The sequence below is a fragment of the Leptopilina boulardi genome, unplaced genomic scaffold (assembly GCF_019393585.1).
Source record: "Leptopilina boulardi isolate dan_hultmark-lab unplaced genomic scaffold, ZJU_Lbou_2.1 LbouV2_172, whole genome shotgun sequence".
NCBI lineage: Eukaryota > Metazoa > Arthropoda > Insecta > Hymenoptera > Figitidae > Leptopilina > Leptopilina boulardi.
Window position 1 is genome coordinate 340,690 of NW_026137721.1, and position 72,089 is coordinate 412,778.

General features: G+C 27.0%; 2 protein-coding genes across 4 annotated transcripts in view; one reads left to right on the forward strand and one right to left on the reverse strand.

Annotated features, from left to right (window-relative positions):
- Nucleotides 1–792, reverse strand: part of LOC127277644 (uncharacterized) — a 2,974-nt gene extending 2,182 nt beyond the window's left edge. The window contains exon 1 of the mRNA XM_051298946.1: nucleotides 498–792. Coding sequence (XP_051154903.1) covers nucleotides 498–513 — 16 coding nt within the window. The 5' untranslated portion in view covers nucleotides 514–792. The remainder of the gene's footprint in view (nucleotides 1–497) is intronic.
- An 8,881-nt stretch (nucleotides 793–9,673) lies between these two features.
- On the forward strand, nucleotides 9,674–35,450 carry LOC127277645 (uncharacterized). Of its 3 annotated transcripts, none has more exons than XM_051298947.1 (3): nucleotides 9,674–10,171; nucleotides 19,743–19,869; nucleotides 35,181–35,450. In XM_051298947.1, exons 1-3 carry the CDS (start codon nucleotides 10,041–10,043, stop codon nucleotides 35,238–35,240), a joined length of 318 nt encoding a protein of 105 aa, XP_051154904.1. In that variant the 5' UTR covers nucleotides 9,674–10,040; the 3' UTR covers nucleotides 35,241–35,450. The 3 variants fall into 3 exon arrangements, with proteins under 3 accessions (XP_051154904.1, XP_051154906.1, XP_051154905.1); XM_051298949.1 differs by having other exon boundaries at nucleotides 9,681–10,171; nucleotides 19,743–19,864; nucleotides 35,010–35,450; XM_051298948.1 differs by having other exon boundaries at nucleotides 9,685–10,171; nucleotides 35,010–35,267.
- Nucleotides 35,451–72,089: the final 36,639 nt, after the last annotated feature.

Here is a 72,089-nt window from a genome sequence, read left to right on the forward strand (position 1 = left end):
TCCTTCAAGAGCCTCTTTACAACGTAAACTTACAAACATCAAAAAATAAAGTAATTTCATACAGAATATAAGACACTAGTGACTTTGAAATTGTATTTACCTTATTTTTGAATAAATTTTAAATTTGTTTGATTGCTTTTATGGAAAAAATATAAATTTAATTAATTCATTTTAATTAAAAAAAATTAAGTAATAAATTATCATTATTTATTTTTTATATTTAAATTAATTAATTATTTAATTTTTTTTCCCTAAAAAAAATCATTAAACAAATTCAAAATTTAATAAAGAATATAGGAAAATAAGTTGATTATTACTTGTGTCTCATCTATGCGTTATAAAGTGATTGTAGAAGAATTATTTATTGATTAATTATTTATTAAGTTACCTATTTTTAAATTTTACATAGAAATAAAATAATTATTATTTAATAATAATAATATTATTACATAGTATAATTATAAATTAGATAGTAAAATGTATAATATTCTACTTACTTTTAACTCGACCCATTATTTTCTAATTTGTTGAACAAGTTTTAAAATGATTTGTTAAAAACACAATTTTTAAAACAATTTTTGTACAAAAAAGACAGTTTTTAAAACAGATATTTAAAAACACATACAAAAAACACATACAAAAAACACAATTTTTAAAATTGTAAAAAAATTAAAAAAAGATAAAGGAAGCGTTATATCATTCGAAGAATGTCGAGATGTACTGCTTGTGGAAATTATATTCCTTTTCGAATATGTTCCGATTTCTGCTTCTCCTGGTGATAAGGGCATCTTTGAAAAAGTACAAGGTTATATTAAAGTTTTCTAATTGGTTATAACTCATAGAAAATGACAATATCTATACGAGAAAGTTATTTATCAAGACAAGACAGCGAAAACACCAAGGCGAAAGGGCAAGTTCTCATCGGATGTTGGAAGTTAAGCAACGTTGGACGCGGTTAGTACTTGGATGGGTGACCACTTGCATTTTTTTCTATCATTTTTTCTATTATTTTCCTATCATTCTTTCTATTATTTTCTTATCATTTTTTCTATTATTTTATAAATAATTTTTCTATCATTTCTCTATCGTCACGAAAAAATGGTAAAAACCGCTGACAAGTTGAAGTATGAATTTATTTATAATGAGAAATTTATAAATTATTTATTAAGTTACCTATTTTTAAATTGTACATAGAAATAAAAAAATTAGTATTTAATAATAATAATATTATTAATAATATTTTTATAATCAAAGTTGGTATAGTTTTACGAATACCTTTAACTGAAAACATTTTACGAAAACTGAAACTATTATTTCTTAATTCAAATCTACAATTTTCGAATATTTAAAAACTGTAGGAAAAAACAGTCTAGCACTTTTTTATTTACTAAATTTATACGAAAAATAAGAACCAACATTTCGTAATTATCTAAAACTATACGAAAAAGCAGGAGCCGTGAAAAAAAGAAGAACGTCGGAACCACCAATGTATCTTTTCTCAGGTTTTCTCTCCTTTTCTATTCGAGGATAGTGGGGGTCTTTCTTAATACACACACATAACTGGTACGCTTTGATTGGATTTAAATTATTCTTAACACATCCTAACTACAATAAAAATAATTATTTATTAAGAAATAATAAAATATTTTATTACCTTTCCAAGAACAATTTTAATCATAAAATTATTTAATTCAATTATAGAAGCAAACTTATAACAAATATTCTATAATTATATTTAGAAAAGTAAATATAGAATAATTAAAAACAATTATTTATCAAAACTTTTTCTAGTCTATATAGCAGAAATAAAAATTATTTAAAAATTATGAGCAAACAAATGAAGTATTTTATTATTAAATATTAATTAAAATTATTTTTAATTCATATTGCAGTATTAAAAATTATTTTAAAATCAGGATGTCCAGCAAGGCTTAAAGAAAAAAATTCCCTGAATTTTCTCTGACATTTTTTTTTCATGACTACTCGTAGGTGATCGGTCAAACCCGATCGGACTTACTCGCTTAACTTCGTCAAACTTAGGTGATATTTGATATTTTTCTATCATTTTTTGAAAGAAAAAGTTTCTATTTAATTAATATTATATGTAAATATAAGGATTTAACACCAATCCAATTTCTTATCGACTATATCAAAATATAAAATGATTATACCAGTTAATGGAATTCTAAATACAGAAAATGAAAATGAAAAAAAAAAATTTTCGGATATTGTTACTATGATTTTCGTAATCATTGTATCAAAATACATACAAGTACGTAGTATAAAAAATCGGACAAGTGCGAGTTATACTCGCACTGAAATCGAGGGTTTCGTACTCGAAGCGAACGTATTTGGTATAAAAACAAATGTTTAAAAATATGTGTTGTATGTTAAATAATATATGTGATAAAAAAAGGAACAATTTTTTTAAAAAAATTTAAGAAAATTATTCCTCCTTTGGTATAAAAACAAAAAAATTTAAATATGTGTTGTATTTCAAATAATATAAGTGATACAAAAAGGAACAATTCCAACATAACACAACTTCTTGCTGTGAGGTTACTATAAGGATGTCTGTAGGGTTTGTAAGGTTACCGTGTAAGCCTACAGTAAACTTTAGGTTAACTTAAAACTTCCTCCTTACAGTAAGCTTACACAGTAATGTCGTGGTAAGCTTACACGGTAAGGTTGTTGTAAGCTTCCCGTAAGGTTCCTGTAAGCTTGTTATAAGGTTACTGTGAACATAAAATGTTATTAATAAATACATTTTATTAATATTTATGCGCAGTAGTTTTCTATGGCACATACGGCTGCGCAGTGAATTTTATTTAACAAACCCTACTGGGGCTCATGATGTACGTTACCAAATATATAATTTTCTATAAAAAAATGTATAATATAATATATATTATAATATAATTATTTGTAATATATTTTCATATTACTTTATGTATACAGTAACCTTACAGTAACCTTACGGGAAGCTTACAACAACCTTACCGTGTAAGCTTACCACGACCATAGCATGTAAGCTTACCACGACCTTACTGTGTAAGCTTAACTTAGCTTTACTGTGTGAGCTTACTGTAAGGCGGAAGTTTTAAGTTAACCTCCAGTTTACTGTAGGCTTATACGGTAACCTTACAAACCCTACAGATATCCTTATAGTATCCTCATAGCAAGAAGTTGTGCCTTAGATAAATATACTAGATGTGGCGAGGGTCTGTGGTGGGGACTCCCGATATATATAGCATACTAAATTTTCAGTGTGTGCTTATGCTGCCCTCTTCAACTTTTCGCCGTTTCGAAGGTTACGGCTTGGAAATAACATTTGAGCGATATAAGCAAGCATACTAGGCTAGAATTCTATTTCTCACTGTAATACTATTTTTCTTTTTTGAAAATAATTTGTTCTGGTGAGAAACTAAAAACTAATAAAATAAATTTTTTTAATTAAAATAAATTATTTAATTAAAATACCTAAATTATCTAATTAAAATAAATTTTTTTAATTAAAATAAATTATTTAATTAAAATAAAATAAAATAATTAAAAAATTATATTAATTTAAAATAAATAAATTTTTTAATTTATTTAAAATTATTTTTGATTAAAATAAATTTCAATTTTTAAAATTTTAATTAAATTTTAATTTGCATAAGAAAAAATGTTTAAAACTTAAAATCGATGAATATGTGCAGAAAATAAAAAAATTAGAAAAATTGTTATAAATAATAAAAATAAACTTTTTGCTTCCTCGTGGAGGAAGCTTTGTAGTCCTTTCGTTTATAAAAATTTTCAAAGTGGCAGAAACAAATTTTTCTTTATATAGAAACATGTTATATGAGATCCTGATCAATTGTCCGGATGTATGTGTGTGTGTGTGTGGATCCCTTTTTTGTTTAGAAGATAACTTTAACAGGTTTTAATGGATTTAGATAAAATTTGGTAGACTTATTTATCATATTAATATCTCAAATCTGACCAAAGGATTTTAAAAAATATCTAAAAAAAATTGTATCGTCTTTTTTCTAAAAATTTTTTTTTAATCGAAAAAATTTTTAAATGCAAAAATTTAAGGTTTTATATAATAAAATCGTATTCCTTACGTCAAGACAAATCGATTGGTATATATAAAGTATAGTTTTAATTTAAGTTTAAAGAATTAATGAAAGTTAAAAAATCAAAAATTCACATTTTGGCTATAAAATTTTGTGATTATTTAAATTTAAGTTTATAGATGAAATAATTGTATTCCTTGCATGAAAACCAGTCGATTAGTATATATAAAGTTTACATTTGAGGTAAATTTAATAAATTAATGAAATTTAAAAAATAAAAAATTCACATTTTAGCTGAAAATTTGTGTATTTATTTAAATTCAAGTTTAAATATAAAATAATTGTGTTCCTTGCATTGAAACAAATCGATATAAGTGTAAATAATTATAAATTATATATTATTTTTCATTAATTTTTAGAAATATCAGCTAAAATGTGAATTTTTGGTTTTTTAACTTCCATTAATTCTTTTAATTTAACTCAAATGTATATGTATACTCAAATGTTTATATTATTATATTATTTATGTATGTTTATTTCAATGTTAATGCTCTCTCCACGAGGAAGCAAATTGTTTTGCTGATCGTAAAGAGGAAGCAAAATGTTCATGTAATGAACAGCTGAATTTACAACTTGTTTTCTTATGCTTTTCTACTGAAAGAAAGAAATAATTAATTGAAGTAATTTCATCAATGAACACAAATTGTATTAATTTCTTTTTAAAAATATTTCTCAACTTTTCTGTAATTTTGCCAAAATTTTGACTGCTAATAATTTTTTCCCAGCTATGTGTAAAAAAGAATATATAAATCATTTATTCAATTAATTTTTAATAAATAAATAAATTAATAAATTAATTTTTACTAAAAATAATGTTTAAAAATATAATATGAATAAAATTTTAAAACTTTATTTCAAAACAAGAAGAAGAGTAAAAGAAAAAAATTTTAATACTTCAGCAAAAATCTACAGCAGGTCCAGTATTGTCGCAATACCGGCACATTACTGGAATAATAACGCTTTTCAGAACTAGTTTGTCCTTACTGGCCCATTACTGGCGACTTACCTGTACAATACTGGCATACTAGTCCTGATATTGCAATTTTGAGATTATACACAATTATTATGACACCAGTAATGAACTGGTGCCAGAGATCCCATATTTTTGCTTAGATAAAGTCTTATCGAAAAATTCAATCCTTTATAGTGAAGAAAATTGAATTTTTTAAAAATACCAAATTTGTAAGTTAGTTTTACAAAATCCCCATTTGAAAAATTGTCGCAGAGTGATTCCGCGAAAATTCCGCAAAAATATTTTTTTGGAGTGCATTTTAGTTGATAAAATTTTTTTTGAGAAAAAAGATTTTGTTGGGGCGAAAAATTTACTTGCAAAAAAAAAAATTTTTTATGCTGAATTTTAGTTAAAAAATTTTAATATGAAATGAAATATCTGTAATTTCCCAATGATAAATAATAATTATTATTGTAAAATAATAAATTATTATAATTATTAATTATAATTATTATTAATATTTAATTAATATTTATATTAATATTTAATTAATATGTATATTTATTTATTAATATTCATTTAATGATAATATTAAATTTATGTAACCTGAAATAAAATTAATACTTATTTCAATTTTATCGCACATTTCAGTTTACGATAAAATGAAAAATTTCATTAATTTTATTTTTATATCTATTTAAGAAACCAATCAAATTTTTAAACGATTATATTTAATTATAATTTTAAATATACAGAAAATTTATATAGTTTCCCCAATGTATTTAATTTTTACCGCCTTTGATCGACCGAAAATTGCCGAAGCATTCCGATTATTAAGAGGCACACGAAGGGCACATACTCGTCGCAGCGCCGCCCTAGATTCATGTGCCCAAACTAACGCCTCGCCGCATCTAGTATATTTATCTAAGACGGAACCCTCGATTTCAGTGCGAGTGTAACTCGCACTTGTCCGATTTTATTTTATAAAAAATATTTTACTAAAAAAATATAAGAAACATAATTTTATTTCAACTCGCAATATTTTTATTGTATTTACATTTTGCGTTTTAATTGAATTTTAATTATTTAAATCACTTAAATGAGTTAAAGAAATTTATTGCTTTCTCCGCGAGGAACCCAAATTTTTATAAAATGAACATAAAGAACCCCCTATTTTATTTTAGAGTTATAACGACTGAAGAAATAAACTTAAGCAAAAAGTCCACTGTTTCCACTTCTTATCATGTTTATTAAATTATTTCTATAATCTACACATAAAAATACGTGAAAATAGTACATTTGAAGCCCTATAGATAAAATTTTTTTAGTTATTGGGAGAAAATTCATGATTTTTTCTAAAATTATCAGTTTTTTCTTGACAGTCCCAGAAAAATCAACTCCAATCATCCTCGCTATATATTTTTTGTAATCTACACGTAAAAATATGTCAAAATATATAAATTTGAATCACTTTAGATAATCTTTTTTCGTTTTTTGCGGAAAAATACATTTTTTTCATAAATTTATCATTTTTCTTAAAAAATTTGATAAAAATTGATCAGCAACTTCAATCGCGCTTACATTTTTTCCCTGTATTTTTCACGCAAAAATACAGTTTTACAGCAAATATGAACAGTTTGGGTTGAATATTATGTGCGCTAGGGAAAATAAATCATTTTTTTCGAAATTTTTTATTTTTCCTTGACAACGCTATGATAATCAACTCCAATCTTGCTCGCTATATTTCTTTTGTAATCTACACGTAAAAATACGTTAAAATATATAAATTTAAATCCCTTTAAATAAAATTTTGTTCGTTTTTGTTGAAAAAATACATTTTTTTCCTAAAATTGTCATTTTTTCTTGAAAAACTTGATAAAAAGTTAATCATTAACTCTAAACGTGATCGCTTTTTTTCCCCTGTATTTTTCCCGTAAAAATACATTTGTATACTAAATATGAACTGTCTGGGTTGAATATTGTGTGCGCTAGGGAGAAAAAGTCATTTTTTTCGAAATTTTTGATTTTTCCTTGACAACGCTATGTAAATTGATCTGAATCAAGTTCGATATATTTTTCCTGTAATTTTCACGTTAAAATACGTAAGTGTGCCAAATTTGAGCTCTTTATGTCAAAAGATGTGGCTGCTAGAGGGGGGTACATAGTCATTTTTAGGCATTTTTCGTAAAAATTCATTGTTTTTCCTTGACAACGCTATGATAATCAATTCCTATCAGGTTCGCTATATTTTTCCTGTAATCTACACGCGAAATATGTGTACCAAATTTTAGCCCTCCAGATAAATTCGTGTGGCCACTAGGGGGGGGGGGTTCACGATTTCAAAAAAACCGATATTAATAGAACAAAAAAATTTTTTAAAATTAAAATATTCAGAATTTTTTGAAAAATTCCGAAAATATTGTAAAAATTGTTTGTCCATTATCGGGCTAGGCCTAAAAGTTTCATAAAGAGATGTAGTTTTTTTGAAAAAATTTTGAAAAAAATCAGTTTTTTTAAAAGTATCAAATTGAGACCAAAAATAGCATCAAATCTTTGCAACGTTTTGATGCACATAAGTTGTATCAAAAAGAGATCGTTTTGTGTATCATTTTTAGAAATGATACACGAAACGGTCTCATTTTTTGATGCAAAAAATTTAATCAATTTATATCAATCATGGCCGAATTGAATCGACTCAAAATTAAACGAATTTTTTTTAGATATTTTGGTAATAGTACAATTGCGGAGACCATTTTACTATTTAATTTGAAAATGAAAAAAAAGAAAATCAAAGACAATGTGCAATTCGATAATTAAATAGTGACAGCTTATAAACATAACCTAAAATACATGAAAAAAAATTTGTCGATAAAATCAATATAGCCGAGATTTTTAGAAGGTAGATGGCAGCACTCATCTTTTTTTTCTTTAAATTTTTTCTGAATCGTTTTTTTATAAAAAGCAAAATTCTTATATTTGCTAAACGGAAATACTGGTCAAAAAGATGTATTATGTTATCAAAAAAAGTAATATTGTAATCAATAATATTTGTTTACATAAGATATTAATTATTTTCAACAATATTTTTAATGAAAAAATTTATTTTTTCACAAATTTTTTTGATCAAAAAATAAATATTTTTCACCAATGTTTCCGTTCAAAATTAATATTTTTCACCTTTACTTTGATAAAAAAATTAATTTTTGTCACGATTATTTTTGATGAAAAGATTAATTTATTTCAGAAATATTTTTGATTAAAAAATTAATTTATTTCACCAATATTTTTAATTAACAAATTAATTTATTTCACCAATATTTTGGATTAAAAATTTTATTTATTTCACCAATATTTTTGATTAAAAAATTAAATTAAAAATTAAGATTTTATGCAAATATAAGAATTTTGCTTTTTATAAAAAAAAGATTCAGAAAAAATTTAAAGAAAAAAAAGATGAGTGCTGTCATCTACCTTCTAAAAATCTCGGCTATATTGATTTTATCGACAAATTTTTTTTCATGTATTTTAGGTTATGTTTATAAGCTGTCACTATTTAATTATCGAATTGCACATTGTCTTTGATTTTCTTTTTTTTCATTTTCAAATTAAATAGTAAAATGGTCTCCGCAATTGTACTATTACCAAAATATCTAAAAAAAATTCGTTTACTTTTGAGTCGATTCAATTCGGCCATGATTGATATAAGTTGATTAAATTTTTTGCATCAAAAAATGAGACCGTTTCGTGTATCATTTCTAAAAATGATACTCAAAACGATCTCTTTTTGATACAACTTATGTGCATCAAAATGTTGCAATAGAAAAAGATACAACCAAGTTTACTGTGATCGATTAGTACGTCAAATGAGGAAAATGCCTTTTTATCATTAAAACTAAAAAATTTGATAATAATATGATTAAAAAAATTCTTGATTTGTTTTCAAAAGTTGAGTTAAAATCACACAATTTAAAAAAAAAATTTTAATTGACGCATTTTTAATGTAGTTATGAGCATTCAAAAATTAAAATTCATAGAAAAAATTATAGAAAATAAGATAGGAAACTAATTGAAAAATGATAGGAAAATGATAGAAAAATAATAGAAAAAATCATTGAAAAAAGATAGGAAATTGATATAAAAATGATAGGAATATTATAGAAAAAATGATGAGAGAAAGACAGAAAAATAATTGAAAAAATGATTGGAAAATTATAGAAAACTAATAGAATAATGATAGGAAAATTAAAGAAAAAATAATTGGAAAATGATAGAAAAATAATAGAAAAAAAATAGGAATCTGATAGAAAAAATTATAGAAAACTGATAGAAAAATGACAGAAAAAATGATAGAAAATTATAGGAATATTATAGAAAAAATGATAGGAAAATGATCGAAAAATAATAGAAAAAATCATAGAAAAATAATAGAAAAAATTATGAAAAAAATGATAATATACTTCCTCCATTAGGAAGCAAAAAAGAAAAAAATTATAAAAAAACTGATGCAATATTTATAAGAGAAAGTTATTTATCAAGACAAGATAGCGAAAACACGAAGGCGAAAGAACAAGTCCCAGCGTGCTTTTCTTATGTTAAAGTTGTTTTTCTGTCTTCAAGGGAGATATTTCTTTTTGGGTCTTTTATGACGACGCGCAGGGGAAAAAATAGATCAGGAGAGGGTAACCGAGACGCTGATGCGCACACTGGGACCAGTCGAAAATGTGTCAGTTTTCCGTCGGATCAGCGCTGTGTTGAACGTGCACGGAAAGATTTTCTGAAAGATTCGTTCTGTTTATGAAAAAAGGTTACTTTTTACAAAAAACTTTTTTTCATAAATAAAGTACTCTTTGTGTTCTTAGTGAAATTAAATTCTTCGCAACTTTCACTGATATTGTTTATAAAAACAAAAGATCGGTTGTGTTGTGCGGGAAATATATTTCTTGTTTTTATGCGCTTTTGTGACTAAAATGAGTTTTAATCAAACTGAAGAAATGGACAACGGATTAAAATTACATCAGGACAGATCTAAAAAACGTCATACAGGTGTTTACCAAACGTCAGGACTCAGACTGTCTAAAAAAAAAGGACCAAAAGCTAGGTAAGTGTTTTAGATTAATATAAATATTTATAATTTTAGATCTCTAAAAATTTAAGTTAAATTTTTTTAATCAATAATTCCTTTAAAAATACATGCGATCGTGTAGTGTAGTGTTGACCTGTGTACATAGCATAGTTACAGTATTGCCAATTGCTGAAATTTTGCACCGGAATAATATCAAAACATAACCTCAATTATAGATGTATAACTCTTTTGTTCAAGAATAAGGCAGTCCAACTTGTGACATAGCGTGACGTCACTTTTCAAAATGGCGGCTTCTCGGAAGACATGCAAAGCATTGAAGTCAATGGAGTGAATCAGTTTTTTTAACATAACTTTTGAAAAATTAATTTTTGAACCCAAGTGTAATTGTAAAATATTTTTTATTTATCGAGATTTATTTTTTAAATTAATAAAATCAAAAAATTAATTTTTATTATTTTAAAAAATAGATCTCGATAAATAAAAAATATTTTACAATTACACTTGGTTTCAAAAATTAATTTTTCAAAAGTTATGTTAAAAAAACTGATTCGCTCCATTGACTTCAATGCATTGCATGTCTTCCGAGAAGCCGCCATTTTGAAAAGTGACGTCACGCTATGTCACAAGTTGGACTGCCTTATTGTTATAATTAACTGGTCCACCACAATTCTTGAACAGAGTAAATATATAATTGAGGTTATGGTTTGATATTATTCCTGTGCAAAATTTCAGCAATTGGCAATAATGTGGCATTTCTTATTGAATATTTTTAAATTCAATTGTTTGGGAATTATTATCAGTTTATTCTAAATTTATGCACTGGAAAAAAATAAAAATTCATGTTTTTGAAATTTTTTTTAAACAAAAATTTTCCGAAATTAAAATTTTTAAAAATCAAAAGTTGTGCTGAATTGTGCTACCTGAGTACAACGAAAAAGTCATAATAAACTTTTCCCTAAAATTAATATTTTCCATGGAAATTCATGTTTTTTGAAATTTTTTTTAAACAAAAATTTTCAAAAATGAAATTTTTAAAAAATCAAAAGTTGTGCTGAATTGTGCTACCTGAGTACAAAGAAAAAGTCTTAATAAACTTTTCCCTAAAATTAATATTTTCCATGGAAATTCATGTTTTTTGAAATTTTTTTTAAACAAAAATTTTCCGAAATGAAAATTTTCATAAATTTAAAGTTGTGCTGAATTGTGCTACCTGAGCACAACGAAAAAGTCTTAATAAACTTTTCCCTAAAATTAATATTTTCCATGGAAAATTATGTTTTTTAAAATTCTTTTTTAGCAATATATTTCAAAAATGAAAATTTTTAAAAATCAAAAGTTGTGTTGCATTATGCTACCTGAGCACAACGAAAAAGTCTTAATAAAATTTTCCCTAAAATTAATATTTTCCATGGAAATTCATGTTTTTAAAAATTTTTTTTAAACAAAAATTTTCAAAAATGAAAATTTTAAAAAATTAAAATTTGTGCTGAATTGTGCTACCTGAGTACAAAGAAAAAGTCTTAATAAACTTTTCCCAAAAATTAATATTTTCCATGGAAATTCATGTTTTTTGAAATTTTTTTTAAACAAAAATTTTCAAAAATGAAAATTTTAAAAAATTAAAAGTTGTGCTGAATTGTGCTACCAGAGCACAACGAAAAAGTCTTAATAAACTTTTCCCTAAAATTAATATTATCCATGGAAATTCATGTTTTTTGAAATTTTTTTTAAACAAAAATTTTCCGAAATGAAATTTTTAAAAAATCAAAAGTTGTGCTGAATTGTGCTACCTGAGTACAAAGAAAAAGTCTTAATAAACTTTTCCCTAAAATTAATATTTTCCATGGAAATTCATGTTTTTTGAAATTTTTTGTAAACAAAAATTTTCCGAAATGAAAATTTTTAAAAAATCAAAAGTTGTGCATTGAAGTCAATGGAGTGAATCAGTTTTTTTAACATAACTTTTGAAAAATTAATTTTTGAACCCAAGTGTAATTGTAAAATATTTTTTATTTATCGAGATTTATTTTTTAAATTAATAAAATCAAAAAATTAATTTTTATTATTTTAAAAAATAGATCTCGATAAATAAAAAATATTTTACAATTACACTTGGTTTCAAAAATTAATTTTTCAAAAGTTATGTTAAAAAAACTGATTCGCTCCATTGACTTCAATGCATTGCATGTCTTCCGAGAAGCCGCCATTTTGAAAAGTGACGTCACGCTATGTCACAAGTTGGACTGCCTTATTGTTATAATTAACTGGTCCACCACAATTCTTGAACAGAGTAAATATATAATTGAGGTTATGGTTTGATATTATTCCTGTGCAAAATTTCAGCAATTGGCAATAATGTGGCATTTCTTATTGAATATTTTTAAATTCAATTGTTTGGGAATTATTATCAGTTTATTCTAAATTTATGCACTGGAAAAAAATAAAAATTCATGTTTTTGAAATTTTTTTTAAACAAAAATTTTCCGAAATTAAAATTTTTAAAAATCAAAAGTTGTGCTGAATTGTGCTACCTGAGTACAACGAAAAAGTCATAATAAACTTTTCCCTAAAATTAATATTTTCCATGGAAATTCATGTTTTTTGAAATTTTTTTTAAACAAAAATTTTCAAAAATGAAATTTTTAAAAAATCAAAAGTTGTGCTGAATTGTGCTACCTGAGTACAAAGAAAAAGTCTTAATAAACTTTTCCCTAAAATTAATATTTTCCATGGAAATTCATGTTTTTTGAAATTTTTTTTAAACAAAAATTTTCCGAAATGAAAATTTTCATAAATTTAAAGTTGTGCTGAATTGTGCTACCTGAGCACAACGAAAAAGTCTTAATAAACTTTTCCCTAAAATTAATATTTTCCATGGAAAATTATGTTTTTTAAAATTCTTTTTTAGCAATATATTTCAAAAATGAAAATTTTTAAAAATCAAAAGTTGTGTTGCATTATGCTACCTGAGCACAACGAAAAAGTCTTAATAAAATTTTCCCTAAAATTAATATTTTCCATGGAAATTCATGTTTTTAAAAATTTTTTTTAAACAAAAATTTTCAAAAATGAAAATTTTAAAAAATTAAAATTTGTGCTGAATTGTGCTACCTGAGTACAAAGAAAAAGTCTTAATAAACTTTTCCCAAAAATTAATATTTTCCATGGAAATTCATGTTTTTTGAAATTTTTTTTAAACAAAAATTTTCAAAAATGAAAATTTTAAAAAATTAAAAGTTGTGCTGAATTGTGCTACCAGAGCACAACGAAAAAGTCTTAATAAACTTTTCCCTAAAATTAATATTATCCATGGAAATTCATGTTTTTTGAAATTTTTTTTAAACAAAAATTTTCCGAAATGAAATTTTTAAAAAATCAAAAGTTGTGCTGAATTGTGCTACCTGAGTACAAAGAAAAAGTCTTAATAAACTTTTCCCTAAAATTAATATTTTCCATGGAAATTCATGTTTTTTGAAATTTTTTGTAAACAAAAATTTTCCGAAATGAAAATTTTTAAAAAATCAAAAGTTGTGCATTGAAGTCAATGGAGTGAATCAGTTTTTTTAACATAACTTTTGAAAAATTAATTTTTGAACCCAAGTGTAATTGTAAAATATTTTTTATTTATCGAGATTTATTTTTTAAATTAATAAAATCAAAAAATTAATTTTTATTATTTTAAAAAATAGATCTCGATAAATAAAAAATATTTTACAATTACACTTGGTTACAAAAATTAATTTTTCAAAAGTTATGTTAAAAAAACTGATTCGCTCCATTGACTTCAATGCATTGCATGTCTTCCGAGAAGCCGCCATTTTGAAAAGTGACGTCACGCTATGTCACAAGTTGGACTGCCTTATTGTTATAATTAACTGGTCCACCACAATTCTTGAACAGAGTAAATATATAATTGAGGTTATGGTTTGATATTATTCCTGTGCAAAATTTCAGCAATTGGCAATAATGTGGCATTTCTTATTGAATATTTTTAAATTCAATTGTTTGGGAATTATTATCAGTTTATTCTAAATTTATGCACTGGAAAAAAATAAAAATTCATGTTTTTGAAATTTTTTTTAAACAAAAATTTTCCGAAATTAAAATTTTTAAAAATCAAAAGTTGTGCTGAATTGTGCTACCTGAGTACAACGAAAAAGTCATAATAAACTTTTCCCTAAAATTAATATTTTCCATGGAAATTCATGTTTTTTGAAATTTTTTTTAAACAAAAATTTTCAAAAATGAAATTTTTAAAAAATCAAAAGTTGTGCTGAATTGTGCTACCTGAGTACAAAGAAAAAGTCTTAATAAACTTTTCCCTAAAATTAATATTTTCCATGGAAATTCATGTTTTTTGAAATTTTTTTTAAACAAAAATTTTCCGAAATGAAAATTTTCATAAATTTAAAGTTGTGCTGAATTGTGCTACCTGAGCACAACGAAAAAGTCTTAATAAACTTTTCCCTAAAATTAATATTTTCCATGGAAAATTATGTTTTTTAAAATTCTTTTTTAGCAATATATTTCAAAAATGAAAATTTTTAAAAATCAAAAGTTGTGTTGCATTATGCTACCTGAGCACAACGAAAAAGTCTTAATAAACTTTTCCCTAAAATTAATATTTTTCATGGAAATTCATGTTTTTTGAAATTTTTTGTAAACAAAAATTTTCCGAAATGAAAATTTTTAAAAAATCAAAAGTTGTGCTGAATTGTGCTACCTGAGTACAACGAAAAAGTCATAATAAACTTTTCCCTAAAATTAATATTTTCCATGGAAATTCATGTTTTTTGAAATTTTTCTTAAACAAAAATTTTCCGAAATGAAAATTTTTAAAAATCAAAAGTTGTGCTGAATTGTGATACCTGAGTACAAAGAAAAAGTCTTAATAAACTTTTCCCTAAAATTAATATTATCCATGGAAATTCATGTTTTTTGAAATTTTTTTTAAACAAAAATTTTCCGAAATGAAAATTTTCATAAATTTAAAGTTGTGCTGAATTGTGCTACCTGAGCACAACGAAAAAGTCTTAATAAACTTTTCCCTAAAATTAATATTTTCCATGGAAATTCATGTTTTTTGAAATTTTTTGTAAACAAAAATTTTCCGAAATGAAAATTTTTAAAAAATCAAAAGTTGTGCATTGAAGTCAATGGAGTGAATCAGTTTTTTTAACATAACTTTTGAAAAATTAATTTTTGAACCCAAGTGTAATTGTAAAATATTTTTTATTTATCGAGATTTATTTTTTAAATTAATAAAATCAAAAAATTAATTTTTATTATTTTAAAAAATAGATCTCGATAAATAAAAAATATTTTACAATTACACTTGGTTACAAAAATTAATTTTTCAAAAGTTATGTTAAAAAAACTGATTCGCTCCATTGACTTCAATGCATTGCATGTCTTCCGAGAAGCCGCCATTTTGAAAAGTGACGTCACGCTATGTCACAAGTTGGACTGCCTTATTGTTATAATTAACTGGTCCACCACAATTCTTGAACAGAGTAAATATATAATTGAGGTTATGGTTTGATATTATTCCTGTGCAAAATTTCAGCAATTGGCAATAATGTGGCATTTCTTATTGAATATTTTTAAATTCAATTGTTTGGGAATTATTATCAGTTTATTCTAAATTTATGCACTGGAAAAAAATAAAAATTCATGTTTTTGAAATTTTTTTTAAACAAAAATTTTCCGAAATTAAAATTTTTAAAAATCAAAAGTTGTGCTGAATTGTGCTACCTGAGTACAACGAAAAAGTCATAATAAACTTTTCCCTAAAATTAATATTTTCCATGGAAATTCATGTTTTTTGAAATTTTTCTTAAACAAAAATTTTCCGAAATGAAAATTTTTAAAAATCAAAAGTTGTGCTGAATTGTGATACCTGAGTACAAAGAAAAAGTCTTAATAAACTTTTCCCTAAAATTAATATTATCCATGGAAATTCATGTTTTTTGAAATTTTTTTTAAACAAAAATTTTCCGAAATGAAAATTTTCATAAATTTAAAGTTGTGCTGAATTGTGCTACCTGAGCACAACGAAAAAGTCTTAATAAACTTTTCCCTAAAATTAATATTTTCCATGGAAAATTATGTTTTTTAAAATTCTTTTTTAGCAATATATTTCAAAAATGAAAATTTTTAAAAATCAAAAGTTGTGCTGCATTATGCTACCTGAGCACAACGAAAAAGTCATGTTCATGAAAAAGTCAATTCATGTTTTTTGAAATTTTTTTTAAACAAAAATTTTCAAAAATGAAATTTTTAAAAAATCAAAAGTTGTGCTGAATTGTGCTACCTGAGTACAAAGAAAAAGTCTTAATAAACTTTTCCCTAAAATTAATATTTTCCATGGAAATTCATGTTTTTTGAAATTTTTTGTAAACAAAAATAATATTTTTGATAAATTGAAAGTTGTGCTGACTTGTGCTATCCGAGCACAGTAACACTTTTCCCTAATGTTCATTTTTCCATTGTCCTGAAAATGAAAGATTATACATAACTGTTGACGGTTAATTCATATCAATTTACGTTTCGAACTTACACCAAAAAAAATAAATTCTTAATTTTAGAGGATCCCTCTTCTTTTGACGCATTTTTTTCTTTTATATAAGGGCACTAAAGTATTAACATCTATTTGAGAGGATTTTCCTCTTGTATATTTTGAGAGGAATAATCTCAAATAAAGAGATAATCATCTTGTTTCAATCCTACGTCAAGTTCAGAAATGTCAATCTTCTTTATTTAATTAGAAGAAATTATATGGGTTAGTTTACCCTTTAGAACTTGGATTTATTTATTTATAGGAAAAGAAATCATTTTAGAGAACGAAACATGGCAAAAACACGAGTTTCGATATAATAAAAATACTAAAAAATTTTAGTTTATGAAAAATAATTTAAACTTAGGTTAATTTTAAAGTAAAATAATGAATAGTTTGCAAGTGAAAAAGTTTATGAATTACTTAGATAATAATTTTTATTTACTTCCTTCAAAAAAATCGAAAAACTAATTTATAAACATTCCTACAAATAAAAATATGGAAAAGAAAAAATCATTCTTATTTTTATTTATATAAAAATGAATATATTTTTAAAATAATATTTATAGATTATGATGCTGAAAAAATTTAATTTTAAATGGAATATTACAAAATTCTAATCATAGAAAGAATAGGGGTTCAACACATTGACATTAATTTATTGTAATAACATTATTAATTGTAAGTAATTAATATTATTTTCAAAATTACAGATGTAATTTGTTAGTCACATTTCATATAGAAGGTTTCTTAGTGCGATGTCCATTATTTATTTTTTAACGGTCAGTTTTCGAACAGTTTGTAGGTGTGCGTAAAAAAACAAAAAAATATATTTCTAGAGGAATAATCTCAATTATAGAAAAAAAATCTCAAGTGGAAAAGAATACTTTCAATCGAAAAAGAAAGATTAAAAGTAATCATCTAACCAAAATGTTCTTAAATAAAAAAAAAATAATCCTCTATTTTTTAGATGAATATTCATATATTGAAAATAAAATGTAAAAGTAAATGTTGAGAGTAATTTTCTTCTCATTTTAAGATTTTATTTTTTTCGATGTGAAGTATTTTCTACGTTTGACATTTTTCCGTGTTTGTCCGGAAAAGGACAGATTGTGCTGAACGGCTGATGCATATTATTCAAGTTACGAACTTAAAGTATTTTCTACGTTTCATATTTTTTCGATGTTTGTCCTGAAAAGGACAGATTGTATTGAACGGCAGACAGTTGATGCATATTAGTCAGGTTTCGAACTTAAACGAACCTGAAGTAGGCAACGTTTATATAAACGATTTTTAAAGAAATAATTTTTTTAAACGAAAAATTTTATAATTTTTTGCCTAAAAAATATTTCTTGTAGTTTTCGTTAACCAACAAATTATAAAAAAATATTTTTTGGGCAAAAAATTATAGAATTTTTAATTTAAAAAAAAAATTTCTTTAAAAATCGTTTATATAAACGTTGCGTACTTCAACTTCGTGAACTTAAAGTATTTTCTACGTTTGACAATTTTATCGGTGCCGTTCAGTACAATCTGTCCATTTCAGGACAAACACCGAAACAATGTCAAACGTAGAAAATACTTTAAGTTCGTAACCTGAATAATATGCATCAGCCGTTCAGCACAATCTGTCCTTTTCAGGACAAACACGGAAAAAATGTCAAACGTAGACAATACTTTAAGTTTGTTATGTATAATCTGTCCTTTTCAGGATAATGGAAAAATGAACTGTAGGGATAAGTGTTACTGTGCTCGGATAGCACAATTCAGCACAACTTTAAATTTATGAAAATTTTTATTATTGAAAATTAAAAAAAAAAAATTCAAAAAACATGAATTTCCATGGAAAATATGAATTTTAGGGAAAAGTTTATTCAGACTTTTTCGTTGTGCATAGGTAGCACAATTCAGCACAACTTTTGATTTTTAAAAATTTTCATTTTTGATTTTTTTTATAAAAATTTTTTTTTTTTAATTTAGTAAACATAATTTTCCATGGAAAATATTAATTTTAGGGAAAAGTTTATTAAGACTTTTTCGTTGTGCTCAGGTAGCACAATTCAGCACAACTTTAAATTTATGAAAATTTTTATTTTTGAAAATCTTTGAATTGCAAAAATTTAATTTTAAAAAAATTTTTTTTTTTTTAATTTTTGAAAAAAATTTTTTTTTTATCACAATATTCTGTGGTGTTTGATGTGTTCAGCACAACTTTCATTTTTTATTTTTAACCAAATGGCGTTTTTGTGAAAAAAAATTTTTTTTTGAAATTTTTGCCAAAAAAATTTTTTTTTCGGCACAGTTGAGCACAAACCTAGCACAATTCAGCACAAGTTTTATTTTTTTGAAAAAACAAAATGGCGTTGCCAACTTCTTGGACATGAAAAAGTAGGATAAAAATTTTTTTGGTGGATATTTTTAAAAATATTTTTCTCATTTTTTAGAGATTAATCTGTTAAACAAGCCTACCGAATTTTATCCAAATCCATTTAAACCTGCTAAAGATATCGTGTTTACAAAAACGCTCCATAAATACACACACACACACACATACATCCGGACAATTGATCAGGATCTCATATAACATGTTTCTATATAAAGGAAAATTTGTTTTTATCATATTCAAAAATTTTATTAACGACAGGACTACAACGCTTCCTCTACGAGGAAGAAAAACATAAAAAGAACCAAATTTAAAAAAATAATCAAAAAAAAGTTTGATTTTCCAAAAAAGAGTCAAAATTTTAATTTTTTGAAAAAAACTTTTGCACCATTCAAAAGAGTATTTCTTAATCAAGAATGCTTATATTTGAAGTTTAAGTAAATGTCCAGGTATATGTGTGTATGTCACAAAATCTTGTATTTAAAAAATTTTTTTTCCGTATTTCTTGAAATACCTTTTTTCATGAAAATTTATAATGAATTTTCATTATAATGAGAATAATAAATTAGTAATAGAAAAAAATTAAGTTAGATCAATAAGAAATTAAATAATATTGTATTAAACAAAAATAAATATTTGTTCTACAGGCGCTTACTGAAACTACTAAAGGAGCATGAACGTGATATGAAGAAAGAAGATGGAATTATTCCTAATTTACAAAAGGAAGAAGCAGGAAATATATATCAAAATGCTGCAGACGAAAGCAATGGTACGGTAAGTACAGAAAATACACTCTTCTATGATTTAAATAATGGAAAAAATGAAAATGAACAAAATGTTTTTTATAAAATCGACGATGATACAATCGCGTTTGACGTCGGTTCAGAGTTTGGTCCTGATTTTGTGTGTAATTCCGAAGATTTTGATATTCAACTAAATTTAAACTCCGGCAAGGAAAAGGGGGAAAGTATCGTTTTTTCAAATAATTTAAACGCGTTTAAACATTACGAATTAAATAAATCTGTATTTAATATTTACAAGGAAGAAGAAGAAAATAAATTTAGTGAAAATTTTATGAGCTTAGGACCTCGCGTTGTCCATATTGGACATGTTCTAAATGAAATTATGAAAAAAACAGATCGCGAAAATCATCACAAAGAAAATTGTATAAATGGACACTGGTCTCTTCTCGATTTCAGCGACAAAGGAGACATAACTAAAATATATTTACAGTGTAATAGTTGTTTGGAAGTATTAAGTTTTAATACTCATCCAGAAGATGACAATTATATTCATCCAAATTATAGTTTTACATCTGGTGTTCTGGTTGCTGGTACTCCATATTGGAACGCTAAAGAAATTCGTGCTGCTCAAGGATTAAAGTGTATTAGCGCAAAGACTTTTAGAAAATATCAAGATAAAATTTTCATGGACAGTTATGGAGTAAGTAGGGAAATTTTGTCAGAGTCTGCGAAAAAAGAATTTAACATAGCAATGGAAAAAAAACACGTTGTTAAAGGTATTCCTTGCATAACTGTAAAAACAGATTGTTCATGGAGTAAACGATCTTATGGTAGATCGTACAACGCTTCAGCAGCTAGTGCAGTTATTACGGGAAATGAAACTAGAGAAGTAATTGATCTAATTATAAGGATAAAAGTATGTTCAACTTGTGAAAAGGCAGAGAAAGAAGAACGAGAACCAAATCCGCACATTTGCGTTAGAAATTTTGAAAAGAATAAAAGCTCCAGCAGCATGGAACCAGACGCAATAGTAGAGGCTTTCAAAACCAGCGTAGAAAAATATGGATTAATATATAAAAATTTCGTTGGCGATGGTGACAGTAGTGTTCACAACGCAATTCTAAAAGCAGACCCTTACAAAGAATATGGCATTAAAGTTAAAAAATATGAATGCGTAAATCATTTGAAGAAAAACACATATATAAGATTAGCAGATATGACAAAAACGCGACTTCCAAATGAAGTATCTGGAGATGGATGCTTGCAAGCTCGGCAACATTTAAAACGCTGTAGTGTTTCTATTGTAGATGAAATAATGGAAGCAGCTACAAGAAGACGAGAGCAAAATATTTCTAAAAAGGAAAAGAATGAACTTTTGTTTAAAGACATAGAGAATGCCGTGTGGCACTGTTATGGAGAACACAAGCATTGTTTGGAACGAAATTGGCCGTGTAAAGGAATAGCAACTTTAGGTGAAGAAAATCTTGGTCATCTGTTAGAGAATAAAATTCTACCGAACATTATGTCAGAATTAGAAAGAATGTCAAGTAATGTAGAAAGTTTAATAAAAAATGCAACCACCAATGATTGCGAATGTTTCAACAATCACATTTGTAAAGGTATAGCTGGCAAAAGAGTTTCCTTCAATAAAGCCCGAGGATATGCAACGCGAGTACAACTCCAAATAATGCAAGCAAACAAAAAAGGAGCACTGTCAACTTTATATAAAGGAATTAATAAAAATGTACCTGAAGTTATTACAACAATGGAAGAGAGTCGTCAACTTCAAATAGAAAGAAACAGGATCAACAACAACGGTAAACGAATGTTTGACACGCGGGATGCCGAAAAAGATAAACATTATGGAAAAAATGCAATGAAAGTAGACATCTCTGAAAGCATTATGGAATTACGAAAACAAGCGCACTTGAATAAATTAAAAGAAAATCAAAATAAACGGGAAATTATTTTTGAGGAGACAATTTTGCAACGTGATAGTAAATTATGGCACGATACAAGGAAAGGAATGATAACTGCATCACATATGGGCGATATTTGTAATATGGCAGAAACCACATTTTGTCATGCAATAGTCAAAAGAATTGTACATCCAGATAAAATTGCATATTCAAGTAATGCACAAGCAGCAATGGAATATGGAATTGAACACGAAAAAGATGCTGTAAATGAATTAAAGAGGGCTTTAAATATTCAAATTAAACCAAGTGGTTTATGTATTGATCCTGAACAAGAAATTTTTGCAGCTTCTCCAGATGGCCTTGTTGACATTTCTCTGTCAAACATTGACGTTTCAGAAAATATTATACAACGAGTAACATCAGCAAAATTATATGACATTGTTCCAGGTGGAATAGTAGAAGTGAAATGTCCAAAATCAGCAAGTGAAACAACAATTGAGGAAGCGTTTAATATGCCAATAACAAAAAGACTTAGATCTGTTTACGATAAAAACAATGTTAATCATATGAACACTAAGCACAAATATTATTTTCAAATACAGGGACAACTTCACGTAACTAGGCGTGAATTCTGCATATTTGCAATGTGGTCAAAAAAAAATATAAAAATAGTTATAGTTTTACGCGATGACCTTTTTTGGAAAAATCAAATGGAATTCAAACTCTCCAGATTCTTCAAGGAATGCGTACTTCCAGAAGTTGTTGATAGTCGCTTGAACAGACTTATGAAAATACGAGAACCGGATTATATACTTGAAGCTAAAGGCATAAAAGTAAATAAAATTGAAGTAGATGATACAATTGACGAAACAGAAGAGAATAATAGAGGAATGGTCATTGATGTTGAAACTAATGAACATCATGATTTAAAAAACAACGATGACAACGACATTGAAATAGTGGCATATATTAAACCACCAACGGATCAACCATTAAAAAGATTGTCGACAAAGATTGCTGATTCAATTCCTTTACCCGAATTTAAGCATTTGATTGAAGATGACAACCGATTGGACCAATTTTGCATCAATAGACTATTGAAATTATGCCGAGAACAGACGCCGTACGACTTACTAAATGTAGACTATTTACTATATCCAGAACATATACCACCGTTTGAGATCACAGAGGACTGGGAATGGGATGCCCAAATCATAGGAGGAAACACGTCAGATCATTGGCGTTGCATTTACTTCGATGGAGAATATTTACATATATTTGACAGTTTATTTACAAAAGAATTCAAAGATTTACCAGAAGAAGAGAAAACTTACATAAGAAAACGATACCCATTTTTACAAGAGAAAAATATTGTAAGAGGAGACGTGACTGAACAACCGGATGGCGTTGCTTGTGGAATTTATGCAGCAGCAAATTTAATCACAATACTCGCAGGAAGAAATCCATACAACGTAAGAAATTCCTCAAACGCCAAACAAATGAGATTACACTATTTAAAAATATTAGAAACAGAAATCATAACGACATTTCCGGAACAAGAATAAATAAAAAAACAAGAATAACAAAAAAATTTAATGTACATTAGCTTTGGTTAGACATTCATCGGAATCTTATCGTTGGATATACATTTTGAAGAGGACACATAAATAATAAAAAAATCAAGATACTACTGCAAAATCATCATCACCATCATCATGTTGATCGATAAAATTATGTATATGTGATGAGGTAAGCATAATTATTCTTCTCGAAAAAGATGTGTATTGAGTTCCTTAATAGTAAAAGAAATAAAGTGGTATGTTTTCCGCAATGTGATTTCAATCGAAAGCAACTGAATTTCACCAATCAAACTCATCACATAATACTACAAGAAATAAAATCAAGAACAATCAGCGAAATATCAACGTGGGACATAAATTTAGAAGAGGACACACAACAATAATAATAAAGAAAGCAAGATGTTCCTGTATAATCATCATCATCATGTTCACCGCAAAAAAAGGATTCATCGGTAATAGACACAAGAACAGGATTCTGTAAAAAATCATCGTGGGACATTTTTTTTTGAAAACGGAGTATTTACAAGAGGAATAAAGAAATTAATATCATCATGCGTCATTCACATGGTAAGCATATCACTAAATTTGTTATACCACAAGTAACTCTGTGCCATTATCTTTTTCTAGAAGAATAATAGTCATACCATAAAATTATGTTTATGACTGGGTTTGTGGTGAGGCGGGCAAAATTATTCTTCTCGAAAAAGATGTGTATTGAGTTCCTTAATAGTAAAAGAAATAAAGTGGTATGTTTTCCGCAATGTGATTTCAATCGAAAGCAACTGAATTTCACCAATCCAACTCATCACATAATACTACAAGAAATAAAATCAAGAACAATCAGCGAAATATCAACGTGGGACATAAATTTAGAAGAGGACACACAACAATAATAATATAGAAAGCAAGATGTTCATGTATAATCATCATCATCATGTTCACCGCAAAAAAAGGATTCATCGGTAATAGACACAAGAACAGGATTCTGTAAAAAATCATCGTGGGACATATTTTTTTGAAAAACAAGTATTTACAAGAGGAATCAAGAAATTAATATCATCATGCGTCATTCACATGGTAAGCATATCACTAAATTTGTTATACCACGAGTAACTCTGTGCCATTATCTTTTTCTAGAAGAATAATAGTCATACCATAAAATTATGTTTATGACTGGGTTTGTGGTGAGGTGGGCAAAATTATTCTTCTCGAAAAAGATGTGTATTGAGTTCCTTAATAGTAAAAGAAATAAAGTGGTATGTTTTCCGCAATGTGATTTCAATCGAAAGCAACTGAATTTCACCAATCAAACTCATCACATAATACTACAAGAAATAAAATCAAGAACAATCAGCGAAATATCAACGTGGGACATAAATTTAGAAGAGGACACACAACAATAATAATATAGAAAGCAAGATGTTCATGTATAATCATCATCATCATGTTCACCGCAAAAAAAGGATTCATCGGTAATAGACACAAGAACAGGATTCTGTAAAAAATCATCGTGGGACATATTTTTTTGAAAAACAAGTATTTACAAGAGGAATCAAGAAATTAATATCATCATGCGTCATTCACATGGTAAGCATATCACTAAATTTGTTATACCACGAGTAACTCTGTGCCATTATCTTTTTCTAGAAGAATAATAGTCATACCATAAAATTATGTTTATGACTGGGTTTGTGGTGAGGTGGGCAAAATTATTCTTCTAGAAAAAGATGTGTATTGAGTTCCTTAATAGTAAAAGAAATAAAGTGTTATGTTTTCCGCAATGTGATTTGCATCGAAAGCAACTGAATTTCACCAATCAAACTCATCACATAATACTACAAGAAACAAAATCAAGAACAATCAGCGAATTATCAACGTGGGACATAAATTTAGAAGAGGACACACGACAATAATATAGAAAGCAATAGGTTTCTGTATAATCATCATCATCATGTTCTCCGCAAAAATGGATTCATCGGTAATAGACACAAGAACAGGAATCTGTAAAAAATCATCGCGGGACATATTTTTTTGAAACAGGAGTATTTACAAGAGGAATCAAGAAATTAATATCATCGTGCGTCATTCACATGGTAAACATATCACTAAATTTTTTATACTAAGAGTAACTCTATGCCATTATCTTTTTCTAGAAGAATAATAGTCATACCACAAAATTATGTTTATGACTGGGTTTGTGGTGAGGTGGGCAAAATTATTCTTCTCGAAAAAGATGTGTATTGAGTTCCTTAATAGTAAAAGAAATAAAGTGTTATGTTTTCCGCAATGTGATTTGCATCGAAAGCAACTGAATTTCACCAATCAAACTCATCACATAATACTACAAGAAATAAAATCAAGAACAATCAGCGAAATATCAACGTGGGACATAAATTTAGAAGAGGACACACGACAATAATATAGAAAACAAGATGTTCCTGTATAATCATCATCATCATGTTCACCGCAAAAAAAGGATTCATCGGTAATAGACACAAGAACAGGATTCTGTAAAAAAATCATCGTGGGACATATTTTTTTGAAAAACAAGTATTTACAAGAGGAATCAAGAAATTAATATCATCATGCGTCATTCACATGGTAAGCATATCACTAAATTTGTTATACCACGAGTAACTCTGTGCCATTATCTTTTTCTAGAAGAATAATAGTCATACCATAAAATTATGTTTATGACTGGGTTTGTGGTGAGGTGGGCAAAATTATTCTTCTAGAAAAAGATGTGTATTGAGTTCCTTAATAGTAAAAGAAATAAAGTGGTATGTTTTCCGCAATGTGATTTGCATCGAAAGCAACTGAATTTCACCAATCAAACTCATCACATAATACTACAAGAAACAAAATCAAGAACAATCAGCGAATTATCAACGTGGGACATAAATTTAGAAGAGGACACACGACAATAATATAGAAAGCAATAGGTTTCTGTATAATCATCATCATCATGTTCTCCGCAAAAATGGATTCATCGGTAATAGACACAAGAACAGGAATCTGTAAAAAATCATCGCGGGACATATTTTTTTGAAACAGGAGTATTTACAAGAGGAATCAAGAAATTAATATCATCGTGCGTCATTCACATGGTAAACATATCACTAAATTTTTTATACTAAGAGTAACTCTATGCCATTATCTTTTTCTAGAAGAATAATAGTCATACCACAAAATTATGTTTATGACTGGGTTTGTGGTGAGGTGGGCAAAATTATTCTTCTCGAAAAAGATGTGTATTGAGTTCCTTAATAGTAAAAGAAATAAAGTGTTATGTTTTCCGCAATGTGATTTGCATCGAAAGCAACTGAATTTCACCAATCAAACTCATCACATAATACTACAAGAAATAAAATCAAGAACAATCAGCGAAATATCAACGTGGGACATAAATTTAGAAGAGGACACACGACAATAATATAGAAAACAAGATGTTCCTGTATAATCATCATCATCATGTTCACCGCAAAAAAAGGATTCATCGGTAATAGACACAAGAACAGGATTCTGTAAAAAAATCATCGTGGGACATATTTTTTTGAAAAACAAGTATTTACAAGAGGAATCAAGAAATTAATATCATCATGCGTCATTCACATGGTAAGCATATCACTAAATTTGTTATACCACGAGTAACTCTGTGCCATTATCTTTTTCTAGAAGAATAATAGTCATACCATAAAATTATGTTTATGACTGGGTTTGTGGTGAGGTGGGCAAAATTATTCTTCTAGAAAAAGATGTGTATTGAGTTCCTTAATAGTAAAAGAAATAAAGTGGTATGTTTTCCGCAATGTGATTTGCATCGAAAGCAACTGAATTTCACCAATCAAACTCATCACATAATACTACAAGAAACAAAATCAAGAACAATCAGCGAATTATCAACGTGGGACATAAATTTAGAAGAGGACACACGACAATAATATAGAAAGCAATAGGTTACTGTATAATCATCATCATCATGTTCTCCGCAAAAATGGATTCATCGGTAATAGACACAAGAACAGGAATCTGTAAAAAATCATCGCGGGACATATTTTTTTGAAACAGGAGTATTTACAAGAGGAATCAAGAAATTAATATCATCGTGCGTCATTCACATGGTAAACATATCACTAAATTTTTTATACTAAGAGTAACTCTATGCCATCATCTTTTTCTAGTAGAATAATTGTCATACCACAATATTATGTTTATGACTGGGTTTGTGGTGAGGTGGCAAAATTATTCTTCTCGAAAAAGATGTGTATTGAGTTCCTTAATAGTAAAAGAAATAAAGTGGTATGTTTTCCGCAATGTGATTTGCATCGAAAACAACTGAATTTCACCAATCAAACTCATCACATAATACTACAAGAAATAAAATCAAGAACAATCAGCGAATTATCAACGTGGGACATAAATTTAGAAGAGGACACACGACAATAATATAGAAAGCAAGATGTTCCAGTATAATCATCATCATCATGTTCACCGCAAAAAAAGGATTCATCGGTAATCGACACAAGAACAATCAGCGAAATATCAACGTGGGACATAAATTTAGAAGAGGACACACGACAATAATATAGAAAGCAAGATGTTCATGTATAATCATCATCATCATGTTCACCGCAAAAAAAGGATTCATCGGTAATAGACACAAGAACAGGATTCTGTAAAAAATCATCGTGGGACATTTTTTTTTGAAAAAGGAGTATTTACAAGAGGAATAAAGAAATTAATATCATCATGCGTCATTCACATGGTAAGCATATCACTAAATTTGTTATACCACGAGTAACTCTGTGCCATTATCTTTTTCTAGAAGAATAATAGTCATACCACAAAATTATGTTTATGACTGGGTTTGTGGTGAGGTGGGCAAAATTATTCTTCTCGAAAAAGATGTGTATTGAGTTCCTTAATAGTAAAAGAAATAAAGTGTTATGTTTTCCGCAATGTGATTTGCATCGAAAGCAACTGAATTTCACCAATCAAACTCATCACATAATACTACAAGAAATAAAATCAAGAACAATCAGCGAAATATCAACGTGGGACATAAATTTAGAAGAGGACACACGACAATAATATAGAAAACAAGATGTTCCTGTATAATCATCATCATCATGTTCACCGCAAAAAAAGGATTCATCGGTAATAGACACAAGAACAGGATTCTGTAAAAAAATCATCGTGGGACATATTTTTTTGAAAAACAAGTATTTACAAGAGGAATCAAGAAATTAATATCATCATGCGTCATTCACATGGTAAGCATATCACTAAATTTGTTATACCACGAGTAACTCTGTGCCATTATCTTTTTCTAGAAGAATAATAGTCATACCATAAAATTATGTTTATGACTGGGTATGTGGTGAGGTGGGCAAAATTATTCTTTTAGAAAAAGATGTGTATTGAGTTCCTTAATAGTAAAAGAAATAAAGTGGTATGTTTTCCGCAATGTGATTTGCATCGAAAGCAACTGAATTTCACCAATCAAACTCATCACATAATACTACAAGAAACAAAATCAAGAACAATCAGCGAATTATCAACGTGGGACATAAATTTAGAAGAGGACACACGACAATAATATAGAAAGCAATAGGTTACTGTATAATCATCATCATCATGTTCTCCGCAAAAATGGATTCATCGGTAATAGACACAAGAACAGGAATCTGTAAAAAATCATCGCGGGACATATTTTTTTGAAACAGGAGTATTTACAAGAGGAATCAAGAAATTAATATCATCGTGCGTCATTCACATGGTAAACATATCACTAAATTTTTTATACTAAGAGTAACTCTATGCCATCATCTTTTTCTAGTAGAATAATTGTCATACCACAATATTATGTTTATGACTGGGTTTGTGGTGAGGTGGCAAAATTATTCTTCTCGAAAAAGATGTGTATTGAGTTCCTTAATAGTAAAAGAAATAAAGTGGTATGTTTTCCGCAATGTGATTTGCATCGAAAACAACTGAATTTCACCAATCAAACTCATCACATAATACTACAAGAAATAAAATCAAGAACAATCAGCGAATTATCAACGTGGGACATAAATTTAGAAGAGGACACACGACAATAATATAGAAAGCAAGATGTTCCAGTATAATCATCATCATCATGTTCACCGCAAAAAAAGGATTCATCGGTAATCGACACAAGAACAATCAGCGAAATATCAACGTGGGACATAAATTTAGAAGAGGACACACGACAATAATATAGAAAGCAAGATGTTCATGTATAATCATCATCATCATGTTCACCGCAAAAAAAGGATTCATCGGTAATAGACACAAGAACAGGATTCTGTAAAAAATCATCGTGGGACATTTTTTTTTGAAAAAGGAGTATTTACAAGAGGAATAAAGAAATTAATATCATCATGCGTCATTCACATGGTAAGCATATCACTAAATTTGTTATACCACGAGTAACTCTGTGCCATTATCTTTTTCTAGAAGAATAATAGTCATACCACAAAATTATGTTTATGACTGGGTTTGTGGTGAGGTGGGCAAAATTATTCTTCTCGAAAAAGATGTGTATTGAGTTCCTTAATAGTAAAAGAAATAAAGTGTTATGTTTTCCGCAATGTGATTTGCATCGAAAGCAACTGAATTTCACCAATCAAACTCATCACATAATACTACAAGAAATAAAATCAAGAACAATCAGCGAAATATCAACGTGGGACATAAATTTAGAAGAGGACACACGACAATAATATAGAAAACAAGATGTTCCTGTATAATCATCATCATCATGTTCACCGCAAAAAAAGGATTCATCGGTAATAGACACAAGAACAGGATTCTGTAAAAAAATCATCGTGGGACATATTTTTTTGAAAAACAAGTATTTACAAGAGGAATCAAGAAATTAATATCATCATGCGTCATTCACATGGTAAGCATATCACTAAATTTGTTATACCACGAGTAACTCTGTGCCATTATCTTTTTCTAGAAGAATAATAGTCATACCACAAAATTATGTTTATGACTGGGTTTGTGGTGAGGTGGGCAAAATTATTCTTCTCGAAAAAGATGTGTATTGAGTTCCTTAATAGTAAAAGAAATAAAGTGTTATGTTTTCCGCAATGTGATTTGCATCGAAAGCAACTGAATTTCACCAATCAAACTCATCACATAATACTACAAGAAATAAAATCAAGAACAATCAGCGAAATATCAACGTGGGACATAAATTTAGAAGAGGACACACGACAATAATATAGAAAACAAGATGTTCCTGTATAATCATCATCATCATGTTCACCGCAAAAAAAGGATTCATCGGTAATAGACACAAGAACAGGATTCTGTAAAAAAATCATCGTGGGACATATTTTTTTGAAAAACAAGTATTTACAAGAGGAATCAAGAAATTAATATCATCATGCGTCATTCACATGGTAAGCATATCACTAAATTTGTTATACCACGAGTAACTCTGTGCCATTATCTTTTTCTAGAAGAATAATAGTCATACCATAAAATTATATTTATGACTGGGTTTGTGGTGAGGTGGGCAAAATTATTCTTCTAGAAAAAGATGTGTATTGAGTTCCTTTCTAGTAAAAGAAATAAAGTGGTATGTTTTCCGCAATGTGATTTGCATCGAAAGCAACTGAATTTCACCAATCAAACTCATCACATAATACTACAAGAAACAAAATCAAGAACAATCAGCGAATTATCAACGTGGGACATAAATTTAGAAGAGGACACACGACAATAATATAGAAAGCAATAGGTTACTGTATAATCATCATCATCATGTTCTCCGCAAAAATGGATTCATCGGTAATAGACACAAGAACAGGAATCTGTAAAAAATCATCGCGGGACATATTTTTTTGAAACAGGAGTATTTACAAGAGGAATCAAGAAATTAATATCATCGTGCGTCATTCACATGGTAAACATATCACTAAATTTTTTATACTAAGAGTAACTCTATGCCATCATCTTTTTCTAGTAGAATAATTGTCATACCACAAAATTATGTTTATGACTGGGTTTGTGGTGAGGTGGCAAAATTATTCTTCTCGAAAAAGATGTGTATTGAGTTCCTTAATAGTAAAAGAAATAAAGTGGTATGTTTTCCGCAATGTGATTTGCATCGAAAGCAACTGAATTTCACCAATCAAACTCATCACATAATACTACAAGAAATAAAATCAAGAACAATCAGCGAATTATCAACGTGGGACATAAATTTAGAAGCGGACACACGACAATAATATAGAAAGCAAGATGTTCCAGTATAATCATCATCATCATGTTCACCGCAAAAAAAGGATTCATCGGTAATCGACACAAGAACAATCAGCGAAATATCAACGTGGGACATAAATTTAGAAGAGGACACACGACAATAATATAGAAAGCAAGATGTTCCTGTATAATCATCATCATCATGTTCACCGCAAAAAAAGGATTCATCGGTAATAGACACAAGAACAGGATTCTGTAAAAAATCATCGTGGCACATATTTTTTTGAAAAACAAGTATTTACAAGAGGAATCAAGAAATTAATATCATCATGCGTCATTCACATGGTAAGCATATCACTAAATTTGTTATACCACGAGTAACTCTGTGCCATTATCTTTTTCTAGAAGAATAATAGTCATACCATAAAATTATGTTTATGACTGGGTTTGTGGTGAGGTGGGCAAAATTATTCTTCTAGAAAAAGATGTGTATTGAGTTCCTTAATAGTAAAAGAAATAAAGTGGTATGTTTTCCGCAATGTGATTAGCATCGAAAGCAACTAAATTTTACCAATCAAACTCATCACATAATACTACAAGAAATAAAATCAAGAACAATCAGCGAAATATCAACGTGGGACATAAATTTAAAAGAGGACACACGACAATAATATAGAAAGCAAGATATTTCTGTATAATCATCATCATCATGTTCATCGCAAAATAAGGATTCATCGGCAATCGACACAAGCACAGGATTCTGTAAAAAATCATCGTGGGACATATTTTTTTGAAAAAGGAGTATTTACAAGAGGAATCAAGAAATTAATATCATCATGCGTCATTCACATGGTAAGCATATCACTAAATTTGTTATACTAAGAGTAACTCTATGCTATCATCTTTTTCTAGTAGAATAATAGTCATACCATAAAATTATGTTTATAACTGGGTTTGTGGTCAGGTGGGCAAAATTATACTTCTCGAAAAAGATGTGTATTGAGTTCGTTAATAGTAAAAGAAATAAAGTGGTATGTTTTCCACAATGAGATTTGCATTAAAAGCAACAACTGAATTTTACCAATCAAACTCATCACATAATACTACAAGAAATAAAATCAAGAACAATCAGCGAAATATCAACGTGGGACATAAAATTAGAAGAGGACACACGACAATAATATAGAAAGCAAGATATTCCTGTATAATCATAATCATCATGTTCACCGCAAAATAAGGATTCATCGGTAATCGACACAAGCACAGGATTCTGTAAAAAATCATCGTGGGACATATTTTTTTGAAAAAGGAGTATTTACAAGAGGAATCAAGAAATTAATATCATCATGCGTCATTCACATGGTAAGCATATCACTAAATTTGTTATACTAAGAGTAACTCTATGCTATCATCTTTTTCTAGTAGAATATTAGTCATACCATAAAATTATGTTTATAACTGGGTTTGTGGTAAGGTGGGCAAAATTATTCTTCTAGAAAAAGATGTGTATTGAGTTCCTTTCTAGTAAAAGAAATAAAGTGGTATGTTTTCCGCAATGTGATTTGCATCGAAAGCAACTAAATTTCACCAATCAAACTCATCACATAATACTACAAGAAATAAAATCAAGAACAATCAGCGAAATATCAACGTGGGACATAAATTTAAAAGAGGACACACGTCAATAATATAGAAAGCAAGATATTCCTGTATAATCATCATCATCATGTTCACCGCAAAATAAGGATTCATCGGTAATCGACACAAGCACAGGATTCTGTAAAAAATCATCGTGGGAAATATTTTTTTGAAAAAGGAGTATTTACAAGAGGAATCAAGAAATTAATATCATCATGCGTCATTCACATGGTAAGCATATCACTAAATTTGTTATACCACGAGTAACTCTGTGCCATTATCTTTTTCTAGAAGAATAATAGTCATACCATAAAATTATGTTTATGACTGGGTTTGTGGTGAGGTGGGCAAAATTATTCTTCTAGAAAAAGATGTGTATTGAGTTCCTTAATAGTAAAAGAAATAAAGTGGTATGTTTTCCACAATGTGATTTGCATTGAAAGCAACAACTGAATTTTACCAATCAAACTCATCACATAATACTGCAAGAAATAAAATCAAGAACACTCAGCAAAATATCAACGTGGGACATACAATTTGAATAGGACACACAATAATAAAGAAATAATGATGTTCCTTTATAATCATCATCATCATGTTCACCGAAAAAAAGGATTCATCGGTAATCAGATATTTTTTTGATAAAGGAGTATTTACAAGAGCAATCAAGAAATTAATATCATCATGCGTGATTCACATGGTAAGTATAGCACTAAATTTATTATATTTAAAAGTAACTCTATGCTATCTTCATTTTTAAGTAGAATAATAGTCATACCATAAAATTATGTGTATGACTGGGTATGTGGTGAGGTGGGCAAAATTATTCTTCTCGAAAAAAATGTGTATTGAGTTATTTAATTATAAATCAAATTAAGTGATATGTTTTCTGTACTGTGATTTGCATCGAAAGCAACAACAGAATTTCTTTATTCCAACTCATTACATAATACTGCAGGAAATAAATTTAAGAACCCTCAGCTTAATATGAACGTGGGACATACATTTATTAGAGGACAAATGAAAATAATAAATAAATCAAGATGTTTCTACATGATCGTAAAAAAGCCTTACGATATTCTGGAAATAATCAATTTAAGAATATTACATTATCATTGAATTATCAACGTTGGAAACATTTTATGAAAAGGACTTAATAATAAGGAAGAATGTAAGATTTTAATTCAGAAACATCATCATCTACATCAGCATTTTTGTCGCGGAAAAGAAGCAATGATTTAAATTAATGTATAGTTTTGTTTCAAAATATCAGTGTGCGATAGAATTTTGTGCGATAGAATAATTAAAGAATGGAATGGGAAAATAAATTTCTTCAAGCATCCTTTATACGTTAAATAAATCACTAAATTTATTATAATTGAGAGTATCTTGGTTTTATCTTGTTTTTGTAGCGGAGTAATAGTGTTACCATTTAATCATGTGTATGACTGGGTATGTGGTGAGGAGGGTAAAATTATCCTCATAGAAGAAGAGGTGTGTGGAGTTTCTTAATTATAAAATAAATGTAGTGATAGTTTTTCTGCAAAGTGATTGTCCTTGATTGTAAAAATTTGATTTAAGCGTTAAAACGCATTATGAAATTCTGCAAATAATAAATTCAAGAATATAACACTATAACCGAAAGCAACTTATACATTATTCTTTACATAGAAAATCATTTTGTTCATTTTTTTAAATAATAATGATAGTTTATTATTGAAAATGGCATTATTTAAATAAAAATTAGAAAGTCACTCATGAAGTAATTAATGTGATTTTACTGTTGACAGGAAGTTAAGGACTATACCGATTATTTTACAGAAGAGGGACATAATTATTAAGACGAAAAACAAAATTGTATCATCGTTTAACAATCATAACACAAGATAATGAACTGATTTTACAACTCTATATGTAATTCTTTTTACTTGAAAGTAAGTATAAAATATTTTTTCTTGCAGAATGATTGTCTTACCTACAGTTTACGTGGCAGACAGAGTATGCGATGTGGTGGCAATTAGATGTCGATTATGTAATTTGATTTTACTTCAAAATCAAATTTATTTTTACAATTCCATTTTTTTATTGTAATTTGATCTCAAATTGCAATAAAAAGTTAATTTAAATTTGATTTTTAAATTACAATTAAAAATAAATTTAAATTTGACATCAAATTATGATAAAAAAAATTTAATTCGTAAAAATGAATCCGATTTTATTAAAACTATATACATAATTTACTCACAGATTGATCTTTCAGTTTAATGAAAAATAATAACCTTTTAAAATAAACGTTTACATTTTATTATTTTTAAAACCTTATACATAATTCCTTATTCCTCACAAATTAAAATTATTTAAATTATTTTTAATAAATTTTTATGTGCAATTTATTATTTTTTTAAAATACTTAAATCTTTTTCATAAAGATATAATGTATAACCAATAAAATAAATTGAATTAAATTTGTATATAAGAATCTAATTTTAAAAAAATAAATTTTTTAATTTTTACAAATACATTTATAGACTTGAAAAATATTTATCCAGAAAATGTTACTTATAAAATTAGAATATACAATTAAATGTAAAATATCGTAAATTGACGAGATGATAAAAAGGATTTAATACGGTAAGCCTATATTTTTTCTATTTAATTATTAATTTAAAATTTGAAAAAACTGTGGTTATTAATGTAACATTATGTAATGTAATGTAATGTAACATTCATTGTATGATGGAATATAAATCAGCTCACGAATGCAAACCACTTACAGCTATCCAAATAACCAATTCCCTCACATTAAGCGCGGACGATGAGCAAAGTATTTTGCATACTATTTAACAGTGTGCAAAATACTTTGCTTATTTTGACCATCGTTCAGTGTACAAAATATTTTGCTCATCATCCGTGCGCGTGAGGAAATTGGCCATTTTGAATAGCTGTAAGTGGGGGGTTATGCCTGCGTTTATAAAGAAAAATATGATTCGATACCCGTAGCCTTACAAGCGTATTGCATATTGCTCGTTTGGCTACTTGTATCGAATTATACCAATATCACGTTTTAACTCAGGACCATAATTTTTTATTGCTTAAACTCTTCATTTTGCGGTAAAAATAAAGTATTTTTTGATACTTGAAACTCCTACCAGAACCTAAAATTTTTTTAAGAAATAGATTCAAAAAGTCAGATTTTTTTAAAATTGCCACCCTCCATAACATTTTAGCATAAAAATGGTTATTATAAAAAGAAAGTGTATAAAATTCTAAGTAATATGATAAAAAAAATGAACCCAGTAATTCAAAAATTTAGATAGGTATAGGTTTCACAAAAAACCCATTTTTATTAAGATTTTAGAAAAAATAAGGTATTTTTCAGTTTTTTTAATATAACTTTTAAAGAAATGAGTTTTTAAAAAAAATGACCAATAGGAAAGTTAAAGCTATTACATTGTTCTTTTTTTGCAAATTATTCAGAATTTAGTCAGCTTTAACTTTCCTGTTATGTCATAAAAGGCGGTAATTTGATAACACTGATTTCCTACATCTATATCTTAAAAAATTTTGAGGTTCCGATAGGAGTTCGAAGTACAAAATTTAGGTACCATATTTTACCTTAAAATGAAGGGTTTAAATAAAAAAGTTGAACTACGGAGTTAAAGCATCTAAAAATGCTAACTTGTTTGGGCTAGCTGTAGACGCAGTCTTGAATAACGACGCAAAAAATGACAGTTTCTGCAGTCATGTTTATTTTAACCATTATAAATATATAATATAGATATAGTAGATACAGTCACAAGACACCTCTATACCAAGAAGAAGAGGAATAACTGCAATGGTGGGAATGAAACAAATACTGAGGACAATAAAGATTTGCGTGGTTTGCGCAGTAGAGAAAAACTGAAACTTCCGCGCATACATGTGTGAATGCATTTAGGTTATGTTACTTTGCTTCGTAATCAGATGACACTTAATTAATTTAATAAATTGAAATTGATGGGTCTTAGTTAGCAAATCCATATTTTATAATACAATCAAGTATATCAAATTAGATTACTGACAGGTTGTCAATTTTTTAATAAAAATTTTAAAACTCTTTAAATAAAATTTTGACAAGCTCCACCGTATAACGTGGATACATCCGGTGCGCAGAAACCTAATTTGGTCTACTGCGCAAACCACTTGCCACCTTAATTGCTGCATCGTTCGCTAACGCCCAATACTAAAGTTATTTTTCCTTATTCTACTCTACTTGCGCCACACTAATATATCGTTAAATCTATAAAAGATAGGCAATATAAAAATTGAAAAATAATTGTATTTCCAACCTTTTTTCAACATTAAAAATGAAAGGTCTAAAAAAACTGCTTTTTATATTTGCTTTTTTGAAATAAGTTCATAAAAAACAATAATTATTTTTTAGAAAATTGAGATAAGTAATTGAACCGACGGTGACCAAAAGGGCTTACGCGTGACTTTCGTTGGCCCCGCGTTCAGCAAGCCTCCAGCTATTCCGGGGGCCAATGAAAACCTCGCGTAAGCCCTTTTGATCGCCGGCGGTTCAATTTGAAAAATTCACTAAAAACTGCTTTTTTATATGTGTTTTTTTAGGAAAAAGTACATAAATAACAATAATTATTTTTTAAAAAATTGAAGAATAATTAGATTTTCAACCGTTTTTTTAAATTGAGATAAGCAATTTAAAAAACTGTCAAAAATGCTTTTTTATATGTACTTGTATGGTTTTTTGAGAAAATGCGTAAAAAACAATAATTATTTATTTAAAAAATTGAAAAATTATCCAATTTTTAATCATTATTTTTTACAATTTTGAAATATTCAAATATCAAATTAGGAAAAAACTAGTTTTTAGGGTTTTTTTTAAAAATATGTAAATAACTATAATTATTTATTCAAAAAATGGAAAAGTAATTCAATTTATAAATATTATTTTTAAAAATTTTGAAATTTGCAACTAGTAAAATTAGTAAAAAATGCCTTTTTTATATGTTTTTTTGAAAAATATACGTAAAAAACAATAATTATTCATTTAAAAAATTGAAAAATAATTCAATTTTTAAATATTAAATTAAGAAAAAAAATATTTAGGATTTTTTTTGAGAAAATACATAAAAAAAATAATAATCTCTATAGGGTTATAAGCCCGTTGGTTCATTAAATAAATAAATAAATAAATAATTTATTTAAAAAATTTTAAAATTATTCATTTTTTGAACATTATTTTGTACAATTTTGAAGTTTGCAACTAACAAAAATTAGTAAAAAACTTTTTTTTAGAATTTTTTTTAATAAAATACGTAAAAACAATAATTATTTATTTAAAAAATTGATAAATTACAGTCAGTTGGAGTAATTGGGGACAAAATCGCTATTTTTCACAAATTACGTAAGTTTCTTCCTTTAAAAGGTAATATTTGCGGGTTTATTTTTTTTAAGTTGTTATTTACGTTACAAGGATTAATTTTATGCAACAGAAAAAAATTGAGATAAGCTTTAAACGCATGAAACTGACTGTACCCATTTACCCCAAAATTTAGAAAATTTCAAAAAATTTGTGGTAAATGGGGACAGCATAGTTTCTAAGAAAGTTTTAAGAAAAAAGTTTCCTTAAGTATATTACTGTATTAAGGGATGAAAAAACTTGAAAAAAAATTTGAAAGAGATATATAATAGTTGAAACAATTGAAATTTTTTTATTTTCTTTATTTTTTTTTATTTCAGTATTTTATCTCGCATTTGAAAAAAAAACAGACTTAAAAATCATACCAATTTTTTTTCTTATTCCTTATGACTCCCATAACAGAAATTCACTTTAATTTTTAATGTTTGTTAATTTGGTTAATAATGGCAAGCTGTCCCAATTTACCCCAAACATTTGAAAACTCAGGGTAAATGGCGACAGCTTGTCATTATTAACCAAATCAAAAATTCAAGAAAATTTCTATTATAGCACAGAAAAAACTACTTCGGACTCGATACAACCTTTCTTCTTATACTTTGCTTCAAGTTACAAGGGGAAAAAATTTCGTCTGCTATAATGCCATCAGATTAATTCTACATTCTGATTGGTTTGCTTAAATAGCAGAACCAGAAAAAATTAACGCGCGAAACTTCAAAATTTATAGAAGTATCTAATATTTTATTAATGTAGTAAAGTAAACAAATTAATATTAATGCTAATTAACAAATAATTATAAGTAACAATAATAATTAAATACATAATTATTTCTGAATAAAAATATTTTGTTATTTTTTACTTAGCACTAATAGTATTGATAATAAAATATGAAGTTAAAAATAACTGAATTACATTGTAAAGTAAAATTTTATTTTGAATTACACTTTAAAAAAATGATTGAACATATGTTATGTCATTAACTGTAACTTAAATTAAATTTAAATATTTTATTATTTTCATTTATTTATTTTTATTTTTTGTACTATATTTTTTGACTAAGCTTACTGATTTCACATATCTGACAGCATGTAAGTGGAATTTGTTACATAATCATATAATTAATAATTTAAACAATTTATACGCTAATATTTATTATTTTGTATTATACCGACATAACCAATAAACTGTACGGTCTGTACACAGCCAACAGCTTCTGGAAGCAACTGCTGTGGAACGGAACCGTACCTGACATTACCATAAGGCTGCTCGCACAAGAAATGACGGATCAGTGTGCAGGATGTGTTTCAAATAAGATAGAAAAAGCCAGGAATATCGCTCTTTCCTTTTCTATCTTATTTGAAACACATCCTGCACACTGCTCCGTCTTTTCTTGTGCGAGCAGCCTAACTGTGTACTCACAGTAAGAAGTGATTGGCTGAATTGAGTGTCCTAGCGGAATATTCGGGCTGATTGGGCAATTTTTTTACTAACAGAAATCACGTAAACGGTTAATCTATATTTATAATAAATTATATAATTTTAATTTTATATATGTTCGAATAAGAAACAGATATAAAATATAATTTCAATTGAAGAATTATTTTTTTTTTACAATTGTATTCAAATATGCATTATTGAAATTTGGCATATATTCATCAACACTGTTTTGTAGAAGACAACATTTTTTATCCCATCTTGTGAGAAAAATTGGAACTTACCCTGCTTTTCGGCTAAAATTTATTCAACCTTGGTGAATCCCCAATGAAAATTCCCACATAGGCTCCCATATGGGAAACCACATGGGTCCCTATATAGGAAGCCATATGGTTTCCTATACAAAATCGTATACGTAATTGGAACAGGAATTTAAATAGGAAATTAAGTCGGAATTATCATATGAATCCACATCCACACAAGAATGTACATTCCTATGTATATTCCTATTTCAATTCCTATAATATGAATTTTTTTTTTCAACTCTAAGATATATATCTTTCAATAGTAGAGGATCCTGATAGCCTACAGAAATAAAAAAAATTTATTGCGCAGCCGAAAAAGTTGATGAAAACTACTGCGCATGATATTAAGATATAATGTGCATTCATATGATAATTCCTACTTAATTTCCTATTCAAATTCCTGTTCCAATTACGTATACGATTTTGTATAGGAAACCATATGGCTTCCTATATAGGAGCCTATGTGGGTTCCTATATAGGAGCCTATGTGGGGATTTTCAGTAGGGATTTATGTTGCAGGTAATTTTTACCCCGAAATCGAGGTAAAAAGTATATACTTTTGCTTCCTCGTGGAAGAAGCTTTGTAGTCCTTTCGTTTATAAAAATTTTCAAAGTGTCGGAAACAAATTTTTCTTTATATAGAAACATGTTATATGAGATCCTAATCAATTGTCCGGATGTATGTATGTGTGTGTGTGTGTGTGGATCCCTTTTTTGTTTAGAAGATAACTTTAACAGGTTTTAATGGATTTAGATAAAATTTGGTAGGCTTATTTATCATATTAATATCTCAAATCTGACCAAAGGATTTTAAAAAATACCCCCAAAAAAAAATTTTATCGTCTTTTTTCTAAAAAATTTTTTTTAATCGAAAAAATTTTTAAATAGAAAAATTTAAAGTTTTATATAATAAAATCGTATTCCTTACGTCAAGACAAATCGATCGGTATATATAAAGTATAGTTTTAATTTAAATTTAACGAATTAATGAAAGTTAAAAAATCAAAAATTCACATTTTGGCTATAAAATTTTGTGATTAATTTAATTTAAGTTTATAAATGAAATAATTGTATTCCTTGCATGAAAACGAATCGATTAGTATATATAAACTTTACATTTGAGGTAAATTTAATAAATTAATGAAAGTTAAAAAATAAAAAATTCACATTTTAGCTGAAAATTTGTGTATTTATTTAAATTCAAGTTTAAATATAAAATAATTTTGTTCCTTGCATTGAAACAAATCGATATAATTGTAAATAATTATAAATTGTATATTATTTTTCATTAATTTTAGAAATATCAGCTAAAATGTGAATTTTTGGATTTTTAACTTCCATTAATTCTTTTAATTTAACTCAAATGTATAGGTACTCAAATGTTTATATTATTGTATTATTTATGTATGTTTATTTCAATGTTAATGCTTTCTCCACGAGGAAGCAAATTTTTTTGCTGATCGTAAAGAGGAAGCAAAATGTTCATGTAATGAACATCTGAATTTACAACTTGTTTTTTCTGTGAGGAGTCATAAGAAATAAGAAAAAAATTTTTTATATGATTTTTAAGTCTGTTTTATTTGAAATGCGAGATAAAATACTAAAACAGTTTGACTTTGATTTTCAAGTTTTTATGCATTGAGCAATAACTTTTTTATCTTGCTGCCAATTGTCAAGATAAAAGCTTGACAATACTCAAAACCTCTTGCAGGTGATCTGAAGTTAAAATATTGACGTTGAACTTAATTTGAAAACTGTAAATTAAGCTCCAAAACCTCTTGTCCCCATTTACCCCAACTGACCCTATTCATTTTTTAAACATTATTTTTTAAATTTGTAACTAGCAAAATTAGTAAAAAAAACTTTATTTTTTAGGGATTTTTTGAAAAAAATATGTAAAGAACTATAATTAGGGGAGACTGGGGCAAACCGGCCATGTGGGTAAACCGGACAGGTGTTAGTTTCTCATAATTGGTCAAACTTTAAAATATGTCAATTATAAATTTGAAAAGACTATATTAAGAATAACTTATTTCTTCAGTGTGACATTTTTTAATTGTGTTTATGCAATTTTATAAACCAAAGTTTGTTTTTTCGCTTCCTCTAGAAATTCTTACGGATCTGTTCATAAGCAATTTGTGAGAAAATCGTGTAATATTTGTTAAAATTGTTTTTAGGTTTAAAAGGTGCATGCCTCAGTTAAATTTATCGGTATATTATTTAATGATTTTACTAAGCATTTTTTTTATATAGGTCTTAATTGTCAAAATGGGCCTATGGGGCAAACCGGCCTATGTCTGTTTCCCTTGCAACAAAAATTCACGAAGATTACCTATCGGCTAGAAAACTTCGTGCACGCATTCGTGAATCTTTGTCCACTTTACGGAGATTTACGAAATTTTACAAAGTAAAACGTTTTTTTTTACAAAGTAAAAAGTTTTGCCCCAGAGGGGTGGCCGGTTTACCTCCAGGGTGGGGCAAACCGGTCAGTTTGCCAATTTTTTTTTTAAATTGATGCAGCAGCTAAACAATACATGTTAAAGTACATCCCGAGGCGAAATTTAAGCCCTAATTTACAAGGAGTAAAGTAGGGTTAAACAGACCCTCTTTAGCTTCCTCAACTAGTCGCAAATTTCCCTTTCTTCCACGTTTGGATTCAAAGTAGGGTCTAAAAATTGATTAAAATATTGAAAATTTTGAAATTGCTCTAATTCTATTAATTTTTTGAAAACGCTTCAAAATATGTTAATTCCAGTTTTTAAAGGGTAATTAAAGAAATATTGTGTGAAGAAAAAATTCATTTGGCTTTAATCAAAATAATTAAAAGAGTATTTTTTTGCATTTTTTTGTACTTTTTTAATCGAACTAGACCCTCTTTAGCTTCCTCATCCAGTCGCAAATTTACCTTTCTTCCACGTTTGGATTCAAAGGAGGGCCTACGAGAGTCTACAAGGTCGAAAAGAGGGCCTATTTAGGTTCTAAGGGAAGCTAAAGAGGATTCAAATTTCGCCTCGGGATGTGTCTCTAGGAAAAGGTTGCGCAATCAGATGACCATTCCAACAAGCTATTATAAAAGGTTTTTCATTAGTTTCTTTAGTTACTAGAGCCTTACAACTGTTAACATGGCCGGTTTGCCCCAGTCTCCCCTATTTATTGAAAAAATGGAAAATTAATTCAATTTTCAAAGATTTTTTTTCACAAATTTGAAATTTAGAAATAGCAAAATTAGGGAAAAGATGCATTTTTTTTAGTGATTTTTTGAAAAAAATACGTAAAAAACAATTATTATTTGTTTAAAAATTAATTCAATTTATAAACCTTATTTTTCAAAATTTTGTAATTTGCAACTAGCAAAATTATTAAAAAACTGAGTTTTTTTAGGCTTTTTTAAAAAAAACAATAATAATTTATTTTTAAATAATTCGATTTTCAACCTTTTCAAAAACATTAAGATGAGTAATTTTAAAAATAGAGAAAAATCTGAATTTTTATATGTGCTTTTTGAAAAAATATGTAAATAACAATAATTATTTATTTAAAAAACAAAAAATAATTTATTTTTTAAACATAATTTTTTTAAATTTTGAATTTTCCAACTGGGAAAATTGGAAAAAAAGGAATTTTTTAGTAGTTTTTTTTAAAATAAATACGTAAAAAGCAATAATTATTTATTTAAAAAATTGGTAAATTATTCAATTTCTAAACATTATTTTTTACAATTTTGAAATTTACAACTATAAATTATAGTAAAATACTGCTTTTTTAGGGTTTTTTTTTGTATAAAATACATAAAAAGCAATAATTATTTAATTAAAAAATTGAGAAATATATCAATTTTCAAATATTATTTTTTAAAATTCTGAAATTTTTAAAAATCCAATTAGGAAAAAAAATGTAATTTTTATTGGTTTTTTTTATAAAATACGTAAAAAATATATTTATTTAAAAAATTGATAAATTATTCATATTTAAAACATTTTTTTTTACAATTTCGAAATTTTCAAATATCAAATTAGGAAAAAAAGTGTAATTTTTAGGGTTTTTGTTTGAGAAAATAGGTAAAAAACAATAATTATTTATTTAAAAAAATGAAAAATAATTTAATTTTTAAACATTATTTTTTACAATTTTGAAATTTGCAAATAGCAAAATTAGGAAAACACTGTATGTTTTAGGTGTTTTTTGGAAAAAATACGTAAAGTATAATAATTATTTTTTTAAACAATTGAAATATAATTTGAATTTTAACCTCTTTTTTTTACAACATTGAGATAAGTAATTTGAAAAATTAGGAATAAATTGCAATTTTCTATAAGCTTTTAAAAAAAGTACATAAAAAACAATAATTATTTGTTGAAAAAATTGAAAAATGATATGAAATTTAATCCCTTTTTTACAACATTGAGACCAACAATTTAAAAAAATTGAATAAAACTAAATTTTTTTATTTTTATTTTATAAAAGTACATAAATAACAACAATTTATTGTTTATAAAATTGTTGAAAAACAAATTTATTTTCAGTCTTTATTTTATACCACATTGAGATGAGTAATGTGAAAAATTAGAGAAAAACTGCATTTTTCAAAAAGCATTATATGTTTTTTAATAAAAAACAATAATTATTTATTTAAAAAATTGAAAAATAATTCAATTTTTAAAAATTATGTTTTACAATTTTTAAATTGTCAAATTTCAATTTGGAGTAAAAAACTTCATTTTTTCAGGGGTTTTTTGAAAAAAAACTTAAAAATAATAAATAATTTAAAATAATTATTTATTTAAAAAATTGAAAAATTAATCAATTTTTAAACATTACGTTTCACAATTTTTAAATTGTCAAATTTCAAAATTAGGAAAAACTTCATTTTTATATGTACATTTTGAAAAAAAATTAATAAACAACAACAATTTATTGTTTAATTAGTAATAAATAATTTTAGTTATTAATTATAATAAAATCAATTTAAGTATTTAATAAATTAGATAAGAACTTTACAATTCTTATCCGGGGTTTTCCAAAGAAACGCCTATATATAGGCAATTCGTGCATTTTTCCTTACCTCTTACAAGCAACTTTAACATTGTTTAAAAAACGTTTTAAACGCAAAATTTTTAATTTCCCGCACATAACAGACAAACTCTATGTTATTCTGAACATTTTCCAAAAGGTTTTTTTAAAAAATATTCAAAATTGTGCTTTTCACACACCTGAGAAGTTTGCGTGTTAAGCGCCATGATTCGTGACGTCACGAAGGTTCAAATGCTCTTAAATTCTTTGTAAAATATTCTCCTAACTATTATAAATCATAAATGTATCATAAATTTGATATTTTCTGGTCCTCTTAGTTAATAAATATTTTTTAATGCTAGAGTTAATAAATTTGAATATAATATAAGTATGCATTATACATTTATACAGGATATTAATTAAATTCTTATTATTTGTAAAATTATTACATAATTTTAAATTAATTGAGAGATGAAACGAAAATATATTTATAAATTTGCAATAATTTTATATAAAATAAAATATTTACGAGATTATACGAATTATTAATAACATAATAGTTATTCTAAAAAATTAAATATTATTTTTAAAAAATTTCCAATTAAAGGAAAAATAGATTTAAAGGGACTAAAATAATAAATTCTTTTAGTTCCAATATAAAAGAATTGATAAAAATTCAATCAAGACCTATTTCCTCTCTTTACACAAAGTGAAAAGAAACGTTAAAACATTCAAATAAAGATTTTTTTTTTTTCATTTTAAAAGGAAGAAATAAGCGATTAAAACTTCAAATTATCTCTTCTTCAAACGAACAATGAAAACATTCTATTGCATTAAAGTTTAATTGAAGTATTTTTAATTTGTTCAATTCAATTTTTTTTTTAAGTTAACAACATTTTACTCAATCGAAACTTCATTGTTTGTGAAATTAGCTTTAAAGAAATTTATATTTGTTTTTTAAAACTGTGTTTTTGATAATTAAAAAAGTAATAACAGTAATTGTATCAACAACAATGGATATACAAACAATGCGGTTTTTATCAAAGTGAAAATAAAATCCCTATTTCATTATAAGGCCTTTTTATTATAAAATTTATTTTCAATGGAATTATTATTTATTAAAATTTTGCTTTGTATGCATTTTCGAAAATTTGAATTTAATTATAAATAATAATTTGAGTGTATGTCAATTAATTTTTTTTTTTTTTCAAATCTATATAATTTTTTTGGTAAATAGATTTGCGTTTACTAAATTGGGAATACTTTCATTTAAATATTTTTTTTTCTAATAGAAAAATAGTGAATTTAATTCTGCCTGAAATTCTGAACTTTAAAATGAACGAATAATTTGTTTACTATTTTTTCCTTTTTCATAAACGATTGCCGCATTCTTTATCCAAAACTAATAAATAATTAATATTTTGCAGAATTTTTATCAAACCGATTTTATATTACAGAATTTTTATATAATCGAAAATATACTTCACAGAATTTTTATTTGTTCGAATTTTTATTTGATATAATTTCCATACAAACGATTTTTCATAGTACAGAATTTTTACTGAACTGCAAAATCATTTAACAGAATTTCTAATTGATAGAATTTTCATTTGTCCGAAATTGCAAATGGCCGAACAAACAATCGATTTCGGCGCGATTTTTAAAATCAACCAATCAAAAATTATCGATAAAATTGTGATTGGTTGATTTTAAAAATTGCGCCAAAATCAATCTGCGTCGATTATTTGTTCGGTAATTTGCAACATGGAGAATAGACTATTCTCCATGATTTGCAATTTCGGACAAATAAAAATTCTATGAATTAGAAATTCTGTTAAATAATTTTTCGATTACGAAAAAATTCTGTAGTATGAAATATTTGTTATATTGGAAATTATATCAAATAATAATTGAAACAAATAAAAATTCATCTGAAAGAAAATTCTATGCAATGGAATTCTACCAAATAAAAATTCTTTAAAATGAACATTATGTTAAATGAAAATTCGAGCAAATAAAAATTCTGTAAAGTGAATTTTCGGTTATATAAAAATTCTGTAATAGGTATAGAATTCTAATTCGAACAAATAAAAATTCGGCTCAAAAATAATTATGACAAATGAAAATTCTATGAGCCAAAAGTTTTGAACGTTCATATAAACGAAATTTCTTTTGCTACTTCTTTAAGTTCGAATTTTATTACAAAATATAGTTTTAAATATCTAAAAAGAAGTTATTAATTTAATAATTGTTTAATTAACTGTTTTATTTTACATGGTCAGCATAATTTTTTAATAATTTATAGATTGAAAAAAATATTTCGTTCATATGAACGTTCAGAACTTTTGGCTCATAAAATTTTAACTTATGATTATAGAAATGATCAATTGAGAAAAAAAATAATAGTTATTTAACACTTGTGTTTTATTTAGATTTTTCAATGACAAATAATGAAGTACGCAACGTTTATGATAATCGATTTTTAAGGAAAAAATTTTTTAAAATGAAAAATTCTATAATTTATTGCCTAAAAAATATTTCTTTTAGTTTTCATTCATTAACAAATTACAAAAAAATATTTTTTAGGCAAAAAATTATTTCTTAAAAAATTGTTTATCATAAACGTTGCGTACTTCAGCTTCGTATAATAATCGGAAGACTTGAATTGGAAGTTGAATTTTACTTGCGAAAAAGTAAACTGGAAACTGAAAATTTTGAACTGAGAATAAATTTAATTTTTAATTGTTTTTTTAGACTTGATTTTAGACTTAGACAGAGACTTTTAGAACTGAATTTGCAATTTTTCATTTTGGGGGAAAATAATTTTTGGCAAGGAAAAAATGGGTTGCCTAAAATATTACTAATTTCACAAAACAAAATGATTTACGCAATTTAAACAAAAAAAAAAGTAAAATATTTATTTATTTTATTGATTCTTGTATACTTTAAATTTGAAAATTTACGAAAATATCTGTAGTTTAAAAAAAATAGTGATTTTTATGCTAAAAATTATATATCTCCGGAAAATAAGAAACGACAATTTACAAATATAGAAAAGAAAAAAGAATTGCAAACATGAGAGCCAATAGATTCAATAGATAAAGAGGTAAATTTGATCTATCCACTACTCAATGGAAGGAGTACAGAATTCATCCTAAAGCCAAAATCCGAATTCAGCAAGACTATAATGAACGGCCCATTTATATAAACCGCAGGGTTGGTTTATCTACGAAGTTGGGTCAACTAGTCAGGCTGGTTTGGTGGGACAGTCGCCACACTATCTTATGCGGTTAACGAGTGTGCGGATTTACGAAGGTGTCCGACTCTGTCTGGGGAGACACAGACACGAGCGCATCTCTGGGGTAACTGTGGTAATCCGTGGTTTATATCGCCACACCCTTCCTTCCTACACGGGGAGCAAGAGTATGCTTGGACCTCATCCCTTCAAACAAACGGCTTTTCAGTGCTGTTCACCAGACGATGAGGATGAAGAAGAAGAAGAAGAAGAAGAAGAAGAAGAAGAGGCAAAGGGTTCAGTGGAAAATCCGGAAACTTCTATACAACCAAGTAAATGAGCATGTGTTGACAAGCATCTCTGTAACACTCTGCATATATGTATATATAAATTGCGGTATAGTATTTGTCATTGACATACAACCAAAGTCGTGCTCTTATTTACAATCCCGTTAACAACACCGGGCTTGTTTCAATTGTATCCAACATTCTTATCAAAGAAAATTTTCCAAAGGACTGAGGAGAAAGCGTCACTGGCTTGACAAACATGCCAGTGTCATTCTATAGAAGGCTCATCTGATTTCTCATTTCTTCTACAATTTAAAAAAAAAAAAAGTAAAATGTTATTTTAACTTTCGGCAATTTTGACATTAACATGAGTGTACAGTATAAATGGAAATACCCGTGCATACATTAATCCACTTTACCTTCTTTAAAATTGGGCCCCAATCAGGGCTTCAATTACGTAACTATTCCGCATTCCACACTTCACTTTTCGCATTCCACATTCCGGATACCACTATTCACTTTCCGAATTCTAAATTCACTTTTCGCATTCCAGATTCCACATTCCGAATTCTACTTTTCACATTCCGGATTCCACTTTCAACTTTCCGAATTCCAAATCCACTTTCCACATTTCACTTTCCGAATTCCAAATCCACATTCCGAATTCCAAATACACTTTCCACATTTCACTTTCCGAATTCCAAATCCACTTTCCGCATTCCACTTTTCACTTTCTGATTTCCGAATCCACTTTCCGCGTTCCACTTTTTACATTCCGAATTCCAAATCCACATTCCGGATTCCACTTTTTATTTTTCGAATTTCAAATCCACTTTTCGCATTCGACTTTCCGAATTCTACTTTTCACATTCCGAATTCCACTTTCAACTTTCCGAATTCCAAACCCACTTTCCACATTTCACTTTCCGAATTCTAAATCCACTTTCCGCATTCCACTTTTCACTTTCCGAATTCCAAATCCACATTCCGGATTCCACTTTTTACTTTTCGAATTTCAATTCCACTTTTCGCATTCCACATTCCGGATTCCACTTTCCGAATTCTACTTTTCACATTCCGGATTTCACTTTCAACTTTCCGAATTCCAAATCCACTTTCCACATTTCACTTTCGGAATTCCAAATCCACTTTCCGCATTCCACTTTTCACTTTCCGAATTCCAAATCCACTTTCCACATTTCACTTTTCATATTCTATTTTCCGAACTCCTCATTCTACTTTTTACATTCCTCGTTTTACATTTTACTTTTCGCATTCCATATCCACTTTCCGCATTCCACGTTTGACTTTGCATATTTCATTTTTTAATATTCAGATTCGTTTTTATACTTTCAATATTCCGGATACTTTTTTCGTCAAACAAATGTTACTTTCTTCAAGTTATAAAAAATGTCTTGAGGTGAAGATTACATTCCAAAATGTGATATATTATATTATATTATATTATATTATATTATATTATATTATATTATATTATATTATATTATATTATATTATATTATATTATATTATATTATATTATATTATATTATATTATATTATATTATATTATATTATATTATATTATATTATATTATATTATATTATATTATATTATATTATATTATATTATATTATATTATATTATATTATATTATATTATATTATATTATATTATATTATATTATATTATATTATATTATATTATATTATATTATATTATATTATATTATATTATATTATATTATATTATATTATATTATTATAAATTGTAAAAATCGTCATTTATTTAAAATAAAATAAATTGAAAAATATATTAAATTAAAAAGAAAGAAGTGAAAAATTTATAGTTTTATTATACCAGAAATAAAATTTTAATTACATATATGTGCCCTATATGTGCTACACATGATGACATGGAATAATATTAGTGATGGATGTCAAGTGATTATCGATCGTTAAATTCTCATCAATGTCGAGTATCTCATTAAAATAACAATTAAAAGATCTGAATTTTGTCAATTTTCATTTTAAATCAGCTGGATTCCCCTCACTTTTGGTTACAGAAATGTTATAAATATATGCCATTGAAATTTATGTTGTTTTTCATGGAGAAATTAACTATGAAACATGTTTTTTTTTCCGTATCGCTCGGAAAAAAAATTTTCCTTCATCACATTAGATTTTGAAAAAGGGGAAACTGTCTTTTAAATTTAGTAAAAAAAATACATAATGATATTCGTATAGAAATTTGAATGAGTCTTTTTCGTTCTTTTAAATTTACATGAATTTTTTTCGAGAATATTATTATGCAATCTCTTTTTGTAATATATATGAAAAATTTTTCCTTGGGTGAAAACAAAAAATTTTTTTTTCAAATTTTCCTGATCGCTGAACACGCTTTTTGAAATTATTATATAAAAAGAAAACCTTATATCTTGCATTGTAATAACTTTTTTTACATTATATTAATATTTCCTGTATGTATACATTTGTATGTGTATGTGTGTTTTTATTTACTTGTCAATATATCGGTCACTGACTTATGATGAAATAATGTAAAAATAGTTAACGACTATATCTTTTGTACATTATCACCTGTGTTAAAAGATTATATCAAAAAAAAAATTTTAATTTCTTCTACTAATTTAATTTTCTTATAATAATTATAATTAATTAATAATTACTTAATTAACCCCACAGTATACTTGGTTGTATCTTTTTCTATTGCAACGTTTTGATGCATATAAGTTATATCAAAAAGAGATCGTTTTGTGTATCATTTTTAGAAATGATACACGAAACAGTCTCATTTTTTGATGCAAAAAATTTAATCAATTTATATCAATCATGGCCGAATTGAATCGACTCAAAATTAAAGGAATTTTTTTCAGATATTTTGGTAATAGTACAATTGCGGAGACCATTTCACTATTTAATTTGAAAATGAAAATAACAGAAAATCAAAGACAATGTGCAATTCGATAATTAAAAAGTGACAGCTTATAAACATAACCTAAAATGCATGAGAAAAAATTTGTCGATAAAATCAATATAGCCGAGCTTTTTAGAAGGTAGATGGCAGCACTCATCTATTTTCTTTCTTTAAATTTTTTCTGAATCGTTTTTATAAAAAGCAAAACTGCCATCTACCTTCTAAAAAGCTCGGCTATATTGATTTTATCGACAAATTTTTTCTCATGCATTTTAGGTTATGTTTATAAGCTGTCACTTTTTAATTATCGAATTGCACATTGTCTTTGATTTTCTGTTATTTTCATTTTCAAATTAAATAGTGAAATGGTCTCCGCAATTGTACTATTACCAAAATATCTGAAAAAAATTCGTTTAATTTTGAGTCGATTCAATTCGGCCATGATTGATATAAATTGATTAAATTTTTTGCATCAAAAAATGAGACCGTTTCGTGTATCATTTCTAAAAATGATATACAAAACGATCTCTTTTTGATATAACTTATGTGCATCAAAACGTTGCAAAGATTTGATGAAATTTTTGGTCTCAATTTGATACTTTTAGGAAAACTGTGTTAGAAAAATTTCACCATTACCTACGTTATAATAATAATAATGATAATAATAATAATAATAGATGATAATAATAATAACGCACGATATGTGATGTTTAGATTTTAACAATGTTACCTCTGAAGGGAAATAGAAAAAAAGTAAAGGGTTATATTACAATAGTAGCCGCGAATAAAAACGCGAAACTTGAGACGGAAAGTAGTTGTGGCCGCGCGCCGGAACTCCGGAAGTCAACGGACGGGTAGTTTGTTTTAAATGCGATGGGCTCGCATTTGTTTCGCTTTATCGCGTGGAAAATTAGTCTCGATCACACTTTCGAGGGAAAGATTTATTTTCCACTTTTCCCCGCTCCGGATCTCGTTTGATAATAACGTGACGGAGAAGCGGTGAAAACTTTATCGAGTATACACTTCTCTTTCTGTAAAAAAAAAAAATACATATACTATACCTATATATACATAAATAAAATTCATTGTATTTATTTTAATTGGATTATAAATATTTACTAGATTTTAGAAATAATATTTAGTGAAATTTCAAAAATTATTTTTAGTGAAAATCAGAACTGAAAGGACGCATATATTTGTATTCAAAGCAGGTTATTTAAAAAGAATAACCTATAACTGAAAAAATTTTCGGATCTCATTTTCCAAATTAATTTAATCCATAACTGGCATAATTCAGCTTTCGAACATAAATAACACAACGGGACTGCTGGACCCGATGTATTATAACGTGTATTGTACAGCTGGTATTGAATATTTTTGCACAAAAATTTAATTTTAGGGTATGTGGGAACCTCCCACGTGACCTAGTATGGGAAAATGTGTTTTGGTAGTATACATTTCACTTTGAAATGAGAAAAGATTTTTGTCTAAAATTTTGAGGGATGATAGATTAGGGTACAAGGAATCTCGCTGTTCTCCGATAAATACATAATTTTGCGTTAAATTATTAAAAAATGAAGTTTAAAAATTGGCATTTTTAAACGAAAATGAAAAGAAACATGGCGGCGCATACACAGACGTTGCTTGAGTGTGTCAGTGCTCCAGTAAACAGCGCCAATTCGAGCGAGTGGCCGCTGAAGGAACTACGATTAAATACATTATTTTACTATTTAATGCTTTATTTTTATTAATTTTACGTTAAATTACACAGGCCTGCGAAATTTGAACTTTTTTCAGTTACAAGAACCTGTGGTACTAATTCTCGTAGGTTTTTGCGCGCTGAACACGAATCTGATGTTCAAAATGGCCCATCACGTCAGGATTTTGAGTAATTCAAGGTCAAATGTCCCGAAAATGGCTATTTTGGACACTTTTGGGAATTTTTTCTGGGAGAAAAAAATTTTTTCTTTAATTTTCGAAAGCGCTATCATATAGTGCGTACTCTCAGCTTCAAAACTCATTTTTGAAAATTAATTTACGATTATTTTTAAAGAAGTTATGAACATTTAAATGTATGACCTTGAGTCATTTTTTAAGACTATTAACCCTTAAACGCCCGACTTTTTTTGTAGAAATGCGATTTTCGTCATGCTCTGTATTCAAGGGTTTTTGAGGTCGCTGATTACGAATCCGAAGTCGGTTTTTAAAAATTCAAAATGGCGGATCCAATATGGCGGACAACTTTTTTAAAAAAACAATTAATTCGTCTGAAAATCGTTACTCGGGGGTTTTTGGGGTCGCTGATTACGAATCCGAAGTCGGTTTTTAAAAATTCAAAATGGCGGATCCAATTTCTTCAGTGGTGGAGGAATGAGAGCTTTGAAGCAGAATATGAGCCAATGAAGGTAGTAAGTCGTTTGCGCAGTAGACCAAATTATGTTTCACGTTGCTTTTATTGGTTAAATAATAATAAATTCGCCTTGCTTTCATTGTTTAAGACACGTTCATACCTTACCTTTATTGGTTGGGAACTCTTCTTACCTGGCCTTCATTGGTTGGGTCCGATGATAGTTTTTCAAGATTCGAAATGGCAGATCCAAGATTATGGACAAAAACCAAAATACAGACACAGCCATAAAAATGACTACTAGGAGATTTTTCAATTTAGAAAACTATCATCGGATTTTTACTTAGCGACCCCAAAAACCTCTAAGAGGTAATTTTTATAAATTTACCTCAGTTTTTTAAAGAAGTTGTCCGCCATATTGGATCCGCCATTTTGAATTTTTAAAAACCGACTTCGGATTCGTAATCAGCGACCCCAAAAACCCCCGAGTAACGATTTTCAGACGAATTAATTGTTTTTTTAAAAAAGTTGTCCGCCATATTGGATCCGCCATTTTGAATTTTTAAAAACCGACTTCGGATTCGTAATCAGCGACCTCAAAAACCCTTGAATACAGAGCATGACGAAAATCGCATTTCTACAAAAAAAGTCGGGCGTTTAAGGGTTAATAGTCTTAAAAAATGACTCAAGGTCATACATTTAAATGTTCATAACTTCTTTAAAAATAATCGTAAATTAATTTTCAAAAATGAGTTTTGAAGCTGAGAGTACGCACTATATGATAGCGCTTTCGAAAATTAAAGAAAAAATTTTTTTCTCCCAGAAAAAATTCCCAAAAGTGTCCAAAATAGCCATTTTCGGGACATTTGACCTTGAATTACTCAAAATCCTGACGTGATGGGCCATTTTGAACATCAGATTCGTGTTCAGCGCGCAAAAACCTACGAGAATTAGTACCACAGGTTCTTGTAACTAAATCTCGCAGGCCTGTGTTATGGTAAATGAGTAGACCAGCGAGATTCCTTGTACAAAACAAAATCGTTTCTCAAAAATTTTAACCCAAAATCATTTTTTATTTCAGAATAAGTTTCAAACCACAAAAAAACGTCCTTTGCCCACATACCCTTAAGGTAGCTTATGATGTGTTTTTTAAAATGTAATTAGTTTTACAGGGATTAATTTATTGTAAGTTAGTTAAAAAAATTGTGAAAAATTGCGTGTTTTTACTTAAAAATTCATGAATTATTTAAATTTTAATATTATGACTTAAAAATTTAACGTTATAGGTATTATTCTTTAAGGAAAAAATTACAACAGCAGGACTTGCAAAAAAGGTATTTATTTTGCAGAATAAAATGGAACTTTTTAGGTTAACATTAAAAATTTATAATTATTAATGTTTGAAATAAAGTTGATCAGTTTAGTTATGAAGATCTGGATCATTATATATGTATATATATATAAAATGTAGCTGTATATCATACCAAGCTAAAAATAAAAAGAAAATCAATAACGGTGAGAACAAGAAACAAATATTCGAGAAATAGAAATTTAAGAATAGGACAAGATTTATTACCTATGTCTATATGAAGAATAATAATATAAACTAAAAATCACAACTTTAAAACGGTTTGGAGTATCAACAATAAGTAACCCACTAATTTTAATTACTGTCACTAAGTTGATGAAACCGTGTAATTTCACTGATTCATAATGATTCTGATGATTATGTTGATCATAATGATTCTGATGATGATAATGATTCTGATGATGATGATGTTCATGCTATTGATACTGATAATCATGTTGATCTTAATGATTCTGATGATGATGTTCATTCTGTTGATACTGATGATCATGTTTATTCTGATGATGATGATGATGATGATGATGATGATGATGATATTGATTTATGTGGTCATTAATATCACGTAAATCATAACAATCAAGATGATTATGAAGACCATTGTTGTCAGTTCTGATGTTCATCGTGTTGATGCTGATGATCATGTTGATTATAATGATTCTAATGATGATGTTCATCGTGTTGCTGATGATCATATTGATCTATGTGATCATGAAGATCATGTTAATTATAAGGATTATGATAATCATTTTGATCACGTTGATATTGGATGATCCTGATGATAATGTTCATCGTGCTGATGGTGATAATCATATTAGTCCCAATGCTCATATCGATTAAGATTATCATTTTGATAATGAAGATTATGTTAATCATAATAATGATTACGATAATCGTGTTGATAAAGTTGATCAGTTTAGTTATGAAGATCTGGATCATTATTATTATCGTGTTGATGCTGATAATCATATTGATCAAGATGATCCTAATGATCATGACAATAATGATTAAGATGATCATGTTGATGTTGATGATCATATTGATAAAGTTGATTATGTTAATTATATAGATCTTGATGATTATGTTGGTTATGATGATCTTTATGATCATGTCGACCATGTTTATTATATTCTTCTTGATGATCATGTTAGTTATAATAAATTTTATGATAATGTTGATCATGTTAGACAGGATGATCCTGATGATCATGTTCATCGTGCTGATTATATTGATCTTGATGATCATATAAAGAAAGGAGATCCTGATGATCCTAATGATCATGATGATTATGTTTATTATATTAGTCAAAAGGGTTCTGATGATCATGTTGATCATATTAAATAAATTGATTATAATGAAATGGATGATCATTTTAATTATGATGATCATGATGATCATGCTTATCATGATGATCCTGTTGATCATGATGATCATGTTGATCATGATGATCATGTTGATTATGATGATCATGATTGTTGATAATCATGTTAGTCATTATGATCATTTTGATCCTGATGATCAACTTGATCAACATGACGATTTTGATCAATATGATCATAATGATAGTGTAGATGCTGATGATCATGATGATCTTCGTATTCGACAGAATCATCTTGATCTACATGATCATCAGAATTATTTTGATTGCATTACTAAATATGATTGAATATCATAATCATTATGATCATGAGGATCCTTTTGACTAATATGATCAACTTGATCAACATGATTATCAGTATCAATTTTATCAACATATTGTTACGTAATGTAACATAAATATTATTTTATAAATTTCTATAACAAATAATAATAATTAAAAATTTTATATTTCAAATTAAAATTATAGTTATAAAAATTTAATTACAATTTTAAGCCTGGATTCTCATCCAATAGCTTGGGAATTAATTTTGGTTATCTATTGAATTTTTCTTATAGAAATTGAAAAATATAAAAGGAATACATAAAATAAGGATTAAAATTTGTTAGTCACAACTACATAAAGTGACATTAACAAATTTTGGAATCAAAGGTTGAAAATAATAAGGAAACACATAGGTCAAAAATAATACAATTTTAAAGAATAACCGCCAGCTTTACTACGGCAGTATTCTTTGGAATAGGGAAATTGTGAAAAGTTTTAAAGATTGAAAGAAGTTTTTCAAAAAAAAGAGATAAGATAAAAATAAGAAAAATATAATTTTTAAAACTTACTTTTTTATTTATTAAAAATAATTTTCCCTGAAGATGCAAAAATATTAGAATGTTGTCCTTCCTTGATATTCAGTAATAATGTGGAAAACGCACTGAATTTTTTAAGAATAAAATAACTTTTTTAAAATTTGATTTGAGTATGAATAACTTTTGAGATAATTTTTGAATGTAAATTTTTGAAAGACTTTTGAATGTAAAATTTTGAAAGAACTCTTATGAATTAAATTGTAGAAAATGTAAATGTTTTTGTGACTTTTTGTATGAATGTAAAATTTTTGAATGTCTTAAAATTTTTGAATGAACTAAAAATTTTTGAATGAACTGCTGACTTACGCAAACATGCGTTTTTAAGGGTCCATCCCCACTCAAAATTTAGACTTTTTGTGGGTTGTCCCTTAAAGAAACAGATTTCCAAAAAGTAGGGATAAAATCTCAAAGAAGGAGAGATCTTTTATATTTTGCATCTTTTTACAATTAGATTAATTTTTTGTTATAAACAATAATAATTTTTATTATAATTTGTTATTAACAATTATTATTTGACTTAATTTACATAACCCTTTTTAAATTTTGGTTCTACGACGATTTTTAAGAATAATTCATTTGTTAGATTTAATTTATTTATAATTTTCTATAATTATTGTTAATTTTAACTAATTTGTATAATAACTTAACCTAACCTACAAATTATAGTTGTAATTATTTAAAATTTTAATTATTTATAATTATTTATTGTTAAATATCAATATAATTTAATTATGGTTAAATTGTATTAAATTTTAATTGTTTATTTATTAATTTTATATTTTTTATAATTTTTATTATTAATTTTACTTATATTAATAATTTTAAACAATAATCAATTATAAATTTTGACAATTATTAGTTTTTATTAAAATTTAATATAAATTGTTGAAAAATAACATTTTAATTATTTATTAATAATAATAATGAAATTAATTATTAAAGTTAATTGTTATTAAAAATTTATATGTGTGTGAATTTTAGTATAATATATATTTTCGGAACCTAGACAAATTTTATTACAAACAGAAGGAATTCTTGGCGACAGGGACTCTCGGACCTGTCGTAAGAAAAACGAAAATGAAAGGAAAAGGACCCCAGCGGTCGACATCTGGAGGATGCACTTGTAGAGTTCGAAAAGATTTTTATGGTTGTATTTTATAATTTTATTGCTTACGGATGTTTCAGTTTCTTAGATTTTTGGAAAAAGTGCATTCTGGTAAATGTTGACCACTAAGGTTTCACGCTTCATTATCTGCTTAAAAAGGCAACAAGAGAAAAAAAACAGATACATTATGAGTCGATGAGTACAAGAAAGAACATGATTTTTTAAATAAACAGATGTTGTTTTTCTTTAAAAAGATAAGAAACGTGGGAGAGAAAAAAAATTAAATATAGAGAAAAAATAAGATTGAAAAATGACCAGATGTAACAATATTTTGAATTACACATAATGACAAAATAATACGATTTAGTTGTTGCAAATTCTGACCATGAATTTCTATTATAGAATCGCATTTTAAATATTTGTCAATTGATCATTATTTTTTTACATTTTTAAAATTTTTTTAACTTTTTACAAAAATTAAACCGTTAAGCTTAAAAAATATATATACTCTAATTTCTATAATAAAATTAATTGACGTCACAATAAACCTAAAATAAAAAGTAAATTATAATATGATCATCGCAATGTAATGGAATTGGAATTAATAAACGTGCTTAATGAACTGTAAATGTTCCTCGAGTAGAGATCGGTTTCTCTATACTGATTCGCGAATTGGCTTTTGGTTTCTAATGTCGATTTCACCACCCTTTAATTGAAGTACGCTCTATTGAATTGTTACAAGTATCGCAAGTCAGTAATTCCGTTTCTCAAGCACTTCACGAACACATTAGAATTTAATTAGAAACTATATTCAGGTGGATCAAGTTGACAAAGTTGTGCTTCCGCCAATTGAACGCATATAAGAGCAAAATTACATGACAATGATCTACATAAAAAAAAAGAAAAAAAAATTTCAAAGTGCATACATAAAAGATGAAAATATTTTTATTTCAAAAAAAAAAAAAATTGAAAAGACACTTGTACAAGATTTCACTTCTTCCCAATTTACTAGACTCTTGTGAAAACAATTACTGTTTGTCATGCAAAAGAGTTTTTCTTATATAACATCTCTCACGTTCATTTATCATTAAGATTTATATACGAGAAGTCGACAAAAAAAAAAGTTGACTTCTTTTTTTTTAACTTTAAAGAAATGTTAAATCGTATAGTAAATTTTTCTTTTCTTCTTTCAGATGCACGTCCGGACAACGGTCGTCGTATCTCCATCTAAGGTAAGATTTTTGTAATAATACACAATACGAATATTTTTTTTTATTTGCTGTATAATATAACTAAAAAAATATTCAAAAAAAAAAACATAATTTTTTACAAAAATTTAATAGCTCAAGGGTAATTTAACAAAAAAAAATATACTTGCGACTATATTCACGTGATAAATCAGTTATGGCTACATAGACTTGCGGCTATGTTCACGGCCTTCAATCTTGAGCTTATGTTCGTTTTAACTTATATTTTTGTCATCTAACCTTGAACATTAAGGTTATATTCGTCTTTAATCTGATTTTGATCTATAACCTTCATTTTTTAGATTCTTTTATCTAAATTTTAAGGTTATGTTCGATTTTTGATTAGTTGAATTTTAAGTTATGTTTGTCGAACAAACTCAACGGTCCCGTGACTTATGTCCTTGAATTTTGAGGTTATGTTTAATATATGACCTTGAATTTTAAAATTCATGCCTTGAATCTTGGAAATCTATATATATATATATATATGTGCCTTTGAATTTTAAGGTTATGTTCGCTTTAACCTATTTTTTAACATATGACCTTGATTTTTAAGGTTACGTTCGTTTTAACCTATATGTTTTTGACATGGTTAGTTAGGTTCGCCTTTTAACCTGACATATTTGACCTCATTTTAACCTCATTTTGAGGTTATGTTTGCCTCTTGACCTGTGACCTAATTTTTGAAATTATGTTCGCCTCTTCACCTGTGATATTTGGCCTGATTTTGAGGTTATGTTCGACTCTCGACCTCCCGAACATCATATTTTGAGGTTATGTTTGCCTCTTGACCTATGGCCACTGACTTGCGGCAGAGGGGGGTGGGGGAGCATCATAATTTGAGGTTATGTTTGCCTCTTGACCTATGACCTCTATGGGTCGTAGGTCTTGTAGGGGAGGGGGGAGCTTCATATTTTATCTAATTTTGAGGTTATGTTCGCCTCTTGACCTGCGATATTTGACCTAATTTTAAGGTTATGTTCACCTTTTGACCTTTTGACCTCTATGGGTCGTAGGTCTTGTAGGGGAGGGGGGAGCTTCATATTTTATCTAATTTTGAGGTTATGTTCGCCTCTTGACCTGCGATATTTGACCTAATTTTAAGGTTATGTTCACCTTTTGACCTTTTGACCTGATCTAAACTAACCTAACCTAACCTGAAGGTCAAGAATTCTTGAAACAGCGGCTATATAACTTTCATTACATTTATGTAAAAAAGAAGAAAAATTTTTAATTTTCTCTTTTGTTTTCCCGTAAAGAAATACAACAACTTTTTTGAGAGAAAAGGCGAAAAAGGGGAAGAAAAGTTAATTTACCAAAAAAAAAAGAGTTTCGTAGAAAATATTCACGTTTGAAAATTTTTCATGATCTCGGATGACACCAAGCGAAATAGAGAAACGTACAAGTGCTCAATATCTTATGTTAGCTTTTTTCAATTTCAACCTCACTATACTCTTTTACTTCATTTATATGTACCAGGGTTCCACTCGCTTACAGAAAGAACTTGGGGGTATTTTTTGGACGTCTTCCAAAATCGTTTTCAAATATACAAGTGCGCGAAACATTTCACTATATCCAAAAAAAAAGATGCTCTTCGAATAAAGGGTCACTATGGGATTATACACCGAGAAAAAAAGATTTCTTTGATTCAAAGAAATCAATTTCAATAAGGTCAAAGAAACATTTATTTGAACATAAATAAAAAATTTCTTTGAAACAAAGATAATTTTTTATAATCAAAGATAATTTGTTTGAAACAAATAAATTTTCTTTATATCAAAGAAAAATTTGTCAAAGAAATTGATTGAATTCTTTGAATCAAAGAAATCTTTTTTCTAGATGTATAGTGTGTTCAATTAAGACAATTGGAGAGTATTAGTATTAAATAAAAAAAAAAGGAAAGAAAAAATTGTTTTGACAAATTTTTTTTCAAATATATTAATTAAAATGCGTATTATATTTGATATATTTTATTTGCAAGAAAATTTTGTTATAGTCAAAAATATGTGTATAATTTATTTGCATGGATATATTTGTCAGTATATACTTCTAAGAACAAGAATTTTAGGTCAGGATAATAAATCTGTCATGTTTTAATTTTAAAGAAAAGTAAAAAGGAAAAGAAAAAAAAATCACTGAATTGTGTATACGACGCTCGTTGTACATCAAGTTGGAAATGATGTCATTAATCATGAGTCTCGCGTGCAGCATCTTCTCTTTCTCTCTCTATATATATATATATATATGTGTAACACACAGGTGTTTCCTACTTTGCAATATCTTTTGAAACAAACTTTTCATACTGTTATTGTGCTTATTTGCCTGAAATCATAGAAATATGAGAGTACATGTACATAGTGTAAAATTTCTTTTTATTTCAAGTATTTTCAAAATTAAATTTTGAGTTGCTTACCCCTTGTAAATTTATTGTTATTAAGTCACATACCAACATTTTTTTAACTTTAAGGAAAAAAGCAGTATTAATCATCGTTCGTTCGTAAACCAAAAAAACTGTATTAATATTAATTAATAATACAATTATTACGTGAAATTTGGATAAATTTTTACATTCTATTAGATTCAAATTTTTATTTAACAGAAAAACTGATTTTTCATATTTTAGAATTTTTTACTTAACCAACAATTTATTTAACAGAATTTCTATTTGATCAAATTAACTTCCGCCAGAAACTTTTGGGAGCGAATTATAAAATTAACCAATCAGAAATTTATAAATTATTCAGAAAATTTTGATTGGTTAATTTTAAAATTAGCGCCGAAATTATTAAATTTTATTCGAAAAAAAGGAAAGTTCTGTCAAATAAAAATTTGATCAAATAGAAATTCTTTTAAATAAATTTTGGGTTATGTAAAAATTATGTAATATCGAAAATCGGTTTAATGGAAATTCTGTCGAAAAATAATTGGAAGAAATAAAAATTTGACTAAAATTGTAACAAAAATTCATTTTTTAGGTATATAATTATGTGTCTTATATTTTTAGGTTTTAACTCATAATTTTGAGAGTAGGGGAAAAAGGAGAAGAGGGATTTTTGGAGGGTAAGGATAAAGTAGAGGGGGAAGTTATGTATGACTTTGAATTTTGAAGTTATGTTTATTTTTAACCTATGTTCTTGACATATCTAACTTTTGACTTTGAGGTTATGTTCGTCTTTGTTTTTGACATATAACCTTGTTTTTTGAGGTTATGTTCGCTTTTAACCTGTTTTAATATAGTTAGTATGTTCTGCTGGAATCGGCGGTTGCGAAATTTTTTTCATAATATAGGGGTATATATGTATATATTAAAAGGAATATATATTTATAGTACAGCGTGTAATTTTGTATAAGATAATTAAAAAATATTGTTCTCCCAGTATATAAAGCTTTGAATATATTTTGTTGAGAGCTCTTGAAATAACATATAAGCTTTATGCGTTTAATACCCTTAGCTTTTATCATATAATCTTGTGTCGAGGTCAAAATATCAAAGGCACCTTGAAGTTTTCGCTTGTGCAGAGAACAGCGTTTGAATTTAACCCCGTAATTAGCGGCAGCACTGTGTAACGCTTAAGCGGCTGTCCAACCGTACACATGTTGCTTTCGAAACATACGTGGCGACCGACACTAGAGTGTAGATTTGTGGTATGTAATGTGAGAGCAAGTATATATATAGCCTACACGTTTATATATATGTATGTATAAACAAATTTGTACACACTTAATCGCTTATATAAAAGCCCTTGTATATATATATATGGAAGCTTGATATCCTGTATTTATACAAGCTATCGTTATTTTCTTTACCACGTGGGAATAGTAATGTGTAAAAAAGCAACGCTGATATATTATATCAGCGATGTGATTTACAAGTTATATATTAATATATTAACTTGTAAATCACATCTTTAGGTTATTTTCACACTTGACTATTACTAGGAAAGCTGCGTGCTAACTCCCCTAAATCTTGAATTTTTGAGGCTATGTTCGTACTTTAACTCAGCAGTGGGATTACTAATAGCGCTAGTCACTATGTAGCGCTTTTTGTTATTTAGAATTAAAAACTTACATATTTTTAGTGACATTTGTTCCAAATCATGTCCAAAATAAAATACCGTTGACAATTTCTTCAAAGCTTAAACTGCAAGATGGTAATTTAGAAGAAACTATAAACATAACCCCTCTAAATAAGGACATTGACATAGAATTCATGTCAATTTTCTAAAATATTTTATCTACGTAGCAAACAAATACAACATGAAGGTGGAATCAATTCTCTAACTTCATGTTTGCCAACTGTTAGTTTCAAATAAAATAATTAACTAGTGACGAAATAAATCATACTTTAATATTGCAAATAACCTATTAATTTAATAAACAACAACTTTAAAAATAAATTATCTAGTTTAATGTTAAAATAATTTATAAAGGGAAATAAATGTTTTTAATTTAATTTAATAAATAAAAATTAAGAAAATTAATCTTATTGCAAGAATTAAAAATAATAATTGCATGAGATTTAAAATTAGGATATTTTTTACCAGCCTAAATTTAAAAATTGATAAATTTTTTAAATTAAATTAATTATTTTTTAATTAAATTAATTTAAATTTTCATTTTTTGAAAAACTCACAAAAAATGCCCTATACATTTTTTTAGTGAATCCTTGCGTGAGAACAAAAATTCTATTTCTGAAGTTATATCTTCAAAATTTTTTTAAATAAAATTTTTTCCCATTTTAGACAATGTCTAATAGAAACTTTTAATCCTATGAAAAAGATAATAAATATAAATGCAATAAATATTTAATTATTCATATAAAAAAGAAAATTAAATAGTTTATTATTATTGGATAAAGGTGAATTATTTTCTCGATTTTTTGTAAGGATAGAAATTGGAAATAAAAGTGTTAATATAATAATATTAATAATTATCATTGCCTCGAATTGCCTTTTTATAACTTTTGTGATTTGAAGTGTTACACTTGAAAAATTTGTCAGCCTTTTAGATACTTCTTTTAATTGCTTCATTTCTTCATCGTGGGAAATCCTTATATGAATATGATATATTCTTGATTCTAAAAAAAAATTGTTAAATTATAAAATAAAGCAAATATGAGAAAAAAAATACACAGAAAAACAATTGTACCAACCTAACTCTATCAAAATGATACCATTTTTTTAAGTCTCCCGATAACTAGAAAATTTTTTAAAGTGAATGTAGCTTTGAATCGCTACGTAGCGAATTCTTCGTAGCGCTGTCGCTATTTGTAATCCCACTCCAGAATTGTACTTTATTTTGCTTTTCAGTGGGTAAAATTATTTAAACAAAAAGTTTCCTGAGATCAAGTCTAAAATATTTTGCAAGATTTTCTATTTGTTTTCAAATATGCAATAAACCAAAAAAAAATTTTAACAGATTAAACTAAAAATAAATAAATTTGTTTATAAAAAATTAATATTTTTTAAAATAAAATTTATAATATAAATTTAATTTAAAAAATTAAATACAATCGCAAGTAAAATTGCACAAATGTTATATTATCAATAATATAAAATATATAATTAACCTTTCTTAATAGAAATTATAAAAAATAGTTAAACCTACAAACTTATATATTTCAATGGTCAATAAAATTATTGTAATTTGTTTCTGGATGTTATTCTTCAGTTTTTTTTCCAAAAGTGAATTATAAACAAAAATTTAATGTTAATTTAAAAATAATTTAGATAATTTTTTTAATAATTACCTAATTTCAGGAATTTAGTATATTCATTATTTATTAAATTATTATATTTGTGATGAGTTAATTTGTAAACTAATTTTCTTTTATGTAAATTAAATTGAATTCAATGTTAATTTATTTATATTTGATATAATAATTAATATTAATTAAAGTGGATAATAAAATAATTAAATAGCTAATTGTATAATTATATACATTATAATTATTTTATAAACATTTTTATTTTTACTGAACTGTTTTTATATATATTATAAAAACTTTGGTTTTATAATAAACATATTTTTTTATTTATTTTTTGATTTTTTAAATAATAATTTGCAATATATATTATAAGAAGGAATGAAAATTCTTTGTGTTTTCGATTTTATATAATAAAATATTAATTAGTTAGTTGACTAATTTAATTAATATTTAATTTGTCTTGGGTTACTAAAAATTTCCGACACTTTTTCCTAAGTATACCAAAAAAAGTATTACCTGGAGTCGAAACATATCTCTGTTACAGTTAAAGTTTTCTTTTCGTATACAATAAATTACAAAACTGCCAGTACTCGGCCAGTACTGAACCAGTAGTGGTTACCAGTACTGGTGCCAACTCTGGTAGCCAATACTGGTAAAATGTTATCATCCCAAAGTTACGCCAACTCTGGCGCCAATACTGGGTGCCAGTACTGCTCCAGTATTTGTCAGTACTGCGCCAGTACTGCGCCATTAGTAAATTTTTGATTGGGATATAACTTGAAAACTTACCTTCAAATTTATAATTTCCAATTTTTGGCGTTATGTTCGCTCTCTTGACGAAGAAATTGATCTTATTTTGAAATTAAGTTTGCCGATTTAAATCTCAAACTACAGCGTTATTTTGATTTGTTGTAGTATTTTGACCCTAACTTTGACTTAATTTTAAGGGTCACCTGACTTAAAGGCCTGAGCAGAATAGAAGCGTAACCGGAATCGTAATCGTAAACACAACCGGAAGAATAAGTTAAAAAAGGACAAACAATCTATCTATCCTTCTATTTCTCATTCTTCCGGTTGCGTTTGCGATTACAATTTCCTGTTACGTTTCTATTCTGCTCAGGCCTTAACACCTGTCAATCTTAAGGGCGCCAAAATACTAAAAAATCTTAAAACATAACCTCAAAATTAGATCATTTTCTAATTTAAAGACCGCTGGATTTATTGTTAAAATCAGAGCCAATAAAACTAACAAACCTAAACTGCTAAAATTTATAGAGAAAAAAAATTATTTCGTTGATTTGAACTTATTAGAACTTCAGTAGGCACATAACCTAAAAACTAAAGCCCCATTTGAAATTGATGAATGTAGAGAAATTTCTGGACGAAATGCCATGTCTTTTCTCTGGTAAACATTAAATTTCCATTATTTTTTAAATGAAACCATATTAGTTGCAATGATACAATTCTCGTTCAAATGGAACGCTTTCGTGATAATTTGAATTCATATACGAAGAGATTAAGATTAAAATCTCATATCGCAAATTATACGTGTAGAGGAGTTTCAGATATGAGAATAATTATTCTCTAACTAAAATTCAAAATTGTAACTCTAATTCATTTTCATTCTTGTATTCCTAACATTGTTGCGCTTATGAAATGAAATTCTCGATTAAAATGTGTTAATATATGTATATATATATATATATATATATATATATATATATATATATATATATATAATTTGTTAGTTCGCCTAGGTCTTTTATTGATCTTCTATGTTGTACTATATATATGCATTGAAGATAACGTGAATCGTGTTTCTACCTAGGGAAAGCTAGATTATAGCCTAGCTTAGCCTATGACAACAATCCTTGGAGAGTTGCTCTTGTAATCCTGCTTTGTTAAGGTTCAAAGATTATGCAGCTTCTTTGTTTCCGGGTTTTGTCAATTTTAAAAGTTAATTTATTAGAAGATTTTACATTAAAATTAATTTTTCCACATAGATGATTTAATTAAAATTAAGGAAATTAAAAAAAAATTGCCACTGAAAAAAAGATTTTTTTTTTACAACAAAATCGTTTGGTTAGGCAATTTTGGTTCTTATAACGAAATTTTGGTTGACTCAAACAAATAGTTTGGTTCCATAAATACCAACAAAATTTTTCTGTTGGCCCAACCAAATTTTGGTTACTCTCTTATTTTTCTTAGAGGTAAAAAAAGAAAAAAATTTTGATGTAAAAATAATTTACTGGTACAGGCATTTTTGATTTAGATATGTGTTTAGAGATTTTTTTGTTTCTTTTTTTTTTTTTTTTTCTTTTCTTTTCTTGCGTGTGTCTTTACTTTGGCAAGGGAATATTAACAAACTCATCAAACGCTATCTCGTCTTTACAGATAGAGAACAAGTAAACTTGCAAGCTCTTTAAGATCTCAGTTAGGATAAGAAAAATTCTCTTCTCTTTTCTTATACTGCTTTCACGTTCTTCTTCTTGTCTAAGTGACTCTCGCTAAGAAAAATGGGAAAAGACGAGAGAAATTTCTCTCTGAGAACAAAGGTCGCGCCAGGTTTTCAAGACTTCGAATTTTGTTTTTAGGAAAAGAGAAAGAGCATGAATAGTGAAAACTTTCTGCTTTAGATTATGAGCAATTTTATGCTTTGTACATTCATATATCTTTCAAATGTACAATTGAACAAAGAGCCTCTATTATAAAGTATTCTTTATTTTTTTTTTTTTTTATTTATTTATCTTTATTACTTCAATGAAAAAATTATTATTTGTTTTATCAAAATAATCATTTTGATTTTTACATTATAATATTCCAAGTGTAAAATTCATCAAAACGGCTGTAAACTAGTCCAGCAGTGGCAAAATTGACACCAACTCTATGGCATATAAAAAAAATTATTTGATTCAAATAATCAGCCCAATGGGAAACTGCCACGAGTAACCATTGGCGTATTAATTGGCCCAATGATGGGAGCCAATGAAAAAACCATTGGCACCCAATAATGGACCATTATTGGTAAAGTCATGGGCTGTCCACGCCGATGCCAATGATTGGCAACCATCATTGGCAAATTATTGGCAACCAATAATTAACCAATATTAAAAATTTTAATAATAATTTAAAAAATCAATAATTTAAAAAAAAATTTATTTTTATTATTTTTTAATAGTTATTATTATTATTATTTTATTTTTAATAATTAAATTAAAATAAAAAAATGGTCATCAAAGTATCAGTGAAACCATTTCTTCCAAAAAAGAGTTTGTCTCAAATCCAATAAATAGGAGAGACATCGGGCAGAAAAAAATTTCGACAAGAAAAAAAATTTTCGATCACTGCTTATATACCAATCTAATGGCACCTCAACTGCGAGAAACATTTATGATGTTCGCCCTCCTTGTGGCGTTGAGCGAACTAAATTCCAGAGCTGAGCCATCAGCGTAGCGCGGGAACATTTGAAAAATTTGATTTTATTAGATATTTTATTTTATTTTAAATATGACAAATAATTAACTTAATAAATAATTAATGTCATAAATAATTATTAATAACATAATTTTATACTTAATAATTCGTTAATTATAAAATAAAATATCTAATAAAATCAAAAACTTTTCAAATGTTCCCGCGCTGCGCTGATGGCTCAGCTCTGGACTTTAGTTCGTTCAACGCCACAGGGAGGGCGAACATTATAACTGTTTCTCGCAATTGAGGTGCCATTAGATTGGTATATAAGCAGTGATCGAAAATTTTTTTCTTGTCGAAATTTTTTTCTGCTCGATGTCTCTCCTATTTAATTGGATTTGAGACAAATTCTTTTTTGGAAGAAATGGTTTCACTAATACTTTGATGACCATTTTTTTATTTTAATTTAATTATTAAAAATAAAATAATAATAATAATAACTACCTATTAAAAAATAATAAAAATAAATTTTTTTTTAAATTATTGATTTTTTAAATTATTATTAAAATTTTTAATATTGGTTAATTATTGGTTGCCAATAATTTGCCAATGATGGTTGCCAATCATTGGCATCGGCGTGGACAGCCCATGACTTTACCAATAATGGTCCATTATTGGGTGCCATTATTGAAATTATATTGGCATCCCTGGCTCCCATTATTGGGCCATTAATACGCCAATGGTATTTTTCCCATTGGGAGTTATTTGACTATAATTTGAACCAAATACTTTTTATTTAAAACCAATAATTTCTGTATTTGAAAATAATATTTAATTTCGCGAAATTCAAATTATTTAATACAAATAAATATTTATTTGACAATAGATAGAATTCTTAAAACTTCGAATTTTCATTTGTCCGAAATTGAAAATGTAGAAAAAAAATAATAAGATTTCGGCGCGTATTTTGAAATTAACCAAAATCAGAAATTATCAAGAAAATTGTTATTGGTTAATTTCAAAATTCGCGCCTAAATCTTATTATTTATTTTTTTCTACATTTTCAATTTTGGACAAATGGAAATTCGAAATTTTAAAAATTCTGTTAAATTACGCAATTCGTGCAAAATATCGGACAATTGAAAATTCAGTGATTCAGAAATTCTGTCATTTAAAAATTTAAATCACTTTTAAAATACATGTTGAATGAGAATTCTTGTTAAAAATTAAAATTTTTTTAAATAAAAATATTGGGTAAAGAGAAATATTTGGTTCGATATATGTATGTTTTACTTTACGCTTGACTAACAATGGAAAAGTGAGTGAAGCAGAAATCTTGCATAATTACATTCATTATAAACATGAAAACATTGTAATAATAGTTTTATTTGCATCAGATTCACGTATCCATTGGGACAAAATAATTACTTCATTTGCATGCCAATATGCTCTGTTGACATTATTTCTCTCCCTGTGTCAACGCGTTATTCGTACACATTGGTGCGTATATGGAATAATATAGTCAATATTGGTCAGACATTTGAATGCCTAATTTTTTCTTTCTTTTTTCTGCCGACTGTATCAACACACGACAAGGATGCAAATTAATTGTTTTGTTTCCGCGAAATATTTCATTATATTAACATGTATGGATATATACAAATTAATTGGAAAAAATATTATATAATTTTTCTTATTCCGATTCTTTGTTTTCTGTACAACTTTTCTGGATAATTAAAATTCTGATATTTTTATTATTTTCTTTTTATTTATTTATTAATTTATTTATAATACATTTTACTTGAACAATAAATACCCAAGCAAAAATTTCTGTCAAACGCCAATATTGACAACAGGCACAATCATGCACCAATACTGGCTGGCCGACAGTTGGCTTCACAAAAAAAAACTGGAGTGGGATTACAAATAGCTATCGGGAGACTTAAAAAAATGGTATCATTTTGATAGATTTAGGTTGGTACAATTGTTTTTCTGTGTATTTTTTTTTCTCATATTTGCTTTATTTTATAATTTAACAATTTTTTTTTAGAATCAAGAATGTATCATATTCATAAGGTTTTCCCACGATGAAGAAATGAAGCAATTAAAAGAAGTATCTAAAAGGCTGACAAATTTTTCAAGTGTAACACTTCAAATCACAAAAGTTATAAAAAGGCAATTCGAGGCAATGATAATTATTAATATTATTATATTAACACTTTTATTTCCAATTTCTATCCTTACAAAAAATCAAGAAAATAATTCACCTTTATCCAATAATAATAAACTATTTAATTTTCTTTTTTATATTAATAATTCAATATTTATTGCATTTATATTTATTATCTTTTTCATAGGATTAAAAGTTTCTATTAGACATTGTCTAAAATGGGAAAAAATTTTAATTAAAAAAATTTTCAAGATATAACCTCAGAAATAGAATTTTTGTTCTCACGCAAGGGTTCACTAAAAAAATGTATAGGGCATTTTTTGTGAGTTTTTCAAAAAATGAAAATTTAAATTAATTTAATTAAAAAATAATTAATTTAATTTAAAAAATTTATCAATTTTTAAATTTAGGCTGGTAAAAAATATCCTAATTTTAAATCTCATGCAATTATTATTTTTAATTCTTGCAATAAGATTAATTTTTTTAATTTTTATTTATTAAATTAAATTAAAAAAATTTATTTCCCTTTATAAATTATTTTAACATTAAACTAGATAATTTATTTTTAAAGTTGTTGTTTATTAAATTAATATGTTATTTGCAATATTAAAGTATGATTTATTTCGTCACTAGTTAATTATTTTATTTGAA

Coding starts and splice junctions, on each gene's coding strand:
- LOC127277645 (XM_051298947.1), top strand. CDS start 10,041: ATGAGTTTTAATCAAACTGAAGAAATGGACAACGGATTAAAATTACAT. Junction 10,172..19,742: donor AAAAAAGGACCAAAAGCTAG/GTAAGTGTTTTA, acceptor TTTGTTCTACAG/GCGCTTACTGAAACTACTAA. Junction 19,870..35,180: donor CAGACGAAAGCAATGGTACG/GTAAGTACAGAA, acceptor TTTTTCTTGCAG/AATGATTGTCTTACCTACAG.